The sequence below is a fragment of the Rosa rugosa genome, chromosome 5 (assembly GCF_958449725.1).
Source record: "Rosa rugosa chromosome 5, drRosRugo1.1, whole genome shotgun sequence".
Classification (NCBI taxonomy): domain Eukaryota; kingdom Viridiplantae; phylum Streptophyta; class Magnoliopsida; order Rosales; family Rosaceae; genus Rosa; species Rosa rugosa.
This window is the reverse complement of record NC_084824.1, coordinates 3,831,491-3,898,230: the sequence shown is the minus strand read 5'-3', so window position 1 is coordinate 3,898,230 and position 66,740 is coordinate 3,831,491. Positions and strand designations below refer to the sequence as shown.

General features: G+C 39.6%; 8 protein-coding genes and 2 non-coding genes across 16 annotated transcripts; 6 read left to right on the top strand and 4 right to left on the bottom strand.

Annotated features, from left to right (window-relative positions):
• Positions 1 to 19,289: 19,289 nt before the first annotated feature.
• LOC133710995 (probable jasmonic acid carboxyl methyltransferase 2) lies at positions 19,290 to 20,874 on the bottom strand. The gene is made up of 3 exons (XM_062137153.1): positions 20,733 to 20,874; positions 19,970 to 20,641; positions 19,290 to 19,858 (listed from the first exon to the last, which is right to left on the bottom strand). The coding sequence occupies exons 1-3, from the start codon at positions 20,805 to 20,807 to the stop codon at positions 19,466 to 19,468; spliced, it is 1,140 nt and encodes a 379-aa protein (XP_061993137.1). The 5' UTR covers positions 20,808 to 20,874; the 3' UTR covers positions 19,290 to 19,465.
• Positions 20,733 to 27,647, bottom strand: LOC133710996 (uncharacterized). 4 transcript variants are annotated; one of them, XM_062137154.1, is made up of 5 exons: positions 27,263 to 27,647; positions 22,406 to 22,465; positions 22,075 to 22,275; positions 21,751 to 21,828; positions 20,733 to 21,446 (listed from the first exon to the last, which is right to left on the bottom strand). In XM_062137154.1, the coding sequence occupies exons 1-4, from the start codon at positions 27,273 to 27,275 to the stop codon at positions 21,752 to 21,754; spliced, it is 351 nt and encodes a 116-aa protein (XP_061993138.1). In that variant the 5' UTR covers positions 27,276 to 27,647; the 3' UTR covers positions 20,733 to 21,446; position 21,751. The 4 variants fall into 4 exon arrangements, 2 of the variants coding, with proteins under 2 accessions (XP_061993138.1, XP_061993139.1); XM_062137155.1 differs by having other exon boundaries at positions 20,733 to 21,443; XR_009846997.1 differs by lacking the exon at positions 20,733 to 21,446 and adding an exon at positions 23,149 to 23,433 and having other exon boundaries at positions 21,750 to 21,828.
• Positions 27,648 to 28,160: 513 nt separating this feature from the next.
• On the top strand, positions 28,161 to 37,823 carry LOC133710890 (uncharacterized). 3 transcript variants are annotated; one of them, XM_062137024.1, is made up of 26 exons: positions 28,161 to 28,597; positions 28,989 to 29,101; positions 29,193 to 29,319; positions 29,704 to 29,802; positions 29,882 to 29,950; positions 30,044 to 30,178; positions 30,250 to 30,318; positions 30,594 to 30,649; positions 30,777 to 30,936; positions 31,567 to 31,731; positions 32,119 to 32,203; positions 32,492 to 32,725; positions 32,833 to 32,927; positions 33,127 to 33,169; positions 33,903 to 34,060; positions 34,501 to 34,611; positions 34,748 to 34,816; positions 34,921 to 35,064; positions 35,502 to 35,576; positions 35,666 to 35,842; positions 35,945 to 36,030; positions 36,218 to 36,272; positions 36,802 to 36,927; positions 37,091 to 37,204; positions 37,309 to 37,425; positions 37,497 to 37,823. In XM_062137024.1, the coding sequence occupies exons 1-26, from the start codon at positions 28,481 to 28,483 to the stop codon at positions 37,560 to 37,562; spliced, it is 2,865 nt and encodes a 954-aa protein (XP_061993008.1). In that variant the 5' UTR covers positions 28,161 to 28,480; the 3' UTR covers positions 37,563 to 37,823. The 3 variants fall into 3 exon arrangements, with proteins under 3 accessions (XP_061993008.1, XP_061993007.1, XP_061993009.1); XM_062137023.1 differs by having other exon boundaries at positions 31,564 to 31,731; XM_062137025.1 differs by lacking the exon at positions 28,161 to 28,597 and having other exon boundaries at positions 29,201 to 29,319; positions 31,564 to 31,731.
• Positions 37,824 to 37,994: 171 nt separating this feature from the next.
• Positions 37,995 to 41,321, top strand: LOC133710892 (SEC12-like protein 2). The gene is made up of 10 exons (XM_062137029.1): positions 37,995 to 38,444; positions 38,519 to 38,613; positions 38,698 to 38,848; positions 38,960 to 39,051; positions 39,149 to 39,248; positions 39,623 to 39,689; positions 39,787 to 39,907; positions 40,132 to 40,248; positions 40,353 to 40,420; positions 40,956 to 41,321. Exons 1-10 carry the CDS (start codon positions 38,187 to 38,189, stop codon positions 41,078 to 41,080), a joined length of 1,194 nt encoding a protein of 397 aa, XP_061993013.1. The 5' UTR covers positions 37,995 to 38,186; the 3' UTR covers positions 41,081 to 41,321.
• Positions 41,322 to 41,438: 117 nt separating this feature from the next.
• On the bottom strand, positions 41,439 to 48,333 carry LOC133710891 (probable sulfate transporter 3.3). 2 transcript variants are annotated; one of them, XM_062137028.1, is made up of 15 exons: positions 46,743 to 48,221; positions 46,014 to 46,185; positions 44,835 to 45,208; positions 44,710 to 44,758; positions 44,393 to 44,600; positions 44,133 to 44,304; positions 43,906 to 43,971; positions 43,391 to 43,504; positions 43,193 to 43,309; positions 42,966 to 43,092; positions 42,593 to 42,879; positions 42,312 to 42,505; positions 42,147 to 42,223; positions 41,982 to 42,058; positions 41,439 to 41,878 (listed from the first exon to the last, which is right to left on the bottom strand). In XM_062137028.1, exons 3-15 carry the CDS (start codon positions 45,165 to 45,167, stop codon positions 41,642 to 41,644), a joined length of 2,058 nt encoding a protein of 685 aa, XP_061993012.1. In that variant the 5' UTR covers positions 45,168 to 45,208; positions 46,014 to 46,185; positions 46,743 to 48,221; the 3' UTR covers positions 41,439 to 41,641. The 2 variants fall into 2 exon arrangements, with proteins under 2 accessions (XP_061993012.1, XP_061993010.1); XM_062137026.1 differs by lacking the exon at positions 46,743 to 48,221 and adding an exon at positions 48,263 to 48,333 and having other exon boundaries at positions 41,439 to 42,058.
• On the bottom strand, positions 48,242 to 48,323 carry TRNAS-AGA (transfer RNA serine (anticodon AGA)). The gene has a single exon. It is a non-coding gene; the product is annotated as a tRNA-Ser (tRNA).
• A 4,167-nt stretch (positions 48,334 to 52,500) lies between the features above and the next one.
• On the top strand, positions 52,501 to 53,246 carry LOC133710076 (10 kDa chaperonin, mitochondrial-like). Its single transcript, XM_062136053.1, has 3 exons — positions 52,501 to 52,710; positions 52,815 to 52,954; positions 53,048 to 53,246. Exons 1-3 carry the CDS (start codon positions 52,606 to 52,608, stop codon positions 53,094 to 53,096), a joined length of 294 nt encoding a protein of 97 aa, XP_061992037.1. The 5' UTR covers positions 52,501 to 52,605; the 3' UTR covers positions 53,097 to 53,246.
• A 3,257-nt stretch (positions 53,247 to 56,503) lies between these two features.
• Positions 56,504 to 62,213, top strand: LOC133710258 (protein ESMERALDA 1). The gene is made up of 10 exons (XM_062136281.1): positions 56,504 to 57,134; positions 57,495 to 57,573; positions 58,441 to 58,508; positions 58,613 to 58,701; positions 59,016 to 59,213; positions 59,960 to 60,164; positions 60,276 to 60,443; positions 60,780 to 60,947; positions 61,059 to 61,249; positions 61,438 to 62,213. Exons 1-10 carry the CDS (start codon positions 56,760 to 56,762, stop codon positions 61,598 to 61,600), a joined length of 1,704 nt encoding a protein of 567 aa, XP_061992265.1. The 5' UTR covers positions 56,504 to 56,759; the 3' UTR covers positions 61,601 to 62,213.
• Positions 62,214 to 62,500: 287 nt separating this feature from the next.
• Positions 62,501 to 62,571, top strand: TRNAG-GCC (transfer RNA glycine (anticodon GCC)). The gene has a single exon. It is a non-coding gene; the product is annotated as a tRNA-Gly (tRNA).
• Positions 62,572 to 63,147: 576 nt separating this feature from the next.
• LOC133709354 (phytanoyl-CoA dioxygenase) lies at positions 63,148 to 66,210 on the top strand. The gene is made up of 9 exons (XM_062135071.1): positions 63,148 to 63,318; positions 63,392 to 63,516; positions 63,611 to 63,671; positions 63,787 to 63,855; positions 63,980 to 64,098; positions 64,680 to 64,827; positions 64,964 to 65,108; positions 65,223 to 65,309; positions 65,909 to 66,210. Exons 1-9 carry the CDS (start codon positions 63,261 to 63,263, stop codon positions 65,949 to 65,951), a joined length of 855 nt encoding a protein of 284 aa, XP_061991055.1. The 5' UTR covers positions 63,148 to 63,260; the 3' UTR covers positions 65,952 to 66,210.
• Positions 66,211 to 66,740: the final 530 nt, after the last annotated feature.

Genomic DNA, 66,740 nt, shown 5'->3' with positions numbered 1-66,740 from the left:
GAGGACTTTGCTGAAGTTTCTTCTTGTTAACACAAATCGATACTCAATATTGTAGATCGAGCAGAGCGACATCACCGGGAAATGTTGAGATCTTGCTAAAGCGTGACTTTAGCTTGGCTGGGTTGCTAGGGCGTTACCCTTGCTTGGCTGGTTCTGTAACCGTTGTGGTCGCGGCACTACCGTCGGCTCCCGAGGAGACTAGGACCGAAGCACGTTGACAGAGGGTTTGGTGGCACTGAAAGTCGGCTTCTGAGAAGAGTAGGACTAGGAGTGTGATCACCGCTAAGAGAAAGAGAAAGAGAGGGAGAGGAGTAGCTCTTAGAGAGGTTTGCTCTAGAGAGAACTTAGATCATCTTAGAGATGTTGTTGTTGAATGTGAATGTGTCTATTGTGTTTCAATGTAACCTCTACTTATAGGCTACCATGCCAACTACTTTGGCATTAAACAAATGAAAGTGGAGCACTAATTGGAGATAAGGGAGGTGGAGGTGTAGGTGGAGCACTAATAGGAATGATGAATTTGGGAGATAAGGGAGGTGGAGATGGAGGTGGAGCACTAATAGGAATGATGAATTTGGGAGATAAGGAAGCACTTTCGGCTCCTTTATTCCTTCATGTATATCTCCATCAGAAATTCAGATTCTGGCCATGATGTCTTCATAAAAAATGTTCCACTATGAATCTAGATCATGCTGACCAAATTTCAGAGCTTTCTTCCATGTGGTTGGGCCGAAAATGCTGCTGGACCTCTTACAGGTCCTGTTTTCCAGTTTTTCTTCTGTAGAAAATTGGGCTGATTGTTTGAAGGCATTCCACTCAAAAAAATCTCTTGCACTCTTCATAAGAAATGATCCTTGGGCTGTCTAGAATGGATCTGGAAAGTTTCAGCACATTTCGATTTCATTTGGTTAGTCTGCCACCCCTCCTTCCTTGTCTAGCTCGGTTTTTCCTAGCCGAAGTAGGAAAATATGCTAAAGTTGACTTGTCATACTTCCATAGTAGGCTTTATTTAGCCTCTAAATATATATTTCGAGCTTGTCGACAATATATAGCTTGAGCCACTGACATTGGCTCAATTTCTCCAAGACACGCCTTGTCAGGCCAAAATGTTCATTTTGGGTCCAAACATTGCCCCCCAGACCTCGAAGTCAAAGGTCCTCGTCTTGACTAAAGAGGTCTTGAATCAGCACTCCTCTTATAATGTCGTTGCTCCAAAGCCACTTGTATTGGCTTGACTCAAATTACTTGAACAATAGCCTCTCTCCCTCTTAATTATACATAGTGAGCATACATATATTAATCGCCAGTCTTCCTTCGCGAACCATCCTTTGCGAGGCCATGTAATTAAAACCACTTCGCTGCCAACAATTCGCAACCCAGCTTTCGCCACAATTATTGGCAAAAATATTGATTTGACCTCCTCCACTGCTAATACCATACTAGGCATATTAAATGCCTCTTGTATATGTGCCCAGACCAATACCAATAGCCTCTTAAGTATATTAGCAAGTTCCAGCCACTATTAGGCAAGAACACAATTTTTTGCATCCTCCGCGACGCACAAATTTGAAACTCTTTTTGTATTTTTGTATTTTTTTTTTAATTTTAATAAGACATTGTGAATCAAGGTTTAGACATGCGGCCCAAGTATAGTAGTCTAGACACAAATGTTCTTTCAAATCCTTTGGGCAACCTTACTGAAATGGCCAGGTGGGGGAGGGCGAACAAGAGAGGCAGAATTCATTTTGGCATGAGCTACTCCCACATAGTGGTTTAGGCCCATTTGCACGCACTTCTGGATTCAAGAACCTGTCATGAACGTTGTCCCCTTTCTAGACACCATTTCACATAGGCTATACTTACTAAGATGAGAAAGGTCATAAGTGTGAAGACAGTTCAACAAGTGTTAATAAAAGCCGCCCTTAACCTTAAGGGACCTGAACTAGGCACCAATAAGGAGTTTAGGCCAATATTAACAAAAGAGACTTCACCTATTCCGTTATGATTCACAAATGACGAAAATAAAAATGAAAACTGAAAATTGACAGGAAATTTAAAAACAAAGAAAGAAGTTGGCAGCACTATATTTGGCTAACCTCCAGAAGGCCACGGGGGAGGCCATCTATGCTTCACTCCAAGCTTCGGTGTATCAAAATTTGTAGGGTAAAAATCCCTCCTATGAGAGCTTGTAGAAAAAGAACAAAGATACTTCTCGTTGAAGAATTTGGAGGAATTTGGCTCGTGAGAGGGGTATTCTTGCCCCCCAAGTATCTTTGTTGGTTGACGAGACATGATCTCCAATTGTAATTTGGAAGATGACGGTGTCCCAAGATCGGCTTTGTCTCCAACTGTCGCCAACTTCTCTTGATCAAAGGGATGATCATGGGTCATATCTTGCCCCCCATGCATCTGATCAGTAGCCACATATTTGGCTTGATCAGTGGAGACATCAGATATTTGTTCAGAGACAATTTTCTTGTCTGAAGAACAATCTTGTTGATGACGTTCTCCATAAGTAGCCTCTATGTAAGGCTGTGATTCACCAGTGAGGCCATTAGGTTGATTGCCACCTATAGGCAAATCAGCCTCATAAATGACCTCTTCTCGAGCGTTCTGCTCAATTTCTAGGTCCCAATCGCGAAACCTCTGCTTTGTTTTTGATATCAAAATGGCCATGTCTCTGGCTTGCTTTTCTTTATTCCTCTCGATGTTGGCCATGATGATCGCGAGCTGTTCATCAATGCTTGCCCCGTCTGGGATGGGAATAGGCATAAACTCATCATTAATGGCGGTATCGCCAATGGTGGCAACATTGTCCATCAATTCACTTTAGGAATTTCTTTTGGTAAAGATTTTCCCCTGGCATCTCAATGACGACGAAAAAAGACTCTAGTATAGTCCCACTGGGCGTGCCAAAATGTTTATTTTGAAGGCCGGTGGTTGAATGTGCTTCAAGAGAAAAACTTCTAATGTAGTCCCACTGGGCGTACCAAAATGTTTGTTTTGAAGTCCGGTGGTTGAATGTCTTCAAGAAAAAAAAATTCTAACCTTGTCCCACTGGGCGTGCCAAAATGTTTGGTTTTGAAACCCGGTGGTTGAATGTGCTTCAGGAGAAAAACTTCTACAGTAGGTCCCACTGGGCGTGCCAAAATGTTTGTTTTGAAGCCCGGTGGTTGAATGTCTTCAAGAAAAAAAAATTCTAACCTTGTCCCACTGGGCGTGCCAAAATGTTTGGCTCCAATTTTGTTGTAGCTGGTCAACAGTCTCTTTTCTGCGCGGGCGTGCCAGCACCTTTCGGGTGCGGTCGTCGGGGGTGTCCCTTGACCTGACTTCTATCAAGCGATTGTAGACGAGGAGAGCACCAACCTCGTCGTGGGATTCTTTCTGCCTCGTGGTGAGGACTTTGCTGAAGTTTCTTCTTGTTAACACAATCGATACTCAATCTTGTAGATCGAGTAGAGCGACATCACCGGGAAATGTTGAGATCTTGCTAAAGCGTGACTTTAGCTTGGCTGGGTTGCTAGGGTGTTACCCTTGCTTGGCTGGTTCTGTAACCGTTGTGGTCGCGGCACTACCGTCGGCTCCCGAGGAGACTAGGACCGAAGCACGTTGACAGAGGGTTTGGTGGCACTGAAAGTCGGCTTCTGAGAAGACTAGGACTAGGAGTGTGATCACCGCTAAGAGAAAGAGAAAGAGAGGGAGAGGAGTTGCTCTTAGAGAGGTTTGCTCTAGAGAGAACTTAGATCATCTTAGAGATATTGTTGTTGAATGTGAATGTGTCTATTGTGTTTCAATGTAACCTCTATTTATAGGCTACCATGCCAACTACTTTGGCATTAAACAAATGAAAGTGGAGCACTAATTGGAGATAAGGGAGGTGGAGGTGTAGGTGGAGCACTAATAGGAATGATGAATTTGGGAGATAAGGGAGGTGGAGCACTAATAGGAATGATGAATTTGGGAGATAAGGAAGCACTTTCGGCTCCTTTATTCCTTCATGTATATCTCCATCAGAAATTCAGATTCTGGCCATGATGTCTTCATAAAAAATGTTCCACTATGAATCTAGATCATGCTGACCAAATTTCAGAGCTTTCTTCCATGTGGTTGGGCCGAAAATACTGCTGGACCTCTTACAGGTCCAGTTTTCCAGTTTTGCTTCTGTAGAAAATTGGGCTGATTGTTTGAAGGCCTTCCACTCAAAAAAAGCTCTTGCACTCTTCATAAGAAATGATCCTTGGGCTGTCTAGAATGGATCTGGAAAGTTTCAGCACATTTCGATTTCATTTGGTTAGTCTGCCACCCCTCCTTCCTTGTCTAGCTCGGTTTTTCCTAGCCGAAGTAGGAAAATATGCTAAAGTTGACTTGTCATACTTCCATAGTAGGCTTTATTTAGCCTCTAAATATATATTATAGCTTGTCGACAATATATAGCTTGAGCCACTGACATTGGCTCAATTTCTCCAACACATGCCTTGTCAGGCCAAAATGTTCATTTTGGGTCCAAACATTGCCCCCCAGACCTCGAAGTCAAAGGTCTTCGTCTTGACTGAAGAGGTCTTGAATCAGCACTGCTCTTATAATGTTGTTGCTCCAAAGCCACTTGTATTGGCTTGACTGATAATACTTGACTGATTCCATATAGGCCTCTAAATAGGCCATAAAGCTTGAATGCCACAATCTGGATTGCCTTTGTTATGAACTGATGCTTCCTTTGCCAACTTTATTGCCCCCCATGGATCTAGCGAAACTTGGGCAGGTTGTAGGCAATCAAAACTTTAGCGTGCCCCCCATGCGAAGGAGACTTCTTTTGATCGCGAATGAGGATCCTTCTCTTCCTTGGTGGTAGCTTCGCCATGTGTATAGCAACAAGTATCTGCCTTGTTTGCTGGCTCTCTGTTGATTTTTTCAAATGTAGGTGTTGGAGCCGCTTTCCTGGCTAGATCAAGGCCTATAGTACTTGGCGAAATAAGATGCAAAATAGCAAACTATTTGCTTTCATTTAATCCTTCGCGAGTCTTATGCCAAAGAGGATGATTAGATCATGGCTATCGTCATCATGACGTACGTGTGACCAATTGAAACCAACATATTTTGCTGCAACTTTAGCATCTAAAACCGCATCGGTTTTAATCATGTTTTAAAGAACATCAGGCCACTATGCTGGCCCTGCGGTGATAGGAAAAGGTGGAATATCTTCACTGTCGCCTTAGATGCGATTCTCAAGATGGAATAATGACTCATTAATTATCAACTAGGGCCACTCACTGGCCCAGCTAATAAATTAATCTCCAAACATATTTGAGCTATAAATCAAAGCGTATTGGAGAAGTATCTTCACTGTCGCCTTAGATGCGATTCTCAAGATGGAATAATGACTCATTAATTATCAACTAGGGCCACTCACTGGCCCAGCTAATAAATTAATCTCCAAACATATTTGAGCTATAAATCAAAGCGTATTGGAGAAGTATTCCTTGCGACCTAGAAATGGCATCCAAGAAACCATTCGTTATCGATCAGGCAGATGAAATCACTGAGAAAGCCGCATTCGCCTGGCGAACTAACATGAGTGTTCGATGTAGAAGTCAGAACGGAGAGGAGAGAAGTCGACTGATGGGCTTTGGTGGCGGTGATAGTCAAGCGAGTCTGGGTCCCACACCTCGCGATCGTTTGCCAGATGATGCTATGGCCTATTATGGGCTTCCCATCCGCCGTCCCATAGCGGCTCTTCGGCAGGTGCCTGGTGATTTTAGCAGTTGGGGACCAAGGAGGAAAGTGGGCTACTGGCCTACTGTCGCTCCCGAGGAAAATATTTGGTATCAGGAGAACCGAGCGAGAGATTTGGCCCGATGGGATGCGGTGGGTATCACCCAAACCATCGATCTATGCTTCTGTCTTCCCAATAATACTAGCCCTGCACCGCTAGCTGCCGCTCTTTGCTTCTGGAACACCTCCAACAATACATTCGATTTCCGGTTTGGGCAGATGAGCATAACTCTGCTGGATGTTCTTACCATCACGGGGTTGCCCATTGACTTTGACCCCTATGTGCATGGTCAGTTTGATGGCACTCAATTTTCTTTGAGAATGGATATGGCTGGTCGAGGGCATCACAGCAGATCCTACCCATCCTGGCGCGAATATTACTGCACCCGGCGTGACCATACAGGAGGTATCGCATTCCTGGAATTCTGGTTTTGCAAATTTATCTTTTGCACTTCTTCCAACAAACCTACTGGACCTTGGAATTCTCTGGCCACTGCTCTCTACAATGGTATTTGCGTTGGCCTTGGGCAACCTGTATTGGGTGCGTTATATCGCTCCCTTTATAGAGCCGTAATGCGCCTATTTGATACCGAAATTAGTGGCCCCTTCTGGATCCTTGCCTTTTGGCTGCAGATTTATTTCCCTCTCTTCCGTCGCGGTGATATTCCAAAGGAACCTCCAGTTGATTCCCTTTTGGGGAACTGGCTTTGCCGCAACGTAAGGTATCGAGCTCCACCCTACTCCGAGTGTTTTATTTACTTGTACTTGCTGGGAGAGATGCCGGACCCAAAAATAGTCCTTTCTAGGCAATTCCCTCCTCCCCTTGATGATGGCTTTCTGCCCAGTGGACGGGATCATAGCGAAAGAGCCTTTCTGGCCTTTCGTCGCGCCATCTCCTGCTTGGATATTCGTCTTGCCACTGAACGCGTAAGTTATGAGCTCTATGCCCCTAACCATTTTGCTCGCCAATTTGGGTTGGCCCAGTTGGTACCCTGGCCTCTGGTTGATTCTGCCAATTACTACACCTCTTGGCGGAGATTAGCCCCACCTGGGTCTGCCCCCTTTCAGAGTCAGTTTACTTTGATAATGATTCCCCCTTGGGTCAGAGCGCTGTACCCCCTCAACGATGTCGACGATGATTATGCTGATTGGTGGAAAGAAGTGTCCGTGAACTGTTGGGACCTGCCACATGACGAACTCTTCGTCCTGATCTTTCGTGGCATGAGTAGTCCTGGTCCGGAGGACCGCAAGATTCTTGAGCGCTTCTCCAACCCTGCAGCACAACCCCCGCGACCTATTCTACCTTCTCGCTCATTGCGTCCAGGGATACAAATCCACGAGCCTAGGGCAACAGTAAGTTTTTGTCTTTCTTCACCATTCTTTTTCCTTGTGTTGATTTTCCCGCTCTTATTCCTGAGTGTGTTTTGCAGCAAACTACCTGGAGCAGGATAGCCTCTGTTCAGGCGGGGAAACAAAAGGCAATAGCAGAGGAGACTTCTGAGGGAGAGTCTTCGCATGATGAAGATCCCGCTGAGGTAATTTAGTTAAGAATGATCCCAAACTTGTATATTTGGTGCTTCCCCCCTTTTTGAGTTATGACTCTTTTCTCGTACAGGCCACTGCTGTCTTTGCTTGCAAACGCGATCGAGCTCAATTCGTCGACGAGAGTTTTGAAGATGACGAACCTCTGGGAATGCGATTGGTAAACTCCGACCCCGTCTTATCCTTTTTAAATTTTAGAATCTGGGCAGGATCTTCACTATGTATCTTTTGACAGGTCCGTCAAAGGACCACTAATCCCTCTCGCCTGAGCGAGGCTGGACCCTCAGCCACTGCAGAAAAGCCAACTCTCTCGCTAGTTCAAGCATCAACTAACCCCGTGGCGCCTCTTCCGTCTCCCACATCTACAGAGCATCTGCAAGGTCCTACCATTCTAATAACGATCTCCGATGACGACTCCTCGGAGCATGAAAGTGTGGAAAGCCACTCTGAGGATTCTGCCGCTTATGAGGAACTGATGACGACAGAGATTCTCGCGGCACTAAAGGTCCAAGAGGTGAATGAAGTGAGGCCTCTTCCTCTTGGTGACCACGTACCAGATATTGACCCGACAACTCGAGAGGTAAGCCACTGTTGGCCAATGCTTTCCATTTCCCTTTTGATCCAACCCCACTCTCTGACATTTCTGAATCTAACCAGGATTCTGTTTGTACCGAGGAGGTGGCTACAAACGCTGAGGGTCCTATCGGTCGGACAGTCGCCCAAGAGATGAAAAATGATACTGACGGTGGTGGTGCCCCCCAAGTCTTGCGAATAAATGAGACAACCGTCGAAGCCGAGGGCCCTGTGCTTGAATCTGCTCCACTTGCCCATGGTGAGCCGCGAGTTGAGTTTCCAGATTCTCCCGCGGCAGAAGGGACAGACCAACCTATTGAAGATGAAGAAACTGAGGAAGTTGTCCACCCTTTTGCATTGGTGGTTCGTGATCCTGTGGCGCCTCCGCCGCCTCCTACCAGATTCGAGAGATTGATGAGGGTGTTAGAGGTAACTCCTCCTTCTGCTGTGGATGAGGCTAAGATGGTGCTTCGCGAACATCTGGGTCCTCAGGTATTGGAGACTGACATCCTCTCGCGAGTCTTGGAAGCCCTAAGGTATCTTTGCCAGGAGAAGGCATTGACCCTGCAGCAATTTAGTGCCATTGACGATCTGCTGAATGAACTTGGTGAGGCCCGCCAACGTCAACCGGCCGCGAACGCCCAGGCTCACGACATTCGAGAGGCTTTGAATAGCCTCTCTCGAGAAATGGACATCTCTCGCGGTATTTTAAATGAGCAAACCAACCGCCTGCGGGAACTACAAATCCAAAAGTCCGACTTCAAACTTCGGATCGAGGACCTCCATACAGGTTTAGCCTTTGTTGAAAACGCGATTGCTACAGAAGAAGCCCAACTCGATGAACCTCTGGCTGCTTCTGAAGAAATGGGCCGCAACCTGGCCCATCTCAGAGAACGGGCCACTCAGGCCGAAGCTAGTGCTATTGCGGCGAATCTCCGCGTGGAGGAACTTTGCTTGAAATTGAGCTTCATGGGCCAATCTCTGTAGGCCCCCTCGAAAACTGTTCGGTCTCCTTACACGTCAATAATCCCTTCTTTTCCGAGATTTAAGGCATTAATCACTCGTTGAAAAACAACAGTCATGAAAAATAATCTCGTGAAAAGAACAGTTACCTCCTCGGAAACCGTTCGGTTTCCCCACATGCTATTAATCCTCTAATAATAGCTAACTCCTCAAAAAATCGCTCCTCACATGCTGCTAGTCCCTTTTTTCCCGAGATTTGGAATCACTAATCTCGATTTACTGACATCGGTTTTGGAATTGAGCTTCATCCAAGGGTGGGGATTTGCCTGAAGTCCCTATAAATAGTTGTATTTCAGGAAGGGAATACTCACAACAACTTTTCTGAAATATTCGAGAAATGGCCTTTCAATCCTTGCTTCTTTTTCTCCTTCTTCACAAATCTTCCCCTCATGAAATGACCTTTAGCCTCTAAATTTTAGGCTTTATGGCGTAATCTTAAGCCTGGGTTAGGCCTCATGGCGTAATCTTAGGCAACCCCTTGTTTTGTCCTTCTGGAGTTCTGCAACAAAAATGCCAGGCTTCAGATTGGTTTAGAAACACGAGGGGGCTCCAAGTGTGGGATCTCCGGTCATGTAAGATCATTTTTTGAGAAAATCCCATACGCGGAGCGAAACGGGGAGAGGGAGGACGGCCACTCTGAGGTTCATCTTTCCTCCTCTGTTTCCTTTCTTCTGGACCTGGCCCGTGTTGTGCCCTCCAGATGGAAGGGGCTTTGGTTCTCACCTCCTTTTCCCCCTTTCTCTTCTTGATAGAATCTTGGAGGGATGAGAAGGGATGGACTCTTTGAAGGAATGGGTTCAAGCTACAGAATGGCTGTTCCTGTACTTCACGTCCAGCTAATGGTGGTTACCAAGGCTAGAGGGGGTGCAGAGACTCAAGCTGATATTTGGTTCCTTCACTCTCTGCCCCTCCAGGAGATAATGGAGCGGCTCAACCCGGCGTTGGATTCCATAGCTGCTTCCAATTGAGGGGGCTTGGAGGCTCCATTTTCTTTTACTGGAGTCTCCCCTTCTCATGAATAATGGTGTTGGCCAAGCCTATGTTGTATTCCTCTACCGCTTCCATGTAAAGGGGCGCGGGGGCTCCGTTACTCCTCTTTTTCCTTCCCTGAAGTCTGCCCCTCCTTGAGATAATGACGCGGCTCAACCCGACGTTGGATTCCATAGCTGCTTCCACTTGAGAAAAGATTTAGAAGATAATCCGAAGATTCTTGTTTTGTATTCTAGCCACTTTTGGCTTTGTAATGAATGTATTGCTTTTGGCCGTGTTTATACCTACACTAGCAAGCTAGTTCTCTACATCACCAAGCATAATTAACACCCACTTTGGGACATCCACAAGACATGACAAGGCCCAACCGAGACATGCATCGTGTAGCCCTATGTTCAAGCTACGCTACGGTATCCGGAAGTCGCAAATCCGCCACCGGGAAGCCACCTTCCCGCCCTTGCAAAGTTGCCTCCACAAACTAGGCATTTCCACACTAGAATAGTTGTTACTTGTCCCACATCGAAAACAATGTAGAGGAGATGGCTTCCTTCACTTATAAAAGGAACTCTCCTCCCACTTAAACAGGATCCATTCATTCATCCCATTACACACTTTGTAATCTTGTTAGGCCGCAAGGCTCGACACACTAGTACACATTCAAGTGGACGTAGTCTCCTGCTCATGCGGAGGCGAACCACTATACATCTCGTGTCAACTCTTTCTCTCTCTCTATCTCTCTCTCTTTGATGCTAACTAGAGTCCCCCCAAATGCTAGCATTAACAGGCCGCAAAGCCACTTTATGAATATAATAATATTTTCTTATTCTGATATCCAAATATCCGTGAGAAGCCAATAATTGTGTCTCGCAAGGCCCCAAATATAGGCCCCCATAGTTGTATATTGAAAATAATATGAACTTTTAAAATATGCTCCGCGTCAAAAAGAGCCTTGTGGCGAGGTTTTTGAGGACATATGTATCTTTTGGATCCACTTGCTGGCTCCCAACTCAAAACTCTTAGCGACAATAACTCCTTCCTTTCCGAGATTTAAGGCACTAATCACTCGTTGAAAAACAACAGTCATGAAAAATAATCTCGTGAAAAGAACAGTTACCTCCTCGGAAACCGTTCGGTTTCCCCACGCGCCAATAATCCATTCTTTTCCGAGATTTAAGGCAACTTTAATCACGCTTTACTGACACTTAGTTTGTCTCTTCTCTTTGACCGTCCATCCAAGGGTGGATATTTGCATGCCTATATCTTTCTCCACATTATAAACCCAAATTTCCAATCCCAAAACCATATCATCAACTCGAATATTTCTAACAGCAATTACTCATCATCATCACTCTTCAATTCTCGCATTCTCTCAATCCATCACCAATGGAACCACAAACCCAGCAACCAACCGAGGATGGAGGAAGCAACAAAGCAGCCATGAGTAGTGCTAACATGCTTTGTAGGCGGAGCAGGTGGACTCCCACTACAGATCATATAAGAATCCTCAATGAGCTTTTCTACAACAAGGGAGTTAGGTCCCCAAGTATAGAGCAGGTTCAGAGGATCTGTCTCCAGCTAAAATGGTACGGCAAGATCGAGTTCAAGAACGTCTATTATTGGTTCGTGAACCAAAGGTCTCGAGAGAAGCAGAAGAAAAGGTCCACTTCGGATGTTCATGTGCCCATGCAAAGATCAGGGCTTGTTGGTGATGACAAAGTTACCAATTGGAAACATGAGGATCAGTATATTAACTTTGGATCTTCTGCACCTGCTTCTTCTTCCGCTGGTGTGATGATTGCTTTTAACGGGCAGATGGGGAACTATGGCGATTATGGATCTATGAACATGGAGATTGAAACCCTTCCTCTGTTTCCCATGCATGGTGAGGACATCTTTGGCAACATGAAGACTACTTCCGATGGAAGTGGCGGTCACAGTGGTGGCTCTTACATTTCCCTTGAGCTCAGCCTTTTCTGCGAGGGCAAAGCTGGAAAAAGTTTCTGGAGCCGCTGACTCGGCTTAGTAGCTTTGCGAGTGTAGGAACACTTAGAATTGCCCCCTAAGAGTTGTATTTATGACTTTTTAAAAAAAAAATTTATTTATTATTATTTTTTTTTTTAAGTAGTTGAATTCAATAAGACAATGTGAATCAAGGTTTAGACATGCGGCCCAAGTATAGTCGCCTAGACACAAATTTTCTTTCAAATCCTTTGGGCAACCTTACTGAAATGGCCAGGTGGGGGAGGGCGAACAAGAGAGGCAGAATCCATTTTGGCATGAGCTACTCCCACATAGTGGTTTAGGCCCATTTGCACGCACTTCTGGATTCAAGAACCTGTCATGAACGTTGTCCCCTTTCTAGACACCATTTCACATAGGCTATACTTACTAAGATGAGAAAGGTCATAAGTGTGAAGACAGTTCAACAAGTGTTAATAAAAGCCGCCCTTAACCTTAAGGGACCTGAACTAGGCACCAATAAGGAGTTTAGGCCAATATTAACAAAAGAGACTTCACCTATTCCGTTATGATTCACAAACCCTTACCAAATTCAACTTTTTTATTTTTATTTTTTTTATTTATTAAAAGAAAACTAGAAACGAAAAAATTAACAGAAAATTAAAAGCAAAGAAAGAAAGAAGCTAGCATCACCATGTTTGGCTAACCTCTAGAAGACCACGGGGGAGGCCATCTATGCTTCATTCCAAGCTCTGATGTATCAAAATTTGTAGGGTAAAAATCCCTCCTGTGAGTGCTTGTAGGAAAAGAACAAAGATACTTCTCGTCGAAGAATTGGAAGCAATTTGGCTCGTAGGAGGAGTAATCTTGCCCCCCAAGTATCTTTGTTGGCATAGAATTAGCCACAGATTGGCCATTATAGACGACCACTTGTTGGTTTGAATTCTCATGATCAAGAGCCTCAAAAACAACAATTAGGTCGCCTAGATCATATTTAATCACCGCTTGGCTATTAGAATTTTTAAGAAATTCCTTTTGGTGATCAACAGAATGAACATGGGCTCCATCTTGCCCCCCATGCATCTGATCAGTAGCCACGTATTTGGCTTGATCAGTGGAGAAATCAGATATTTGTTCAGCGACAATTGTATTGTCAGAAGAACAATCTTGTTGATGACCTTTTCCATGCACAGCCTCTGTGTAAGGCTGTGACTCACCAGTGAGACCCTTAGGTTGATTGCCACCTATAGGCAAGTTAGTCTCATAAACGACCTCTTCTCGAGCGTTCTGCTCAATTTCTAGGTCCCAATCGCGAAACCTCTGCTTTGTTTTTGCGATCAAAATGGCCATGTCCCTGGCTTGCTTTTCTTTATTCCTCTCGATGTTGGCCATGATGATCGCGAGCTGTTCATCAATGCTTGCCCCCTCTGGGATGGGAATAGGCATAAACTCATCATTAATGGCAGTATCGCCAGTGGTGGCAACATTGACCATCTATTTACTTTAGGAATTTCTTTTGGTAAAGATTTTCCCCTAGCATCTCAATGATGGCGAACAAATGCAAAAAGACTCTAGTGTAGTCCCACCGGGTGTGCCAAATTGTTTGTTTTGAAGCCCGGTGGTTGAATGTTTTCAAGAAAAGAAAAAAAATTCTAACCTTGTCCCACTGGGCGTGCCAAAATGTTTGTTTTGAAGCCCGGTGGTTGAATGTGCTTCAAGAGAAAAACTTCTGATGTAGTCCCACTGGGCGTGCCAAAATGTTTGGCTCCAATTTTGCTGCAGCTGGTCAACAGTCTCTTTTCTTGTGCGGGTGTGCTAGCACCGTTCGGGTGCGGTCGTCGGGGGTGTCCCTTGACCTGACTTCTTTCAAGCAATTGTGGACGAGGAGAGCACCAACCTCGTCGTGGGATTCTTTGTGCCTCGTGGTGAGGACTTTTGCTAATCTTCTTGCGTCACCAAATCGATACTCGATGTTGTAGATCGAGCAGAGCGAGAACCACCGGGAAGTAGAGAGAACTTGCTAAAGCGTGACTTTAGCTTGGCTGGGTTGCTAGGGCATTACCCTTGCTTGGCTGGTTCTGTAACTGTTGTGGTCGCAGCACTACCGTCGGCTCCCGAGGAGACTAGGACCGAAGCACGTTGACAGAGGGTTTGGTGGCACTGAAAGTCGGCTTCTGAGAAGACTAGGACTAGGAGTGTGATCACCGCTAAGAGAAAGAGAAGGAGAGGAGTTGCTCTTAGAGAGGTTTGCTCTAGAGAGAACTTAGATCATCTTAGAGATGTTGTTGTTGTATGTGAATGTGTGTGTTGTGTTTCAATGTAACCTCTATTTATAGGCTACCATGCCAACTACTTTGGCATTAAACAAATGAAAGTGGAGCACTAATTGGAGATAAGGGAGGTGGAGATGGAGGTGGAGCACTAATAGGAATGATGAATTTGGGAGATAAGGAAGCACTTTCGGCTCCTTTATTCCTTCATGTATATCTCCATCAGAAATTCAGATTCTGGCCATGATATCTTCATAAAAAATGTTCCACTATGAATCTAGATCATGCTGACCAAATGTCAGAGCTTTCTTCCATGTGGTTGGGCCGAAAATGCTGCTGGACCTCTTACAGGTCCAGTTTTCCAGTTTTGCTTCTGTAGAAAATTGGGCTGATTGTTTGAAGGCCTTCCACTCAAAAAAAGCTCTTGCACTCTTCATAAGAAATGATCATTGGGCTGTCTAGAATGGATCTGGAAAGTTTCAGCACATTTCGATTTCATTTGGTTAGTCTGCCACCCCTCCTTCCTTGTCTAGCTCGGTTTTTCCTAGCCGAAGTAGGAAAATATGCTAAAGTTGACTTGTCATACTTCCATAGTAGGCTTTATTTAGCCTCTAAATATATTTTATAGCTTGTCGACAATATATAGCTTGAGCCACTGACATTGGCTCAATTTCTCCAACACATGCCTTGTCAGGCCAAAATGTTCATTTTGGGTCCAAACACCTAGAAATGACTATTTTTGGGTCCGGCATCTCTCCCAGCAAGTACAAGTAAATAAAACACTCGGAGTAGGGTGGAGCTCGATACCTTACGTTGCGGCAAAGCCAGTTCCCCAAAAGAGAATCAACTGGAGGTTCCTTTGGAATATCACCGCGACGGAAGAGAGGGAAATAAATCTGCAGCCAAAAGGCAAGGATCCAGAAGGGGCCACTAATTTCGGTATCAAATGGGCGCATTACGGCTCTATAAAGGGAGCGATATAACGCACCCAATACAGGTTGCCCAAGGCCAACGCAAATACCATTGTAGAGAGCAGTGGCCAGAGAATTCCAAGGTCCAGTAGGTTTGTTGGAAGAAGTGCAAAAGATAAATTTGCAAAACCAGAATTCCAGGAATGCGATACCTCCTGTATGGTCACGCCGGGTGCAGTAATATTCGCGCCAGGATGGGTAGGATCTTCTGTGATGCCCTCGACCAGCCATATCCATTCTCAAAGAAAATTGAGTGCCATCAAACTGACCATGCACATAGGGGTCAAAGTCAATGGGCAACCCCGTGATGGTAAGAACATCCAGCAGAGTTATGCTCATCTGCCCAAACCGGAAATCGAATGTATTGCTGGAGGTGTTCCAGAAGCAAAGAGCGGCAGCTAGCAGTGCAGGGCTAGTATTATTGGGAAGACAGAAGCATAGATCGATGGTTTGGGTGATACCCACCGCATCCCATCGGGCCAAATCTCTCGCTCGGTTCTCCTGATACCAAATATTTTCCTCGGGAGCGATGGTAGGCCAGTAGCCCACTTTCCTCCTTGGTCCCCAACTGCTAAAATCACCAGGCACCTGCCGAAGAGCCGCTATGGGACGGCGGATGGGAAGCCCATAATAGGCCATAGCATCATCTGGCAAACGATCGCGAGGTGTGGGACCCAGACTCGCTTGACTATCACCGCCACCAAAGCCCATCAGTCGACTTCTCTCCTCTCCGTTCTGACTTCTACATCGAACACTCATGTTAGTTCGCCAGGCGAATGCGGCTTTCTTAGTGATTTCATCTGTCTGATCGATAACGAATGGTTTCTTGGATGCCATTTCTAGGTCGCAAGGAATACTTCTCCAATACGCTTTGATTTATAGCTCAAATATGTTTGGAGATTAATTTATTAGCTGGGCCAGTGAGTGGCCCTAGTTGATAATTAATGAGTCATTATTCCATCTTGAGAATCGCATCTAAGGCGACAGTGAAGATATTCCACCTTTTCCTATCACCGCAGGGCCAGCATAGTGGCCTGATGTTTTTTAAAACATGATTAAAACCGATGCGGTTTTAGATGCTAAAGTTGCAGCAAAATATGGTGGTTTCAATTGGTCACACGTCATGATGACGATAGCCATGATCCAATCATCCTCTTTGGCATAAGACTCGCGAAGGATTAAATGAAAGCAAACAGTTTGCTATTTTGCATCTTATTTCGCCAAGTACTATAGGCCTTGATCTAGCCAGGAAAGCGGCTCCAACACCTACATTTGAAAAAATCAACAGAGAGCCAGCAAACAAGGCAGATACTTGTTGCTATACACATGGCGAAGCTACCACCAAGGAAGAGAAGGATCCTCATTCGCGATCAAAAGCAGTCTCCTTCGCATGGGGGGCACGCTAAAGTTTTGATTGCCTACAACCTGCCCAAGTTTTGCCAGATCCATGGGGGGCAATAAAGTTGGCAAAGGAAGCGTCAGTTCATGACAAAGGCAATTCAATAGTGGCATTCAAGCTTTATGGCCTATTTAGAGGCCTATATGGAAACAGTCAAGCCAATACAAGTGGCTTTGGAGCAACAACATTATAAGAGGAGTGCTGATTCAAGACCTCTTTAGTCAAGACGAGGACTTTTGACTTCGAGGTCTGGGGGGCAATGTTTGGACCCAAAATGAACATTTTGGCCTGACAAGGCGTGTCTTGGAGAAATTGAGCCAATGTCAGTGGCTCAAGCTATATATTGTCGACAAGCTCGAAATATATATTTAGAGGCTAAATAAAGCCTACTATGGAAGTATGACAAGTCAACTTTAGCATATTTTCCTACTTCGGCTAGGAAAAACCGAGCTAGACAAGGAAGGAGGGGTGGCAGACTAACCAAATGAAATCTAAATGTGCTGAAACTTTCCAGATCCATTCTAGACAGCCCAAGGATCATTTCTTATGAAGAGTGCAAGAGCTTTTTTTGAGTGGAAGACCTTCAAACAATCAGCCCAATTTTCTACAGAAGCAAAACTGAAAAACTGGACCTATAAGAGGTCCAGCAGCATTTTCGGCCCAACCACATGGAAGAAAGCTCTGAAATTTGGTCAGCATGATCTAGATTCATAGTGGAACATTTTTTATGAAGACATCATGGCCAGAATCTGAATTTCTGATGGAGATATACATGAAGGAATAAAGGAGCCGAAAGTGCTTCCTTATCTCCCAAATTCATCATTCCTATTAGTGCTCCACCTCCATCTCCACCTCCCTTATCTCCCAAATTCATCATTCCTATTAGTGCTCCACCTACACCTCCACCTCCCTTATCTCCAATTAGTGCTCCACTTTCATTTGTTTAATGCCAAAGTAGTTGGCATGGTAGCCTATAAATAGAGGTTACATTGAAACACAATTCACACATTCACATTCAACAACAACATCTCTAAGATGACCTAAGTTCTCTCTAGAGCAAACCTCTCTAAGAGCAACTCCTCTCCCTCTCTTTCTCTTTCTCTTAGCGGTGATCACACTCCTAGTCCTAGTCTTCTCAGAAGCCGACTTTCAGTGCCACCAAACCCTCTGTCAACGTGCTTCGGTCCTAGTCTCCTCGGGAGCCGACGGTAGTGCCGCAACCACAACGGTTACAGAACCAGCCAAGCAAGGGTAACGCCCTAGCAACCCAGCCAAGCTAAAGTCACGCTTTAGCAAGATCTCAACATTTCCCGGTGATGTCGCTCTGCTCGATCTACAACATTGAGTATCGATTGTGTGAACAAGAAGAAACTTCAGCAAAGTCCTCACCACGAGGCACAAAGAATCCCACGACGAGGTTGGTGCTCTCCTCGTCCACAATTGCTTGAAAGAAGTCAGGTCAAGGGACACCCCCGACGACCGCACCCGAACGGTGCTGGCACGCCCGCGCAGAAAAGAGACTGTTGACCAGCTGCAGCAAAACTGGAGCCAAACAACCTGATTGATGAGAGTTGTGCATGAAGCTTGAAGCATTCCATTCTTCTAAGGATCCAAGAGTAGAAAGCTATTACATGAAAACATGACTTTTGGTTGTTGTGCTTAGAAAATGCCAATCAATTAAACATTGCACTAACAGAGGGATGGATAGAAAAGAAATGTAATGTTGGCATTCTCTCTCTGAACAGAGACTATATACAGTAGATCAGTTATGAATAAAAGAAGTGGAAATTTAAAAGCACTACTATATAAGTGCTTACTAACAAGCTCTGCGTATTTCTGAAACAAATCATCCATTCTCTCTTTCCAAAATGAGCTTTGAGCATTGACTCTGCCACGACTCTTATGTTGTTGGCCATTCTCTGCCCACGACTAGTTACCATTTGATCATCATCAAATGCACATTCAGACTTGTCTTCATCGAGACGATCAGTACCACTACTATCCCAGTCAATTTCAACGTTTCGAGGCGGTCTTTGATGAAGGACCCTTCTATTTGTAACACCAAATTCAATTCCTCTACACACGAGGCATAGTAGGGAAGGTTGAAGGAATCAACCTTTTTCCCCTTCAACACGACCCTGCAACAAGCCAACAATAGAAGAGAAGACAAAAATATTTACACAAACATTTCATAAGTTCTAGACTACGCCATTTTATTCTATGTGATCTCGTGCTTCTCTCAATGCAGAGAGCAAGTCTTATTCACGTAGAATTTAGCAAATATTGAGGTTCACCTGACTCTAATACCATGTTAAAGCAATCTGAGGCTTATATCCAAAACCAATTGGCAATAAATGGAGTGGCCCAAACATTTATAAACCCATAAACAAAGCCTCATTTTTTCCATGTGAAATCTATATATTCTCAACATTATTCATTTATTCACATATATAATTGGCATTATATATATCTTAGACTTCGATCTTACTTCAACACGTCTCCCCTCACACATGCATGACCTGATTTCTAAACATCAAAAACTGATTATTCTATTTAGGATTACACATCATATACCATATATAACTACAATTAGTTTTCCTATATTAGCAAGACACTCAATCTATAGTTATATACTACTTAGTAAGGGCATTTAGCCCTATATAATTCTTGAGGTCGAATCCATATATATGTACCCTGTCACGGTTTCCTAATTGTTTGAGAAAATGAAAAAAATGTTAAAGGTGAATATTTAGATGCTACAGAAGAACGACAATTATTTGATCCTTTACACGATTTAGAAACTAATATGAGTACTATGTTATTGAACGCAATGATGCAACAAGAAGCAATTATACAGTATACACACATTAAAGAATGAGAACTTGAGAAGGATAGAAAGGAAATGTGATGGTGGCGTCTTCTCTGAATGGATACAATGTAATAAATTCTGAATAAAAGAAGAGGAAAATTCAAATCTTTCGAATGAGTGAGGTGACCAAAACTGTATACTTGGGTCTAGTAGTACTATTTGATAAGTGCTTGCTAACGAGCTCTGTATATTTCTTAAACACCTCATCCATTATCTCTTTTCCAAAATGAGATTCGAGCATTGACTCGGCCACGACTCTTATGCTATTGGCCACTCGCTGCCCACTGCTTGTTATTGTTTGATCATGGTCAAATGCACCGTTAGGCATGTTGTGATCGAGATCAGCAGCACCAGTATCCCAATTCACTTCGAATGCTTCAAGGCGGTCCTTGATGAAAGACCCTTCTTTTTGTAACACCAAATTCAATTCCTCTGCACATGAAGTATAGTAGGGCATGTTGAAGGAATTAACCATTTCCTCTTTTATAAGACCCTGGAACAATAGAAAATAACAATTGATAGTTAGGTAGTGATGGATGTAGAAATATTTTTCTGCGAAGCATGCAAGAAGATCGAAGCAATGGATAAAATGATCGAGTCTTACCTTGGACACCGTGTCCATTAATGCGTGGGCTAAGAGCTCGAACTGGTAGAAAGTGCCCTGATCAGCTGTTGGGTCAGAGGATGGCCTGCCCATGAAGGACAACACCATTCGTCCTCCCTCGACTATTTCTTGCGCCCTAGATCTCAGAAAAACCGAAAAGTCTTTCTGAAACTGCATGGAGTATGCGTCTAATACGCATTGCGGGCTGCTCTTAGAAATGTATATATTTCCTTTGTTGTTTAGGCCATCGGGCACCTGAGAGAGCCAGTGAAGACTAAAAGAAGAATGAACAAAGTGCACGCTCTTTCTGGGAAACAATGGACCGTAAAACGAACCGGGCACAGCAGAAATCAACGGATTTATGACATGCTGATCGGGATGACGACTATTATCATAGTCTTGTTTCAGTTTGTTGTAGAATGATGGGAGTGACATGAAGATGGAGTTGAAGTCGTTGCTAAAGAGGTCATTTAGAAACACTCTAAGCTCTGTAACTTTGCTAGGTTTAGCATGTATGGCATCCATGATCTGCGAGATGAGTAGTAAGGTGTTGGGTCCGGATGAGCAACCCAAATCTGCTATTCCCATGCTCTCTATTGCCATGATATTGTCTCCCAAGAGTTCTAGCACTGCTTCCTCAATGATCGGCTTGACTATAGATAATGTTTTTCTCTACAGAAAATTAACAGTAACACATTAATGGAAAACAATATTAATGTCAGGAGATAAAAGAAAGAAAGCCGATTGATCCATCGATGAGAACCTGAACTGTAGAGTTTTTGGCATAACTAGTCTCGTCATCTCCGTTGTTCATGTGAAGTATTTGCGTCACCTCCATATCTCTCCAACTTTGTCAGGCGATCGATGTATCCAGGCTCTACAGGAGTAGTTCGAGGTTGAGATTTTATAAACTTCATACCGTTAGTAGCAGCCCAATATTGTTTAATTGCAATGTCTATATTTTAATGATAAGGCTGCAAGCTAGGAATCCCCAACCACCACTTGAGTCGTCGTTTTTGTTACGTGAGCTGTAGTACACCAATCTTGACAAAGTGCAGCTCTATGATCTTGACAAAGTTGTCCATACTACATTCACTGCCACAAATGTGGCCTTTTAGACACCATCAGAAATGGTGTGAGTTGGGTCATTGGGGACCAATCATTGGTGTATAACACCAATAGACACGGTCCAGCCACCATTATTGTTAATAGTTTCCCTTGCTGGCGTGACAAATACCCTAGGAAGTAGGAACCCACTATCAACTTTTTGGTGACTGTCATTATGGGTCCCACAGATACTTCCTACCACTAATACAATCTTTGGTGACTACATATATTCCATTTAAAAAAATATATATTTAAATATTTAAATACAAATTATTCTAAAACACTCTACAACAGACTTTTCTTTCATCTAAAAGAACAATATATCATCTCTCTTGGTCCATCACCGAACTGCAAAATGCTCGTTCTCCTGCTGCAAGCGGCAAATGGGCAAGTCAGCTTACTAGGATAGAAATAATCACTATGGTTTCACAGAGTATGGATGCTTCTGGGACTAATGCACAAACAATATCTGAGGGTATAAAAACTATGGTTTCACAAGAGTGTGCATGCTTCTTGCACTAAAGGAAATTTAAAGGACTATCAACTTCAGAATAAATAAGACAATAAATAAATTCTGTTCTCTAACGTTTAGAACACCAGCTTTTTCAATGCCACCAGATATGCAATTAAGTAAATGCTCATGTTAAAAAAAAAAAAAAATTAAGTATACTTGCCTTACGAGGAAGACTTGTGAATGTTGGAGCCTGGTGTGTAACAGATTTGGTTTGTAGTGCTGTAGCACATCTGGCATTCTGCAAAAAGAGTAGCAAAATCAAGAGAAAAAAATGTAATACAAAATCAAGGCAAAGCTAGTCCATATGTAGCATGTTTATTGCAATACAACTAGAGTTGCACCAGAATGAGCATCAGTACAATTTGTAAAAGGTATGACTAATTCCAGGAGATATTGAACCCAATCAACAATCCTACTTAAGAAGTAAAAAGCATTTTCAAAAAGAGATGAAACAGAAAATGAGAAAATGCAGTAACAAACTAACCAAAGCAGAAGCACATATTACATAAGCACTGCATTTGACTAGACCCCGCGATTGGTATGATTGGTTTTCTTGTCGCAAGTGACAACCCTCCACCAATTCCCACCGGTCTCATCTGAAAATGTACCAGTCTTCTATCAACACAAGCTCTTCTTGAAACAGACCCATAAAACCCAGCTTGTCTATGTCTCTGACCTGCTGAACCTACCGCATACAAAGAAAGATCATACAGTACTTATATCTCATATATCAGCAAAACTGAATTGGAGTAAAACCACAATCTAACCACCCACACTTTAATGGAAGAAATTCTTCCAAGAGACTGTTGTTGTACCTGTAAATGAACCCCGTAAAGCGAAATAGGCACAAGGAAAGAGCAATAGGCCAGACCAACCTACAAAAACAAACCAGTTCCTTCGTAAGTCATCGATCCTATTATGAAAAGAAATACAAACATCAAGGTTGTTAAACCGACACCTACTTAGAAATTTAATTTGATAATTCTTTTTTCCACTTTCAAAATAGCATTTTCAGTAGTTACAAAATCAACAGATTAATTTCAATATAACTGAATAATAAAAAAGAAATGAAAATCTTGCAATTACTTGAGCAAACTGATAAAACTACTGCCAATTGTAAACTCAAAAGCAACACAAGTCAGTTACTCATCAGTATATATATGTTCTGTACTCAAGCTACAATCATTAACAAAAGCTTCTGCCTTTCATATATAAATCATTCAAGAGCTCAAAATATTGATATAAGAGAAACCTACTGAGCATGTAAGCCCAGATTTGACACAATTTTCCAATGCCAAATATATCTATACAACAGAATTGAGTGAACCTACAAAAGCATACTCTTCAAAAAAGAAACATATTTTTTGAAGAGACAAAACCATAATACAGCAACTAATACGAAGAGTAAAAACCCAGACCGTATAAAATCTAAAAATAACAGAAATTTAAAAATGTAGAAATTGAATTCAAGAAAAGACAATTCATTTCTCAAACCCACAAAGACATGATAACCCATATCTAAATAATAAACAGAGAGGAGAGATCTCAAGTTATGAACCTTAAGAAATTGGTTGGATGGGCATGAGATGGAGCCTGAATGTCGGCTTGGCTCAAGACCTTAGACATGGTGTGCAAATCTCCATCGGAAGTTTTGTTGAAAGGGGAAGATTCATGTCAAAAAAATCGATTCGCATAAGAGTATCAGGTTCTGCATCGATTTTTCGACCAAAAGAATTTGACTTGCGTTGTGAAGAGGAAAGAGAGAAGGAATGTAGAGACTAGAGAGGGTACTCTCATTGAAAGAACCCTTGAAAGAGGAGGAGGACGAGAGAGAGAGAGAGTTCTGCACCGCATTGCCAAATGGAATGAAAATGAGAGTTATAACAATATCAAAACAATTGTTGATAAATCTCTAAACAAAATTTTATAGCTTTAAGAGTTTTGTAGTGATATCAAGGCTTTGACAAAGATGTGTATGTAAACTTCCCAACTGTAATATTGGTAGGAAAATTATGGTAGGAGCTCTATAAGAGCAGAATTGTAAATCAGTAAGGAAGTGCTTGAATATACAACTTATATTCTTCAATAAAAAATACAACCTGGTTATCAGTAAACAAAATTAAAGCCTTCCACCAAATAGCCAGGGAGCCAGATAGGTGTGACGAATTTCCAAGATCATAGTTTGTGTTAGAAGTTTAGAATTGTTGATGACGATGTAAAGCTGCCATTGCTGATCAATTGTATGTTACATATTTTTCAATGGCATATGCATTGCCTTGCCTAGCCTATGTGCGCCCCCTCCTCTGCAACTAAGCGTTTGGTTTCTCAAGCAAAAGCTGATAGAGATTCAGAGTTCAAATCCCCCTAACCTTGATTAAAAAATTATGAAAGGAAAAAAGAAAGATAACGCCAATCATCAAATTTCTTAGGCGGATGGCAAATTTCATCAAATTTCCCTACAGCAGCAACTGATTCTATGTGGGCATATGCTCAGGTGGTGAGTTAGATCCTTCTCTGCTTAATTTAACATACTTGAATTACTTGGACCTTAGTTATACAACAATTTCTGTGGAACTACCATCCCAAGTTTCATAGGTTCATTTGAGAAGTTAAGGTACCTTGACCTCTCGATCTGTTTCATTATTTGGGGGAATGGTCCCTCTTCATCTTAGGAATCTATCAAACTTGAATTACTTGGACCTTAGTTACAACAATTTCAGGGGAACTACCATTCCAAGTTTCATAGGTTCACTCAAGAAGTTAAGGCACCTTGCATGACCTCTCTATTTCATTCTTTGGGGGAACGGTCCCTCTTCATCTTGGGAATCTATCAAACTTGAATTACTTGGACCTCAGTGACAAAAATTTCAATGGAACTCCTGTCCCAAGTTTCATAGACTCACTCAAGAAATTGAGCTACCTTGACCTTTCCCTCTCATATTTTTCGGGAATGGTTCCTCCTCAACTTGGAATTCTGTCAAACTTGCTCCATCTTGATCTCACAACATGTTCCTATCCCATGAATCTATGGGTTTCAGATCTAAATTGGGTCTCTAGTCTCTCTTCCTTGCAATACCTTGGTTTGGGATGCCTGAACCTTAGCAAGGAAACAACTAATTGGCTACATGCTGTTAATATGCTCCCTTCACTGTTAGAGTTGCACTTGCCTGCCTGTGAAATTCATCACCTTCCTCAATCACTTCCATATGTAAATATTACATCACTTTTGGTCTTAGACCTCTCAGCCAACAACTTCAACTCTTCATTGCCTCAATGGCTTTTCAATGTCCGTACCCTTGTGAAAGTAGATCTCTCTAGTTCTGAAGTTACTGGCTCCATTCCGGAAACTGCATGGGAAACTAACCATTGCAGCCTGCAGACTTTAGACCTATCATCTAATTCCATGAGTATGGAAATACAGGAATTTGTTGAAGCTTTGTCCAGATGCAGTAATGGCAGCTTAAAAGAGTTAGATGTCAGTTTAAATATTGTCAATGGGTTTCTGCCTGATTCCTTGGGATCCCTCAAATATTTGAAAAGTCTTAGATCAGAAACTTCACTCTCTGGTCTTCTTCCGGTCACAATAGGAAATTTGTCACATTTGCAGGTCTTGGACCTTTCCTTCAACATGATGAATGGCACAATTCCAGAAAGTATTGGACAACTAACACAGTTAAAATCATTAGATCTCAGGGGTAGTTCATGGGAAGGCATCATATCTGAAATTCATCTTCACAATCTCTCTGCATTAAGTGATTTTTCATCTTCTAAAAATAACTCTTTGGTTTTTGACATCAATCATGAGTGGATTCCTCCCTTCAATCTATTTGCTCTATCTATCAGTGACTGCAAAATGATGAATCCTGCATGTTCAGCATGGCTCAGAAATCAGGGTGTCCTCCAAGAAATAACTCTCTCCAATGTGGGAATTTCATATACAATACCGGTTTGGTTTTGGGGAATTCCATCACATCCTTCTTGGTGGTTGAATGTGGATCTCTCCAATAACCAACTAAGAGGACAGCTTGCTCACTCGATAAATTTTGTTGAAGGGGCATCCGTCAATTTGAACAACAACTCCAACAACTCCTTGGACGGTTCTCTTCTTGTTTGCCCAAATGTAATGTACCTTGCTTTGGCTAGCAACAGATTTTCTGGACCAATTCCCTTAAACATTGGCCAGCAGATGTCAAATCTGTATCTCCTAGATCTTTCAATGATAGAATTCCTGCTTCCATTTGATCTTGGAGGAAATAAATTTTCAGGGGCCATACCAACATGGATCGGAGAACGTTCATCCTCATATTTACTTCTCGGAGCCAACATGTTCACTGGAAATATTCCTCAGCAAATATGCAGCCTCTCCTATGTTCAGGTTTTAAACCTTTCTCAAAACATATTATCAGGCTCCGATCCATCCCTAGATGCCATGGTAATTTGGAACAAATGAAACATCGGGGCTACTTGCTCAAGGCACTACCCTCATTTACGGGTGTGCGGTATTTTGATCTTGAGCATATGGACTTGAGGATGAAAAGATTAGGATATGAATATAACAATAAGCTCTTGCCTCTCATAAACAGCATTGACCTGTCAAGCAACAACTTACCAGGAGAAATACCGGAGGAGATAACAAATCTCTCGTACTTGGGTAGCTTGAGTTTATCTAGGAAGCAATTGACAGGAAAGATACCACAAGGCTTTGGAAGCTTACAGCAGTTGGAAACTCTTGACCTATCGATTAATCATCTTTGGGGCCCCATTCCTGTAAGCATGACTTCTATGACTCCATTGAGCAACTTAAACTTGTCATACAACAACTTGTCGATCTGGGCCAATTCCAACAGCCAACCAATTCCATACCTTCATTGACCCAACCCTATATGAAGGGAACTCAGGACTTTGTGGACCTCCATTGCCAAACCCATGCTCAACATCCAATAATGAGGATCGAAACCCTAAAGAAGATGAAGATGGGTCTGGAAAGATATGGTTCTACGTAAGTACAGAGTTGGGATTCATTGTGGGATTTTGGGCTGTTTTTGGTAGTATAGTGATATAGAGGTCATGGAGACACGCCTATTTCCAGTTTCTTGACAAACTGAAAGATAGGCTTCTTGTGGTTATCACAGGGAAATGAATGGCTTGTTTACAATACTGAGGTTGTAAATGGAACGTTCTCATTTCATTATGTTGTCCATTGCAGTGTACTATATGTGGTTTGTTATGTTTGAAAGGTGTGCTTTTTGGTGTAAATATTTGGAAGGTTGTAATATAAGATTGAAGGTGGTTTGTAATTATATTAATATTATTCTGTACTTGGTACTTGTTCTTCATATTGGTTGAGAATCTAACATTAGTGTAATTGTATCACTTATTGTAGTTTCAATGGTGCATTGCATTACTGTATGAAAGAAAGTACTAATCATTTCTTTAGCATTCCCATAATGGTCGAAGAACTGGGAATTCTAATTGATCAAAAGGCCTCTAAGCCATCTGTGGTTTCTGGTATAAGGTATGAATCCAGAAAAAAAGAAACAATATGATACCCTAAAAAAAGTAATGGATTGATATTGCATTTAGAGTTTTTCAGGTTCAAAATCTTAAAGTAAATTCCACAATCCAGAACATGAATTAAACAAATTATAATGAGAAATATAAAATCAACATACTTTGAAGCATCATGTTCTTCGTGTCCCCATAGAGCTCTGGCCTCTGGAGGTTGAGAGAATAGAGAATCAGAGGAAAGATCAGGACAGAGTAGTCTTGGTACTTGTTCCCGTTTCAAGACTCTTCTCCCGGTATTTGACTGTTTGTTGAATTGTAACACTAGTTTTTCTGGAGTGGGGATATTTTAGGGTCATTTGAAAACTAAAGCTCTCAGTTTCAAGCCGGATACTTTTTAGACGTTCCCTTGCTTGCAAAATTGTGGCAAGGCCTTAATCCCAGCTTTATGCGATCTTTACCCAAAAAAAAAAAAAAAACAAGCTTTATGCAATCCAAAATGATAGAAAGTTCAACTATTTCATTGAGCTCCAGAAAGACATTAGGTTCTAACTTTTGCCTAGCATTATTATAAGTGTAACCTAAATTAAGAAATGTTCGTCTATATAATATATTGATGTATCAAATAGAGTAGTTCGATTTAGAGGTAGATTGACTTCGTTCATTGATAGACTAATTTTGGGCTACTCTATCTTTATATCAAACAAGTCTACCTTTATATCAATTTAAATTTACTTGATGTATTGATATATGTATATGTATATACATTTACTCTATAACTTCACAACCAATAAACTTGTTTAGGGAGTTTGTAACCCACCAAACAATCAATTCATGCAAAAGGTACCAAACACTTTTGGAGAGAAAATAAGTTGCAAAGTGGGATCTCTCCACCCTATGATTCATGGGTCACCTTGGTCCTAACTCCAAAACTGCAATAAATTTCATTTCTTTAGACGAAAAAAGGAAAACATTAGCATTGTGCCAGCAAAAAAGAAAAAAAGAAGGGAATTTTTAATTTTAATTTCCTAGAAGCCGTCCTACAAAATTGAGAAAATTAGATGGAAAGAAAACAAGCGGGAGGGGAAAGCATAGGGAAGTGTGCAAACAGAAGCAAAGCTAAATCAAACCAGACTCATCCACATCAGAAATATTCAGTGGGTGAATATTAAAAATCACATCTTTAACAACAAAATTAAAGATTCTCTCTCTCCTTCTCTCTCTCTCTCTTCTTTAATCGGAGCAGAGAGAGATTCCTCTCACTCTCTCACAAAGCAAAACCCAACAATCCAAGCAACAAACCAAAGAAAGATAGGTAGGTGAAGCAGAGCTAGTACTATTGGGTGAGGGATTGAAATTCATTCAATTTCTGTGTGAACCCAGAAATGGATGATGAAGTTGTGCAGCGAGTTTTCCAAGAAGGAGGGCGAGACTATTTCCAACAGCAACCCTCCACTTCGTCTTCGTCTTCCTCTATTCTCCAATCACTTCCTCTCCATGTGGTACTAATCAAAGCTCCTATCTTTATTGCTTTATTGGGCTCTTTGTACTCGTCAAGATTGTATCTTTCTGTGTTTGTTAGCTTCATTTTTGAGTTTTGAGTATTGGGTTTTGCTTGGAATTGGGATTAGTGGGATGTTTTTCGTGCTGTGGTTTCCATTTGCTGCTTGCAATTTGGGTGCTTTATGGCGTAGGAAGTAAGAATTGTGGAACTGACTGGATTTTGATATTGGGTTTTTGAGGAAATGTGGATGCAATTGTTTTATCTGTTCATTTCTGAATAATGTTCATCCAAGGAAATGTGGATACTAACATTTATTTTAGTAATTGTTCTTCTTATCTGTATTCTTATTTGATTTCATCTTAACAATGCTTTGGGGTTGAAATGTGCAGTCTTTTGATCGCGGGTATTATTTGTTGGTAAAATCTATCCAAGAGCTTAGAGAGAAAAAAGAGGGCCTTGTTACAGTTGGCATTGGTGGTCCAAGTGGTTCTGGTAAAACAAGGTAGGTGTATAGTTTTCTCCAGACTAAAAGCATTTGCTGCTTCTGTTTGTTCAATTGTTAATCTTATTATAATTTTTGATGTCCTCTGAAGCTTAGCAGAAAAGGTGGCATCTGTTATTGGTTGTACTGTTGTGTCAATGGAGAACTATCGTGATGGGATTGATGAAGGAAATGATCTCGGTTCAATAGATTTTGATATGCTGGTCCGAAATCTTGAGGTTTGCATCCATTTATTGGCTTTTGGTTCTGTTTCATTTTACTCTGCTTGTATCTAATCATGCTTCATGCCTGAACAATTTGGATAGATATAAACAACTACGTAGCATTTTTTGAATGGTTTTAACTGCTCAGATACTAACATATTTGACCATGAAATTTCACTAGCAGATAAACCGTTTTGATAATAAGAGCAAATTTTACTAGTATATATTATTTCTCATGTCAAATCTGGGCTGATTTGTTATGTTCAAACCCACTTGTCTGCTGAGCGATCACATCATTGCATTTGTACGTTGTGATCATTAGCAATAATGATCATTTTAATCTGTAAGGATTGTTCTTATTATATCTATGGACTTAGTATCAGGCTTTTATGCTGATAGGATTTGGCAAAGGGTGAAGATACATTGGCTCCAGTTTTTGACTATCAAGAAAAGAAACGCGTTGGTTCAACAACAATACAGAGTGCTTCATCTGGAGTGGTAAGAATGTAAAACAGTTTGCATATAGTTCGTTTTATATACCTTGACCTTTAAGTTCATATCTCCACTTTCTTTGTAGGTAATAGTTGATGGCACCTATGCTTTGCATGCAAAATTACGCTCTTTGCTGGATATTCGAGTTGCAGTGGTAATTTTTTTTTTTTTTTTTTTTTTTTTTAGACTTGGTAAAAATATTGGTTACCAGAAGTTTGACATGATATTTGGTATGTATTTTCATCAGGTTGGTGGTGTCCATTTCAGCCTTCTTTCCAAAGTTCGATATGATATTGGAGATTCTTGTTCACTGGATTACCTTATTGACAGCATTTTCCCATTGTTTAGGAAGCACATCGAACCAGACCTTCATCATGCACAGGTTGGTGTTTGACTGCTCCTGACTGTTGATATTTTTCTGCTAATTCTTATTGCTTTTCCTAAATTTTGCAGATTAGGATTAACAACAGCTTTGTCTCATCATTTAGGGAGGCAATCTACAAGCTGAAATGTCGGAGTGAGGTCTGCATGTGTTCCATGTTTATTGTCAATGGATATTTATCTTATAGTCATGCATTGGAATTGTGCTTTCCTCATTTACGTTGCTATGTTAGCTTTATCATTGGTGGGTACTAATAACCGATTCAAGATTTTCTAAGCCCTTCAGCTGTCAATTGCAATATTGTTCTTCCTTTACAGCTTATAGCTTTTTCATGAAACTTTCAGTCTAGATAGCGTATTATTCATCCTCTCATGTGTGTCACTAGTTTAGCTGAACTTTCAAAATTTTGTTACAGGCAGCAGAGGGACATTTTGCTAGTGCCTTTCAAGAAAATGTTGCTCAAATAGATAAGTGAGTCTTGTGGCAGATGTAATTTTATCTATCTTACATCTCTTATGATTAAATAGAACTAAAGAAATATAGTAAATTCTTGAGTTATACTGCAGATGAAAGTGGGCCTAATTTGTTTCTTTTTCAGTTTTATTGAGATGTATCTTAGGCCTCCTTCGGCAAGTGAAGAAGCACGGATAAATGATTGGATCAAGGTGCGTCAATCTGGTATAAGATATTATCTGTCACTTGGGGACCAGAGGATTGTTGACAAAAATTTCATTATCAGGCCAAAAGCAGAGTTTGAGGTAAGAAGTATTTTTGTAGATTGACTCTGGTAAAGACATTGTAATATTCTACATGCTTGAGAAATGGTTCTTTTGCAACCCTTCTGATCAGCTATGAGTAATAATCAGGGCCACCTGATAGCCTGCCTCTTTAAATATGTTCAACTACTCTGCATGAGAGCTTCACTTCTCACTCTTTATAATTGAATGCTAATTTAGTCGGAAAAATGTTTTATACTACTGTTAAAATAAAAGGGTATTGATAATCCTAATAGGGTATAATCATAAAAGAAAGAGATGATACAAACTTGAGGCACAAATATCTGATATGAAACTTCTGAATGTGCTTCATAGCACGTTGGCATGTTCAAATTAGACCTTAGAGCCATATGACTTACTGACTTGCATTCTGCAGGTTCCCTCTGTGTTCTTTATGTGAAACAATGACTTATGAAACCTTCTACATGTGGCGTTGATCAGTGCAAACTTTTATTCCTTATTTTTATTTCGTTTAATGGGTTGCACGTTACAGGAGATGCATGTTTATATATGAAATTTGTGTAAAGGCTTACTTTTTATGTGATAATTATGTAAGATTTCTTGATGTTTAGTAACTCTTACCTATTTTCTTGTCTTTAATTTTGGAAGCAGGTTGGAAGGATGACTCTAGGCGGATTACTGGCTTTGGGATACGCTGTGGTTGTTAGCTACAAAAGAGCATCTAAATCAGTCAATAATGGCAATGTTTCATTGTCCCTTGAAACCATTGATAGTCTTGGTGAGACATTCATGGTGCTGAGGGGCACAAATAGAAAAGTATGAACTCTGTATTTTTACTAGAGTGGTTATAGCTTTTACATGCCATTTTTTTTTCCTTCAGCATAGGGTTTGTCCAACTGATATGTTGCTAATACGAGGGTTTCACCTTTTTTTTCCAATCTAAATCTACTAGTATTAAGTAATGAAAATGGTTGTACAAAAAGGAAGGATTTGGGGGACCCTTGGGGGAAATAAACACATAATAACAAACAAAATTCTGTGTGGATGAGTATAGAATATAGAACAAGAATTATCTTTACAAATATAGGTTTTGGAATAAGATCTTTCCAAACTTGTTTTGGTTCTCCTAGGAAATGTAGGTTTTGGAATCTGAATGGCTTGTCATTTGTTCATAACTAAGGCTTTCATGTTTTATTTGTGTAGACAGTTGGAACAGAAGCATTGAAGATGGGTATCAGTGAGCCTTGGATCACTAAATCATATCTGGAAATGATTCTTGAGAGCAAAGGTTGGAATCTAGACAAAATTTTCTTTCTTTTGATCTTTACCTATGTGTTTTTGGTCTCAAGCACTAAAATCCCAAGTTCTTTCCTTAAGCTTTGGTCAGAATTAGAGTTTTCTGTCCTTGGAATTCCTCTGAACCATACAGCACCGTCTGGTGTTTTTTGATTAATTATCTGATGCAAATAGAACGCAACGCATGTCTCGCTCTCTCTGTCTCTCTCTTTTGATATATGTGTTACTTATATAAAAGTATGTAATTAAATTGTGTACATGATTTTCGATTCTCTTGCAGGCGTACCTCGCCTTAATACACCACCTCTTTTGTCAAATACGCCTGTGACCAGTAATCAGGACAGAATGATTGTTGCACCAAAACCAATCCGTGTTCCTCCAAATCTTGTTACTAGGCTCGAGGATCTATCTCAGCCATGGACTAGATCTCCAACAAAATCTACGATGGATCCTTTAGTGGCCACCTGGCATTTCATCTCATCAGATCCTTCCCAAGCTGATAGCTCAGCCATAGGTAAGTCGCTCTGACTTAGGGGTGTACGTCTTTTCTTCCATAAGTAGTTATATCCTGAATGTGCTGTTACTGAATGAGTCTAGACCGCTCTCATAAAGCAACCACAGATCCTTCCTCTTTCAGGGATGGCATGAAATTGGCTCCAATGCCTGATTCATATGACTTAGATAGGGGATTGCTTCTTGCTGTGCAAGCGATACAGGTAAGCGGTTTAAGTTAATAAGGTATTTTTTCCTTTTCTTTTTGTTGTTATATAGCTTTGGCGACTCCCATTATAAAAACTTATAGTTCAAGATATTTATTGAAGAAAGTGTATTTGATTATATTGATAGAAGTACTAAAAAATTAAATAACTTTTTAGTATGTTTATCTACATGCATTTTTGTGCATTTTTTTTGCAGGCACTGTTGGAGAATAAAGGTTTTCCGGTTATAGTTGGAATTGGTAATACAGTCTTCAGCTGACTCTCTCCCTCTTTCATGTTTTGTATTTTTTTCTTGTCAGCTATGGCCTATATTTCTAGTTATGCTTATTGAAGTCTGTGAATTCAGTTGAAAAAACACATGGTTGTCTTTTCTAGTCTTTATCTACAATGTGCTAAGTTGTATATAGCAATCTTCTTTTCAACAGCTTAGTTGAAGTATCTGCCTGGGCTGAATTTCAACTTGTGCTTCTTTGTTTCTCCTCAAAAAAGATTTCAAGTTGTGCTAATTATCTGCAGAATATGAGCAGATTAAACCGGATACAGTTGTGTGATTTTAACTCGAAACATCATGTATCTTCTGTTTTTGCACGCGGATATGATGGTTTTATGATGATCATGATATGTGAAGTTATATGAGAAAAAATGGTAAGGCAAAAAAGAGAGATATAATGTGCCTTGTCCGTGTTATCAACTATTTCTCTTTAGCTTACTTTGTTTGAGCTGTGACCAAAGCTATAGATTATATGCATTTCTGACCTCAAATAAGCTATCTACAAATAGTCATATACCCATTTGTAGTGACTCCACTTAAGTATGCATTCATGGATATATGTGCAATTGTTTTGTTTTGTCATATGTATGGCTTGATTTTGGTTTAAATGATTGTTGACCCCCTACCTTATATTATGGCCTTTGGACTGAAATTATTTGAGCTTGAAGTATGTTCTTATGTTGCTGATATTGTTCTTGTAGGGGGTCCAAGTGGTTCTGGAAAGACTAGTTTGGCTCATAAAATGGCCAATATAGTTGGCTGTGAAGTTGTTTCCCTTGAAAGATATTACAAATCTGAACAAGTAAAGGATTTCAAGTACGATGACTTCAGCTCGCTCGATCTATCTTTACTTTCAAAAGTAAGGCTTTGATATTGTCTAGGTTATTTTTTGACGAGTTTTGTACTTTGTATATTTTCTGAGTTTTAAATTTAAACTATATGAGATGGCCAGGCAGTTCAATCATATAGGCTATGCAAGCCAATTCAATGTAACAAAGAAAAATACATAAAAAATGGTGTCCCATGTGCCCCTCAAATTTGATTTTTCTGAGTATATATGTAAAATTGACCTCATATGATTCTCAGAACTTCTTGAAGGTAAATTTACATTTCTTTTTTTTGCTAAATTGTGCCAAATTGCCAAATGTCCTTTTGGCTTTTGCTCAGTCAAACTACAAACCAAATAAATATATGATTTCACTAATATCAATATTCAGGACTCTAATTTTAGGTAATACTCTGTGCTTAATGGCTGCTTTGCTGTTGCATTACTTAATATTCTTACATTACCATTTGCAGAACATTAATGACATAAGGAGTGGTCAAAGGACAAAAGTACCCATGTTTGATTTGGAAACTGGTGCTCGGAGTGGGTTCAAGGAACTTGAAGTTTCTGAAGATTGTGGAGTGGTCAGTTATCAGACATATTTACATTGCTCCCAGAACTTCGCTTGCTTCCTGTGTAATAATATCTTATTGGCCTCTGCTTTGCTACTAAAGAAATCAATCAGCTAAGCGAAATTTATTTTGTCTTTTGTACAAGCAGATCATTTTTGAAGGAGTTTATGCTCTGCATCCAGATATCCGAAAATCACTTGACTTGTGGATTGCTGTTGTAAGTATACCCCTGCTATCTATTCTCTGCGTTTTTAAGCAGTTTCAGGTGTTTATGAGAAAGACTGGATATGAAGTATTCGTTCTCCTTCGTTTGGCTATCAGGTTGGAGGTGTTCATTCGCATCTCATTTCTAGAGTTCAAAGGGATAAAAGTAAAGTGGGATGTTTTATGTCCCAGAATGAGATCATGATGACAGTGTTTCCAATGTTCCAACAGTTCATTGAACCCCATCTGGTTCATGCACATGTTAGTACCCTTCAAACTTCTTAGGAAAGTAATCCATTTGTTGCGTTGCTTTTATTTTTTATTTTCCAAAAAAAAAAAAATGGATGAACTGATTTGTGATGTGTCCAAGAAAACAGAAAAAGAGATTGCTAAGATTTTTACAATTGCTTGAGTTGGAGAAATTTTGCAATTCATCCCGTTCTAACAGAGCTTAACTATTACTTTTGAAACTGTGAAATAACTGATTTGATATGAGAAGAAAACTACATATGTATATTTATATGGCTTTTCCAAGGAAAATATTGTTGCTGGACTCATAATGTGAAATCTTGAGACCATTCTTCTTGGCAATTAAATCATGATGCGTGTGTGTGAGCATATGCTTTCCAATTTGCACATTGGAACTGATCCATGGCAGTCCCACCAAACTTATTTTATTTGCTGCTATCTAAATGCAGCTCAAAATTCGAAATGACTTTGATCCTGTACTTTCTCCGGAGAGCTCATTGTTTTTATTGAAGAGTAACAAGCAAGTAAGAGTACAGTATTGTTTTGTCTCTGCCTTGTAATCATAAAACATGATTTTCATCTAACATGTTATGCTATTTCCATTTGGTAATAGGTGGCTTATCAAGATATTTTAAAAATACTGGATCCTGTAAAGTTCTGCAGCTCTGTACAGAATTTCATTGATTTATACTTGAAACTTCCTGGACTTCCTACCAATGAGCAGTTAACAGAGGGTGACTGCATTCGGGTCAGAATATGTGAGGGCAGATTTGCATTGCTGATACGGGAGGTTTGTAATGTACCTTTTTTAATTCGGATTTTGTAATGTAAATACATACAGTTCTCTCACGTTTAACGACAGTGAACATTCCATTCATTTTTGTATGCTTAGCCTATACGAGAAGGGAATTTCATCATCCAACCTAAAGTGGATTTTGATATTAGCATTAGTACAGTTTCTGGACTTCTTAACCTTGGGTAAGCAACAAATTCGACATACAAAAGTTTTTTATTTTTACACCATTATTGTCTAATTATTTTCATATTCATTATTAGATGAACTCATTTTCTCGTTTGATGAATGAGTTCTTTTGAGATTCACCTTATAGCGAACAATTTATATAAGCAAGTAATGAAAAATTGAAGCATCTTTCTGTGATGTCAGGTATCAAGCTGTAGCTTATATTGAAGCATCTGCTTTCATCTACCAAGATGGGAAGGTCAGATAAAGCTTGGTTTTTCTTGTACACATTACATTTTGGAAAGTGTTTTCCTTGTGATAAGAACATAATGATGTAGTAGGTGAATTGCCTGAGCACAAATTCTTGAAAAATGTATAATGTTATCGCAAACTTCTTGCTTTTGTTGTATGCCTCAAATATGTCCTCAACTTGAGCTCACTGGTGATAACTTATAGCCTGCGCTTTTAGATGCAATCATGTACCTCGAATCCTTTTTTTTTTTCCTAAGCCGGCAATTAGTATTGATTTAAGTTATGTGGCTAATAGTGTGTCTCTAACTTATGTGAAAAAAAATACTGATTCATTCACCTTAATTTCTAAATGTGATTGTCCCAGTTGATTTGCTCTGTCATTTGATTAACTTGATGACTTATCCTACGTGGCATTGTGTGATCCAAGAACTTTTCCTGGTTTCCTTTTTGGATTAATTGAAGTTATAATGTCAGTGACTTCTTGTTTTTCAGGCTGAAAATATCTAATTCATATTAAATTTTGATTGCCTGTTTAGATTTTGGTTGAGGTTGATCATCTACAAGATGCTCCAAACCCTTACCTGCAAATCAAGGGGGTTGATAAAGATGCCGTGGCAGCTGCAGGGTCATTGCTTAAACTGGATGGTTCATATACTACCAAGGTTTTCCCTTTACTTGTACTACAGTGTTTCTCTGTGCATGCTGGCTCTGGCTCTGGTTGCCAAATCACTTTGATCTGCTTCTTGTTTTTGTGAAGGGATCACTTTGATCTTTTATTTTGCTTCAATTTCTTCTGACTGAGTAGTTGATTTGTTTGTTGTGTAGAGTTATCTTCAAATAGTTCTGGAAAGATTACCAGAACTGGGAAGAGGCTCAGGTGGAATTCACAGTCAGCAAGCTGCAAGATTGCAGGAACTTGTGGAGTTCATTCAGTCTCAGGTATTTTGTTTTAAAATTGATGGATCACTTGGTAGTTGGCAATCTAAGACTAAAAAGTTTTAGTGCATGCCTGCATTTCTAACATCGGGTGGTGTGACAAACAGGGCAGCAGTTCAGCTTCGGAATCCTCACCAATTAGGGAGGTTTCTCCAGTTGACGTGGTTATCGAAGATATGCAGTCAAGGATTAGAAGACTTGAGCGGTGGCACACAATCAATACGGTACTTGCAAAACGTTTACTGTCGTAAGTTTTAGTAGAGCTGCTGCTAATCTATCTGTCTGAATTTTGCAGGTACTATGGACATTTTTAATGTCTGCGCTTGTTGGTTATTCGCTCTACCAAAGGAAGCGTCAGTGACAATGCTGTTTCGAGAGTTTTTCTGAATCTTGTTTTTTGTATCATACCATTTTTATGGCGCCATCTCAGAGAGACCCTTCTCCGCCGGTTCTAATCAATTACTGTATATACATAGTCCGATGAGCAACTTCCTAATTACAGTTGCTTGGTTACCTAGACTAAGGATCCATTCAAGTTGGGATGAAAATTACATCCAAAAAGATCCCTCTTGGGGTGGGATGAAAATCATTTTAAAATGAAGCTTTATATAGATTTTACTCATTTGCAATGAAAAATCATCTTGTCCTCCATTTTAAAAACTCTGCCGGCAATTTTATTCCTTCCTTCATCTCGAAACTAAATCGACTGCTCACCTTAGTAATTTGAGGCTGAGCCTCCCAGTCACGTTCCCGTTTTCAAGAACAAGAACAAAAAATTGAAGAGGGACTAAAATTACAAGAATTATAGAACAGAAGGACTGAAGTTGGTGAAACTGTAACGGCAGGGGTCAAAATGCAATATAAGAAACATACAGGGGCACCAAGTTGTAAGGTTCTTTGCGTTTGAAGCAGCAGCAGCAAAACCCAAAGATTTCTTCTTCACAGAAATCGAAATCGAAATCAAAATCAAATCTGAAGAATCCAAATGGAAGCAGAAGCTCTGAATCACGTAAAGTACGGCATCCCTTTCTACGGCATCGGTTGGGTTCCCGACGGCATCCCTCTCACCTCCTCGGAGCAGGAGGAGAACAACGATCAGAAAACCGAGACTCGGACCGAGTCGGTTCCCGATTCCAACCATATAGTATTGGCCGGCGGTGGCGGCCAGGGCAACAGCGGCGTCAAAAACGCCGTCGTCCTCATCCAGTTCGATCCCGCCTCGACTTGTATCTCCCGTGAGCCGGTAAATGATCCATTGTTAATTAGATATTAATGAGATGAGTGCAGCTTAATTAGCTCCGGTGCTTTGGTTTTCAGGTGGCTAAGCTCGGGTTAGGCTCTGATTTGCCTTACAGAATGGCGGTTCATCCCGGTGCTGACGGTCTGATTTGTGCGTTTCCTGAAAGCTGCAGGTTCTTAATCCAAGTTCCAAACTTGATTTTAATGCATTTGGCTTGTGCATTCCTAATTGCAACCATCACTTGTATTTGATCCAGTTGGTTTGAATGGGAGAAAGAATTGAGGGAGGGAGCTCATAAGCCAAGTGTGAAGCAATCTGATAGACTACTTAAACAATTGCAAGATGTAGGGCAACAGTTAGCCCTGGCATTTAACAAAGAAGGTTCGGTGCTTGCTACCGGAGGCGAGGTGAGGACTATTTTTTCACTTTGTAGTTTTACGGGTGAACATGTCTCACACCATACTCCACTTATTTTAGACGTGGACGGAGCTTTAATGTTGTGATTTGGTGCTTCACAGGATGGCAATTTAAGGGTTTTCAACTGGCCCAGCATGGAAATTATGTTCACTCAAGCTCAAGCTCATAGAACAGTCAAGCAGTTAGATTTCAGGTTTGTAACTACAGAGGCATAGTCAAAAAAAAAAGATATCTACCTCCTTCATATGCAGTGTTGTTGATGATGATTATCTGGCTTGGTTGTCTTGCAGCCATGACGGGAAATTTCTTGTCTCCTTGGGACAAAGTGGCCCTGGTAGAGTCTGGGATGTGACTTCAGCTGCAGTTGTAGCTACTTTACCAACGGAAAAGGTGGGCAGTTACTGATAATTTTCCGAACAAGAAAACTGGCTGAATTTTAACTTTGTGATTCAAAGCATCTTTGACATAGTAAAGTGACATGGGTGCTTTCTTTCAAGGAGATTTATTTTGTTTTCCTTTTAATATAAGGATATACATATACTGCATGGTATATTAGATTCTTTTTCTTTTTTTTTCAATCGTTGATCAAAAAATAAAAACCACTATTACCTATCCCTATGCTGTCATGAGTCACTATGACAAAAAAAAAACTGTTAACAACTTGTCATAGCATATGAATTAGAGGATCTTCACGTTTTTGTTTTTGAATGACTAAGACTTCTATATTTGGGTTTTAACTATGAGACTATTCATAATATATGCAGGATGAGGTATTTTGTGCATGCAAATTTTCTCTAGTGAACAATGGGATTGAAGTTCTACATCTTGCAGGTAAACCTTTGGTGTGAAAGAAGCTTTCGTTCTCTGAAATACTGAGTTCTACATTACTTTTTCATGATTTAACCATTTCAAACTATTTATAATGTAGATAAAGATGGAATCATTGTAACATGGAACACAACCACATGGAGGAGGGTTCGATCCAAGCGAATTACTCGAGATGGCATCACCGCCTTTGATGTTTCGGCTGATGGAAAGCTCCTTGCATGGTCTGTTCATCTTGGATGCTTGTATTAACAGTTTTTTTTAGATGGTTGGTGTACAACACGATGTGTCAAATGCATAGGGTTGATTTGAGATCAGTTTTCCAATTAGTTCATCCAACTGCAGTATATCATGACACAATTCCCTTCACTGGATTGTGTTCCTCAGAAAAATATATCATCTGTTTCTGGAAATAGAATACTGACACTTGTTATCGATGAAAATGCAGCGGGACAACTGCTGGAGATCTTTTGATACTAAAGTCAGCCGGATTGCGGGTTCAAAAAGTCATCCCAAAAGCACACAGTGGGTTTGTAACTGCGTTGAGTTTCTCGCATGATTCAAGGTGTGAGAACTAACGACATTATGTTTCTTCTTTAGTAGTAATTATGCAGAATTTCTTTTTCCTTTCAATGAAGTGTTAAATAAGCATATAATTTTTAAATACAGAGTTTTGGCTTCCACATCAATGGACTCAAGTGCAAGGGTGTCCACACTTGAGGAAGTGAAGAAAAGTGGTAAGTTCCTACCATCATTTTGGGATTTTATTGCATATCACTTCATAGTTGTCATGGCCATGGCTAGACATCCCTTCACAGGGTAGATATGTTGTGGTTTTCCACCTATAGTTGCGGTCCCATCAGGCTGTTGGGGCTCAAGGATAGAAGTAACCCATTCCAGATCAGTTTAACTTAGGCTATCATAGAATTAGCATCACTGTTCGAGGTGAGTTTTCCCTGGATGTCAAACTGTGCTGCACTCCCTTAATAGGATGCTTCTGAAAACTTTAACCCATAGGCTGGTCAACCATGACATTAGGATCAATTTCGAACTTTTGCGTTTTCTTCTCGTGATAGTTTTCAGGTTGGGGCTGGTCAAACTAAATTTAAAGTAGTAAAAAGGAATTGGAGTATAATGCTTGAAAGAAAAACAAAAGCCTATTTAATAGACCGTTGATGCTATATTTGCTCGTTTCAACTTGTGTTTTATTGAACTTTGTTTTCTTTCTTTTAATGAGTTGAGTGTTCAATAATGCTGTTGCTTTGGTTGCAGGAGTGAGCTTATGGGTCGTTATACTCATTATCCTAGTATCCATTCTCGCATATTTCCTAAACGATCCTGAGAGCTGGACAATGTTGAAGTCTGAATTGGAGAAAGTTTACAGCTCGTGGCGTTGAAAGGACTTTAAATTTGCAGAAAGAACAGTTCGGGTGCTCGTCATTGTACCAATACAGTGGTGGTTTTGATAGCCTGTTATAGGATAATAGCTGGGGTGGGATGTTTAGGTTCACTCGAGCCCAACCCATTTTTAGTATGATAAACAGAAGCTCTTTGAATTGTTTATGTCATCTCTTTTCCTAAGTTTATCACAAAAAAGACTATATTTTTTCATATTATATGATCGTGATTCTTTTTTTATTTCTTCGCATGGGTAATCCGCTTATTTGTTCCCGTATCTACACACTAAAAACGACCAAACAAAATTTGTTAATTACACAAGGTAACAGATTATCAATTACCTTCTAGACATGGGTGAAACTACAAGGTTACTTTGAATTCATGTGTAGAATTGAAGAACAAATTACAGAGACACTGAAACACGTATAAGGAAGGTGATAGAGGAAAAGCATGAGTCGCACAGAGCTCCAAATATGGTTGTAGAAATTCTAACAATGCTCATTCACTTCATTTGTATCTGAAAATCTTATTTTGGGCTGCTGTGTTCATTAAGTACGTAACTATTCACTTTGGGAACTCTCATTCACATTTGGCTTCTCCTGTTGCTGCTGCTGCTGCTGCTGCTTCTGCCATCCCTCGTTGTATATATTTGAAGCTTGATTCTTCATCGATATGGACAATGACGCTACGGCCTCTCCTACTGTCAAGTAAAGGGCATCTGGTTTCATCATCTCTTCGCCTGCATATGCCTTTTGCAGTTTCTCCATGACCTCAGACAGTGGATTTACCAACACTAGCTGTAAATACAAGTAACAATGTCAGTTTCAATTAGCAGATCAAAACAAACATAAAGGATCAATCGAAGTGTGCGTATAGCAAAGACATATTTCTACAACTTGCCTCAACTCCTCTTTTTAGGAGTGATTTCCTCAAATCTCCAAAAAGTGTGATGCCAGTTGTGTCAATGGTGCTCACAGCTGAAATTAAGATACAGAAACGAGATGGACCCTTTCAAACACAGTCAGATGCCGAAGAAACAGTTGATGATTCTCAAGATGAACATACCTGTCATGTCTATAATAACATATCGAACGCTCGAAAGTTTTTTCCCTTCATCTTCTTCTTCTACCCATCTTAAAATCCTTCATATTTCATAACGAAAAGTTAAGGACCAGAGAGGATCCAAATTAATGAGTAAACTTGCAAATTAAGAAACATCAAGTAACCTGCCTTTCATTGAGATATGTTGTATTGGCAAAGTTGATTGCAGCTTCAATACTTATAATGAGGAAACCAGGGACAGTTGCTGTCGATTCCTTGTAATGCTGTAGATCTCTAAATATATCTGTCCCCGGTATATTTCCCAAAATCACTGTCCTCGGCCTAGTAACTTGCAGCATAATCTTGAAAACCGATATTCCAACCTATATTTACATCATCCAAAACAATCTTCATCATCTTTATCCCATGAACTGCATACAAAAATAGGAACTCGGGTTGTGGGAACTTACAGCAATGGCAAGGCCTTCTTGGACAGAGATGAAAATGACTCCGAAGAAAGCACATACCAAGACAAGGAAATCATATTTGTCAACCTTCCATATGTGATAAGCAGCAGGAACATCAATGAGACCAATCACAGCAGTCACTATGATTGCACCCAATATGACATTTGGTGTGTACTGGAACAGTGGCATTAGGAAGAGCAGTGTCACCATAACCGCCACTGACATTACTATGTTGGAGAGCGCTGTTTTTGCTCCGGCATTGTGATTCACAGCTGACCGTGAGAATGAACCTGATCATGAAAATCAAACCTTGTTATCAGAATTAATTTTCGTTCACCAATATGTTATGGAAGCACTCAGGACCTCATTTATTTACCGGTTGTAATGTAACAGGAAGTAGTAGAGCCAACAATGTTCATGATGCCAATTGCTATCATCTCCTTGTTTCCATCTACCCGGTAGTCTTTTATAGCAGCAAAAGTCCTTCCAACTGCAATACCTTCCTATTTAATTTGATCCAGATTTCAGTCATAGGTAAAAATGTGATCCTTTTTATGTCCTAGAAACTTGGTCTAGTTGATCAAAATGAAGAGGGAAACTTACAGTGAGAGAAATAATCCCAGTGGTAATCCCAGTCTTAATTGCTAGTCCTAGATGTGTTCCTTTGAACTGCAACATGTTATATGAAGGTGGGTTTAACCCTTTCTGTAACTCTCCAATCTGCCATACAAAATTAAACCAAAATTAACCTCCAGTAATAGCATAAGTTACAGTGTGTGGCCCAAGAATTAACTTGCTTACCACACTGATGCCATGGTTATTGGCTTTGACTGCAAACACAATTAGGGTGGAGAGGATCACAGACACCAGAGGTGCACCAGCTGAGACCCAGAACAGCTTTGGCTTTTTCATGCTCTGCACAATATCAAGGCACACAACCCAATATAGATTAGTCAAAGTCACACCTGTCAATCCTTTTGGAATCCTGACATTGTCAGTCTTGATGTTTTTTACTAATTACAAGGGCATAAGACCCTTGACCATCAAGGTAAATAGGAGTTGGGAATCATTACTCTGAAATCTTAATGGAATGTAAGTGTGGATCAACTTTCTATTATATTAGTATAATAATAACCTGTGATATGCTAAGATTATAATATGAGAGAAATCATTACCGCAGAGCACAGAGGGGAGGGGAGGTATTCCAAATAAATTTACCAGCCGTGTGGATCAGATTAATGCAATAGAAACAGATAAAACAAGTTCCTAATTAATTAAGATTAAGAAAGAGTCAGAGAGTGGAAGAGACAACATACAATGTGTCTGGAGAGCAGTAGCAGGACAAGGAAGCAGCAACCCATGAGTATAGTTTGCCATGACCACTGCAAATCAATAAAGCAACCAAATCATTTGTCTATGAATAAAGGAAGAAGAAAAGGAACTAAATGACTATAATATCAAACATAACTAGAGGTAACTTAAAGCTAAGAACTTTAATAGAGTGATAATTATGTGTGTTCTCTTTCTGTGTTTGATTAATTACCTCCTTCCTTTCTTTAAAGACAGAGGTCAAAACGGGGATCAAAGCCATTTTCTTGGTGAAATTTGTTATCCCAAGGAGGCTTTTAAGCTGTTGCAGAGAAACTATTACAGCAGCTCCGGCCATGAAGCCAATAAGAGTGGCCTTTGAAAGAAAATCAATAATAAATCCAAGCCTGCAATCAACACCAAAAAGATTCAATCAAGTTTTGTTGCCTTAATTCAAGCTTTGGAAATGAGAGAAAGGTGAAAGGACTTGTTTACCTTAGAAATCCTAGAGAAGCCTGCAAGATACCAGCAAAGAAAGTAGAAGTGAAGGCTAGCTGAAGGAACAAGACCGGTTCGTTAGAGGGAGAAACTTCTTGCATAAGCATTGATCCCATTATTAGTGAAGCAATAGAAACAGGCCCTACTGCAAGGTCCCTTGAGCTTCCCAAAACAGCATACAACAAAGGAGGAACAAAGCTTGAATCTGCAACGAAATTCGCAACAATGTTACTCTATTTTTCAATCCGTCAATGAGTACTAGCTAGCTAAATGACTATATAGAAACACCAATCAATAACAAGTTTTTCACTCACATAAACCCACAATGGGAGGTAGATTAGCCAGCTTAGCATAACTGATACCCTGCAATTGTTAAACAATATAAGTAAAAGTCGAAAAACAAATCTTGAAGATCAAAATTCATATGAGTTATGGTTACCTGTGGGATGGCTAAACTAGCAATGGTGAGGCCAGAAACAATGTCAGATTTGAAGAGCTTGAAGCTGTAAGTAGGACCCCATTCAAGGATAGGGAACACATACTGAGCCCCAAGAATCCATTTTTTCTTGGAGGTTTGGCCTTTAAACTGGTGCAAAGGGTCATCAGGGAAGAAGGTCTCCTTGAGCTTGGTCTTGAGCTTCTGAAAGGTGCTTCTGTATGGGGGTGGAACAACCTTGTGAACATCCATGCCCATTTCCATGAAGTGGTGCATGTTGTGACTAGTACTATTAGCACCATTGTTGTTATTGTTCTCATTAGTTGGTGTCTCCATGGCTACTGATGATTAGTTGCGCAGCTCAGAAAACTTGTTCTCTGTAAATATATGAGAGACTAGACCCATCAATCAACTTCTCCAGGGGGGGGACCGCTATAAGACAAAAACTAGTATACTAGATTACTAGCTAGGAGAAAAAGAGAGAGAAAAGCAAAGCAAGCCAAGCCCACAACTTTTGCTTATCGAAAAGACACCAAAATGGGACTATATCTGTATGTATACTTAAAGGGGCCGGGGAGGAATCTGTTAAAAAAAAAAAACTGTTTAATTGTGGATGAAATTGATGAAAAGAACTAGTCCTTAAGATGAATATGGAAGGTGGCAAATAGGTCTCACCCATATGTACACTTTCAAGATGACAAGCTAGCTTGTTCATCCAGCACTGAAGAAGGTACAGAAACCAGCGTGCCATGCATGTATTTAAATGGACTGGTAATAGGGTGAAGAAGGTGAAAAAGATGGTGAGGATATTCTCTTTCTTCTTCCTCCAGCTCTGTGCATTATATATAAATGCTGAATGGTGTTATGGTGGTGCACACTTCTCTAAAACTGAATGGTTTTATGAATTTTATGTGGACTCTTGCTAGTAAATGTGATTTACAAATTCCAATACACAATTTGCTTGATCAGTTCAGCACAGAGTGAGAGGCTGTTCCGTAATGTTCCGGAATATCACAATTTTGTAATCGAGAGAGAGTCGTTAAATTAGTTCATTGACAATCACAAGTAACAATTAATCTAGGAACTTTCAACTCCTAAATTTCACTACTCCAAAACACTAACGTTTTCGCTCGGAGTCATATATATCGCTTTGTATTAAATTATTCGGTTCCGGTCGGTTACCTTCTAAGTGATGATATGGCATGAGGATAAATCGTAAGCTAGGTAGAAACGACAGCATTGTGATGTAGAAAACTTGGATCTAAGCCGACTGCCACGAAGCCGGTGCTAGCACATACGTCCGTACACGTGCCCGAAATGCAATCCCAGAAGCTCCATATTTGTATCTTTGGTTCTGCAAAATAAATAAAAAATTGGACATCAACGATAATATCAGAATATATATATATATGTGTGTGTGTGTGTGTGTTCCTTTTGTAGCACCTAAAAGTGGTCTATCTTCAAGTAAAAACATCAATCACCTTTGAACTTTGATTAGTTAACAAAGTGAGCTACTTTATGAGAGATTATCTACAACTTGACTATGCATGTTAATCTATTGAATTATTGACTAGGCAACAGAATGTGGCCATCTATGATTCTAATTCTAGTAAAGTTGGTCACTTTTTAGTCATATATATAAAGTTCATTTGGATGGATTCAACTTCTTAAGGTCTTCTTCTCTAATCGTTCATCAAAATTGAACGTGCGGAAGAAGGTTGATAAAATATCTCAACCAAATAGTTTAAGAAAAAATGAATTAGACTGGATTTCTTTCAGTTAATTTTTGTGAAGATACAACTCTGTTCTCGTTTGTTATCAAAATTTTAATTATATAAAAGTGGTCGAAATTTTTTGATAAAATACTTTAATGAGAAAAGAAAAGGGAGATAAGATTCTAGATGCACATACCAAAAATCTTTCCCCTTAGGTTGGATGCAACTCGCCCTCCAAATCAAATAATATATGGCCTACTTTAGAATAGCAGTAGTACTTTTCCATGAAAATGCAAGGAACCAATTCCAACTGATCAAAAGTCATCCTCTATATCAAATCTTAATGATACAGAGGCAGCTGCTGCTGATTAATTGAATCTGTGATCAATATATACGCATATGGCAACTGATAGATGAAAACGGGTAGGGCAAAAGCCAGAGCGATATAAAGAGAATCACAAAACGATTTTCTTGATTCTCCTACAGAGAATTCTGAGACGTCATGTGTGGGTAAGGAGATGAAAAGTTCTTACTTTCAAAAGATCAGAACCCTAACAGAGTATGAAGGAATAAACCGCAAAAGTTAATAATCCCCTAATATAAATAATGAAAAACAAAAGAAAAATATATGATCCCTACGAAAAGCTTGGGCTCAGAACCCCTAGTTCTTTAGTTAGTTATGCATCTGTGGTTAATAACCGCTTAATTTACTCTCTGATTATTAGTTACTTGGTTTATGTAGAAGCATCAAGAAAATCTAGGGACCAGAAGGACAGTGAATAAAGGGCAACCACTGGAATCCGAATACCAAAAGACATATTTGCAAAGCTTTTAGGGTTTGTCATGATCCTCGAACCTTGCCAATACCGTATTGGCAATACCGATAGTTGAAAAGCAGAGAGATTGAAGTAGGGCCTCTGGAACATGTGTTGAACGTTCAAGTGGCACTAACGGGATGAAGAACCTTGGAGGTTTCCTCATACACTGAAACCTTACTACTACTTTTTCTTCCTGATTAAAATTTATCCTAATGATGATGAGATGAAAAAGTAGACTTAAAATTTTATGGGAGAGGAACAGGAAATGATCTCATTTCATTTGTTTTTGGAAGACCAAACCAGGGATTGGATTGGATGGATAGAATGTCAATGTAAGTAAGACATAAAGTTGGAAATGAAAACGGAGGATATCATCTCTCATATGATCTAATTGGAACCACAGCCACTGGCTCAGCTTTTTCTGTGGCTATAGAATGGGCCTCCCCTCCCATGTTGATGAGTACCAACCGCAAAGTTGGATCTGCTGGTGCGCTTTCTGTTAATTACTTGTGTATGATACTATGATTGCAGCAAAGATACCCATAATCATGGAGTTTGTGGTATGAGCTACGTACCTCATCCAACTTCCTTGATTGCGAAACCAAAATATATATGGAGCAACTAGCAAGGATTAAGAGTTGTCGTATGTTGTCAACAATAATTCCTTACACTGCAGGACACGACTCACATACCCAAATGAACAAGCAGGACACGACTCACATACCCAAATGAACAAGTAAACAATACCAATTGTTCAAAATATAAGATGAATTAAATCAATGCCCATGAACACAATATTAGTATGAAAATGTTTAAGAAACCAATGACGAAAAATCCGACTTTAATCCCAGAAAGAAAGGTTGATTAATGAAAAAAACGTGGTCGGCAGGATTCGAACCTGCGCGGGCAAAGCCCACATGATTTCTAGTCATGCCCGATAACCACTCCGGCACGACCACTTTGTTGTTAAATGAGTTACTTAAATGCTAGTTTACTCGAACAATAGACCACCAAACATCAAGATAAAAAGAAGAAGATTCCGGTATATGGGAGAGAGAACCTGACCTACAAAGTGTATCTTCAAAACGAGAGTGCAGGATCTAGGGTAGGCCCAACAATGGTGACATTCCATTGAGGATAGAAAGGTAAGCAGCAATGCAGCATATCATATATAGGATCAAAATCTTTCCAGAAAGGAAGAAAAGTTTCTTCTAGCAACATTATTCGATCGATTCCTGAAGTCAATCAATAGTCGATAAAAGAAAACTATATAATTTAATAATTATGCATCAAATTCATCAGACATTGCACACCATTGTCGATATATATGCATGGTTCTCCTTCCCCAGCAAACCGCCCCACTAATATATAATGCGTACTACTAACCATAATGAGCACCATCATGTACAGTACACTACAGATTCTGCCTTTGTATTTAGTTGCCTCACCATCCATTTAGCTTGGATCTTGTCAGTGTCAAATTAACTCATGAATTTATAGTACGTGGAACCAAAATTTGATGATCTCACTACACAGAAAATGAGCCAATTCTCTAACATGTTGATGACTTATTTTTCATAAGATATATAATTATTTAGAATAGGATGATAGTCAATTGCCAGAAGAAAAAATAGGATGTCATGCTGATGTTCTTAGCGCCGATCGAAATTGTGTTTTTGGTCTAACATCATAACATAGTTTTAATTTGTACATAATAACTAGTTTGAGAGTTTACATTTTGAGTTTAGAGAGTTGTATATTTGCGTAAGATAACTAAAAATAGAGCAATGTAGTTTTAGATTTAAGCATAATATATATTAGAATTAGAAAGTCTTCATTATTGGGTTCATTGCTAGCTGTTTTTGCTAAAAGAAGCTACAGAAGTTCCTAACCATATGAGGAGAGAAAAGGAAAATGATTAATCTTTGGGGAAAATGATTAATCTTTGGGTGTAGATTAAAAGAAAATATAGGGATGGGTTTTTCTTAATAGGAGCTTTGTTTTTTGGGTTTTTATCTAATTTTCTCTTAATCTTTTGACTGCTGGATGTAATTGCAGGACCAATATGTGTTGTTTAATTATTATGCCCTGGAGTTCTCTCTTCAGTTGGGTCCTTTCTAGAGTGGTTCAGTAACGAGGCATTAGCACATATGTCATGTCTCATTTGCAGTTGGCAATAATGGGTTTGCTAGACCTTGCTTTATAACTTTCTCAAAGCAATCCTGATTGGTTCCTGCATGCATATCAATATCAGAATCTCTATGAATTTAATTTTTCTGGTGAAAACAATCTTTATAACAAACTACATACGGAACTTAACCCGAAGATTCTTGGAGAGAACATTTCCAAGCTAACTAGAGAAAGAAAGTGAGAAACTGCAAAGCAAGAAAGGTCAGCCTCCTTTCTGGAAAATAATGTACGTACGTGATGGTCCTTAAAGGCTAAAGCAAATGAATTAACAGTATAGATATGCTCGATCTCCTTTTATCAGGAACCTTCTGAACCGCAGAAGCCTACCACATGCTTTTGGCCGGGATGACAAGGTTGTGGCCAAAATGCCTAAAGAATCAAAGTCCTCATGATGAGTTTCTCAACCATACATGCATATTTTGATCAAAAAAGTTTATGGTCCTTTATTTTTTCAGCACGAAAATAACAAATAACTGGTGGCCGGAGAAAAGGAATGAAGAACATGACTTGAAAAGAGTCTTTGTGATACCAAGTTGGAGTTTTCATGATAATGCTGATCTTCTTGGGGCAAAAAACTTTAGGTGCTTGTCAACCCTAAAAGTAAGTATATTTTGCAGAATTTAAAGGCTTGAACGTTGATGTAATATTATCCCCACGTACATATTTTTTTTCTTCCTTTCCATAAAGACAGACTGATTGGCACTTGCACTTATAGTTTATCTCTACATGTCAGGGATGGGACTTGCAATTGAAGCACTTTGATTTTGCAGGTGTCCAGATTAACATCAATAATTGATATATAGGCGAATGACAGAAATCCGAAGGCTGCTACATTATTGTGGCAATATCTGGAAGACATGCATATGGGATGGTCGACCATTGGAGTAACTCTAGGCCTGAATCAAATCGATGACAACGTTACAGATGAAGAAGACAAAACTTCATAGCTAACTATCTGAAAATTATTTATTTTATTTTTTACATAATTTTTAATTTTGCTATTTACCATACTACCACTCAATTATTAAAAATTATCTAAAATTAATATAAGGTCTAAGGATTTTATTGTCTTTTCACATTAACTTTGGCTAACAAAGCCTCTTATCTTAATGATAGTATAGATATTTTGAGATTTAACTATTTGATCGATCATATGCAACTATGCAATACAAGAAAATGGAATTTAAAAAAAAAAAAAAAGGCTGGTGCAGCTGCCCTCAAGCCTTGATTAATGAAACTGTTGAATACAAGGGGGGGACATTGAGCCTAAACCCCTGATCATAATAAGCAACTAGAGTATGTCCTGAAATAATATCAGGAATCTCTACAAAAAAACTTGTATTCTAACAAGCACCAACTAGCAAAGAGTGCTCTACTGGCTACTCTATTTGCTTTGACATAGCGGTGACATAACGGAAAGATAACTCGATATGTAACCCGATTATAACGTAGCATAATTACCAGCTTTAGCACAGCTTTCCTACTATGTTGCCGCCGGAAAATAGATTCGGCGACACTTAGTCTCACTCTGCCACTAGGCGGTGACGACCATTTGACGAAGCAAGGAACTCGCCGCCGACCTAGAGCAGACAAGGCACTTTGAGTGCACATGCAGGCACACATCCCAACTAGCCGACACATATAGGGACTTATTGCTCGCAAAATGCGCAAAACAACTAGACAACTTAAAATAGTAAAAACATAAAAAGAACAAATAACAACTTGGCCCAGGTCCACAAAGTGAGCCCAAGCCCCATCTCCAGCCCAGATCGGCCCACCAGCTGCATCCAAGCCCAAAGGACCAAACCAGCATAGTATTCAGCTCGCTCAGCCCAAAGCAGTAGCTTCGTCGCCCCGACACCACAACCGCCAACCCACCACTGGCGTCGGGCAACCTTCATGCCTCCGTTGTCGTCCAACCATCGGAGGACAACATCGAGCGCCTCAATCCACCCAATGCAAACTAGCATCTGGGAAATCTGCAGAAAAAACCGGATCGAACGGCCGAAACAACCATCAATCCCAGCCACCCAACGACCGCCAACAGACACCGTTCCAACCCAGCAAACTCCCTTCCCTTCTCCGATCGCCGCCCATTTCCCTAACGCAGCCACACCCTTCGACCAATATAGGCAAAACCATACACCTTCCGATCCAATCCTTCAAAACTTAGCCACAACCTTGAAACAAAACACCCGTCCGGCCTCACCCAACAGCCACCGGTGAGGCCAGAGGCCGTCGCCGGCACCGAGGCGCAGCCGGGAGAGGCAATATCACACAGAGCGGCGTCCTCTAGAGAGAAACTTTTTTTTTTTTTTTTTCAGAAAATGGATTTTTCTAGCATATTGTTCAGTTAAAACTTAAAAGTATTTTAAGCCGCTCGATTTGGTTTTAGTTTTCCGTTAACTCCTAATACTATGGTTGTAAAAGCTACTAATATTTTACACCAAACATCAACACTTGTCGACTTCATGTATTATGTTTCTATGAAAATGCATCACATTAGAACACAAATAATTTGTAACACTAAAAATGATGGAGAGTCACTTTTTCGATTTAAATCTAAAAGATGTGCCTTAAATTGCCCCCCAAGTCCTGATAGTTGAGAGTCACCCTTTTGATGAGATATATTCTCCTTTTTGACAACAAATTATTCATCGAGGAGAGCCATGTCAGAGCGAACTACAACTCTAAACTCTAAGAACCCCAATCCTACAAAGAGGAATTCGAGGCTGGTCCGAACGGAAATGGTGGGCTTGGGGGAATTGGTACCAAGTTCCCAATGCAAATTCATGGATCATAAAGTACTTCGACCCATAGTGACCAAGCAGCTGAACATGGCCTCATTATAAATTGGGCCGTTTGTATTAACAATGTCCAAGACCAATAAGCCCTTAAACCCTAAAAACCCTAAAACCTAGAACCTTCTTCCCCTTGCTAGAACTTCATCCCAAAGCAGCTCACAAAATATAAGAGACAGCTCCGCCTCTCTCTCTCTCTCTCAAATCCACTGCGACCCAGTAACCTCAGAGAACCACCGCCGCCGCAAAAATGGCAAAGCGCCTCATGCCAACCCTCAACCGTGTTCTTATAGAGAAAATCGTCCCACCCTCCAAAACCACCGCCGGCATTCTCTTACCGGAGTCATCCGCCAAGGTAGATACTACCCATCTTCTTTTCATCAAGTTTTTTATTGGTTTGTGTTTGTGTGTGTTTAAATTGGTTTGATTTAACGGATGTGATTGGTCGGATTGGCGCAGCTGAACTCGGGGAAGGTGGTTGCTGTTGGACCAGGAACTAAGGATAAGACCGGAAATGCGATCCCAGTGGCTGTGAAAGAAGGTGACACTGTTCTGTTGCCCGAATATGGTGGCACCCAAGTTAAGCTTGGTGACAAAGAGTGAGTTATCTGGGCTTTGCTGTGTTGTGTTGGGTTATTATGTGTTTTGGGGTTTTCTTTTGGTTGAATTAGGTTGTGGGTTTTTGTGTGCAGGTTCCATTTGTACCGGGATGAGGACATTTTGGGCACTCTCCATGATTGAGTTATTCGGTATTGTGTTTTCGAGGATTATGCTATTAAGGGTTGGATGTAACTGATAATTAGTGAATTGGAATTTCTCATGGACCTTTTAGTTTGCTTTAAAATGAGATTGAGATAATTTCCAGCTTCTAATGGATTTGGATTCAGAATATGAATTATGGGCAAACTTTTTTGTATCCTTCTTGTGGGATGTTATTGAACTTGCTATTGGGTCTAAATTCACTGCATTCCCCTTAACCAGTTTTGTTGATGTGCTTCGTTTTATTTGTTGGAGGAATTTGGGCGTAGTTAAAATGAACTGAATGCGTACTATAGTTGTTGTCTGTTTTTGGTTGTTGATTTTTTTCTCTCTAAATTTTCGAAATGTGTTAAGATTGTAGTTTAGTGTGTCATATGATTTGGTTGGATGAGCTTCCAGTGAGAAGTTGCTGTCCCTAAATTTCACAGTGCTGTGCTGTTATATTTAGGAAGGATAATCTGTAGCTATAATGTATTTCTTGCATAGTGCATTTCATACACCATATTGTATATTGTTTCATCAGACTTCAAAAATTCATTTTGACGGATAGTCCTTCTTTTGAGTTTTTGTTCCTTACTTCCCAACCATTAAATGAAGAAAATTGGATTCATCTTAAAACGAATCTTGTATTTCAAGCTCCTGTTTAATGTTTTTGTTTTGTGGTCATGTGTTAGGTTTTCAATCAAAATCAAAGCAAACTCTCAAATAATGACTGTTTTGGGATTTTGTGGGTCATTTGTTTGGCATATCTTACAGCATTTTGTTGATTATTGTGGCACTGCAAGATAATAACCATTCCAAAACAGTATAATTTGTTTTGGCAAACGTCCGAACCATATGTCATTGTCCCACCTTAGAAAATTCTCTCTGGTTCTATGGTCCCAAAAGGCAGCACCGGCTTTATGTTGATTGTGCAAGAGATGAGTTTTCAATGTTGTTGCTTTGTGTTTTAGACTTGTGTTCTTATTAACCATCTATCCTCTGCCCTTTGTTTCCGTAGATAAGGTCTATTTCCTGTTTCCAACTACTCGTTTAGAGTTGATATAAAAGGTTGGACATTATTTCTACAGTGAAATTGAATGCTTGTCATTTCCAAGCTGGATTGACGCTGCATGCTAAATGGAATGGTCTAGAATTCTAATGATTCTAATGTAATGTTGTGATCATTTTGCGTTACTTGTTGTGGTCATTCATGCTAATGTAATGTTTTGGTCATTTTGCATTGATTAACATGATGTCTTGGTCATTTTGCATTGATTAACATGATGTTTTGGACATTCTGAGTGACCACATCACATGCCCGACAGAAGCTTGGGTTAGTCCATGTTGATTTTGCCAACTTTATGAGTTGGATCCTTATGGTGACATTGGCTAAAAATCCTAATGGGGACGCCACAATGGATCTGCTTTCAAAGATCTCATCGGTTGGCTCTTATGCATTATTGCACGGTTCTTTCTACTCGTGTGTAACTCTTTAGGATTGGTTGCATTTCTTGCTAATGGCATTTTCTTGCACGCAACAAATCAAAATAATCCATTTGATTGGTAGAAATCAGTCAAGTTCGAAGGCTTGGCACTCAGGTCCGTAATCTCCGAGACGTGAAATTGTCGTGTTCAAAACCAGGAAACTCATCAAAACCAAAATCTAATCCTGGCAATGACACCATTGTTGTGCCAAATAGACACCAAGAAGACAAACCAGTAGCAAAAACTCACAAAATACACACACCAACAGTAGATACAGAAAACTCAACCTCCAAACAAGTACCGGACAAACTAAAGTGCAAGAATGGAGAAAAATAAGACAACAAAGTGTTTACCCAGTTCAGCAATTTGCCTACATCTGGGGAGCAGATGGAACCACTCAATTTCACTATCAAAGAGAAGGATTTTGTACAATTGCTCTCACACACAGCAGAGAAGAACACTTGTTTTTCACTCAACTCGCTCTGCAAAACTGCTGCAGTTTTGAAGTTTTTATTATTCTATTACAGATGGTAGTTTTTACCCAAATCAAATAACAAATAACCTCTACATACAGTTATCTCATATCTATCCATTTAAAGACAGCAACCAACTACTTTGACTCAGACATAGGTTGAGCCAAAACCAACAACCATTAGTTGAACATATGGGACGCATCAATCAGTCCCAAGTTGTATTCCTTGTTGAACCTAAACAACAATGCTTCCTTGCTGTTGTCAATCAGTACCTTTTTAAAATTTGGATAGCCTTGTGAAGGATAAAAATATTGAATGCCTAGAAGAAAAAAGGTCCTAAAAGTGAAGCCAATAACACCTTGATGATCAATGATCATCAATCATCACACACACTTCTCCATAATAATATATAATGTGCCCCACTTTTACAAAGTAGTCATTTTTAACCCAAAAGTATGCTGATTGAGATTTACATTATGTGATAGAGTGTTTTTGTATGGATTATGGAATTTACTTTCCTTTCTGTCCAAGTTATCTTTTGTTCCAATCCACGAATAGAGGTAACTGGACATTGCCCTTCAGCGAAGTAATCGGACAGTAATCTTTAACTGAAAAACCCATCACTTCTTGCTTGTTAAATCAATGATGTCCATTCCTCTTCTTTTTGGTTCTGGCCTCGCTTTCAAGTTTCAACATCATTCTAAATTAATGCAATCAACTTTGATTAGCATTTGACCCTTTCTGTGCGCGTGCATTTATTTTCGTGACATTCTCTTTGAAAATCAAAGATTACAACTAGTTTTGTTTTGTCATAAAAAAAAACTAGTTTTGTTTTCTTTAATAATTATTTTTTGTACCTCCAAAATTTAAGGTAATTTTCTTGAATCATACTATTATTTCTCATTAATTACTCTCACTAATTACTTCAAATGTGAAATTTGATAGAAATGTTACATTAATTACGAGAAAAGATATGTGATAGAAATCACATAGTGTCATCGAGTTTGCAAAGTCAACTTTAGTTCCAAGTCTGGTAGCCCGACGTCTCGGGTTTGATTCCATCTGAAAACATTTGTGATCAGGGAAGTCCATGCTTGAAGCATATCAGTCTCTTTAGTTGTTAGTTTTAGGAGAAAGAACTAGATTAGTCTCGCATTATGAGGGAAACCGTTCTAAATAATAATAAAAAAAAACAGATGTGATACAAGATCAGTTTCGGGGGGAAAGAAATTGGATTAATCTTGCGCTTCCGGAGAAACCACTCCAAACCAAAAACAAAACAACAGATACGTGATATAAGATCATTGATATACAGATTGACGAGACAAATTTTCTCAAAAAGAAAGGAAAAAAAAAAAAGACACTCCGCAAACAAAAAAGTCACTCCCAGTTCAAATCAAGGCATATAAACAAAAAACCCTCGCCATTGGACTAAAAAAGAACCCTCGTCAAAAATCCCCAGCAAGCACGTGTACTCCCAACTCATTCTTTCTTTCTTCTTTTGTTTTTCTTTTCTCCACCACCCTTCTCCTTTTATTCTTCTCTCCTCCAATTTCAATTTCCTTCTTCTTCTTCTTCTTCTTCTTATTCATAAAACCCAGAACCAAAAAAAAAAAATTAGAGAGAGAGAGAGAGAGAGAGAAGCGGGGTTCACATGACGTAGCGGAGAGAGAAAGAGAGAGAGAGAGAGCTTGCAGAAATCCCGATGCACCCATACAACCGGCTACCGAGTAGCGGACACAGCAGCCCGTCGCCGCCGCATTCCCCGCTCCGTTCGCCCCGGTTCCGCCAAACCCGGTCCAAAGCCTCGGGCCGGTTCATTAACCAGCCGGGTCGGACCCTAATCCAGCGCATCGCCTGGCACCTCCTCTCCGTCCTCATCCGCCGCCAAGGCTTCTTCCTCTTCGCTCCTCTCCTCTACATCTCCGGCATGCTCCTCTACATGGGCTCCGGCTCCTTCCCCGACGACCGCCTCCCCATCATCCCCCGCCATTTCGCTCCCGGCTCCCGCTACCGGAGCCCCCAGCTCTACGACAAGCTCCGCCCCGAAATGGACGCCGATAACTCCTCCGCCGATGCGGTGCGTTTTTTTTTTTTTCACTCTATATATGAGATCTTATTACTTGAATTCGAATCTCTTTCGATCAGGCTTTGTTTTAGGATCAGAGAGATTGTGATGGTTTAATCAGTTGAGGAATTAGTGAAGAAGAAACATTGAGGTTAATCAGTTGAGATTGTACTCGGTTATTTCAATCTGACTTTCACTGTTGTATGAGTAAATATTTGTTACTGACCAATGCTGGGATTTGAGCAAGTGTTTGATTTCGAGTGTAGGTTGTGCCGAAAGATCTTGAACACTGTAGATGTCGTTCTGACTTTGATTTGATTTTTTTTTTTTCGGTGTGTTGGTTACTGACATAAGGTGTTGAATTCTGTGTAGATTTCAACTGTCTGGAAGCATTCGTTCAGTGCCTATAAGGGTGTGGAATGGAGACCCTGTGTAAACACCTCCTCTGGAGGTGAGGGTTATTTTCCGTGGTTTTCTAGCTTTTGTTAATAGCATTGATCAAATTTAGGACTCGGGAATATATGGTTGCTGATGTTGTTTCAATTCCATAGATTAATTTTGCCTTTAGTTTTATGTTTTTGGTGAAAACCATCAGATACGTTTCTGGTTTAGTATATCATCATCTTCCTGGTGAATTATGTGAACCTTTTTAATATATATATATATCGAAAGGGAACCCGAGAGTATGTGATATCAGATTGATGTAAACTCTTTGTCAAATACAAGTGTTGTTTAGACACGCTCTTGTCTAAATTACATATATCTGGCGGGAGATCTAGATGTAAATCCCATCAAGATGTTCAAATAACATGCTTTCAATTGAGAACTTTTCACTGGTAACAATGAGTAGATAAGATATTGTTTGAGTGAGGGCTCGGTACTGATTAGGTGTTGGAATTCAGCTTGTTCTTAGCATTTTCCCCATGATCATAATAATAATTAGAACTTTGCACATCATCAATTAGAGGAAGACTTATGAGTTTGAATTGTTACGGTAGCAATTGAAGGTGATTGTGATGCGTTTATGTTAGTTTGAGATTTGGTTGTCACAACTTCAGTTGAATGTATTATACATAAAATGTGGTTATGGCTGCTGGTCTCCTTATATTTTCTGCCTCAACCATCCCTTTCCCTTGGAACCTAAGATAGATTATGAAATTAGATACCTTTTTCATATTCTCCTTCCTTTTCCTTTTGGTATTTCTCTAATGTAAGACATTATATTTATCCTTGTGCATACTTGTAGCTTTGCACATTTATATGTTGGTTTCAGTCGTCATGTAAACTTGATCATGTGTTATTGTGTTTGTTGTTGTAGTTTTACCCGAGTCAAATGGTTATATATATGTTGAGGCAAATGGTGGTCTAAATCAGCAGAGGACTTCTGTAAGTTTGATTCCTCTTTTGTTGAGCATTTCTCTTTCTCTGAGATCACTCGTGTAACAAGATTGTTGACTCGTTGCTACATGGTTGTTTTTGATGCTTTCCAGATATGCAATGCGGTTGCCGTTGCAGGATATCTTAATGCAACACTTTTAATTCCCAATTTTCATTTTCATAGCATCTGGAGAGATCCAAGGTTTGTGAGCACTTAAATATTTGATTTTTCAGCACTTAGATTAGTCTTTATGTCCAAAAGAAAAGACCAAAGCACCAGAATAGATATAAAAAATTAAGTTACAACATCCAAGAGCAATTTTTTTTTTTTTTTTTTGCTCTTTTGCGTTGGCATGATGCCATGATACTGCTTTACTCATATTCTCACCGGCATCATGTTTATAACCTCATGCTTTTATTAGTTCTCGATTGAATTGATTGGATATTGTAGTTAGTGTTTCATTCTTGTATAAACTGGATTCTGATTTTTTTTTCCTGTTAATTAATATTGTCCAGTAAATTTGGTGACATTTATGATGAAGAATATTTCATCAGTTCGTTGGAAAATGATGTGCGAGTGGTCAACAGGATTCCTGAGTATTTGATGGAACGATTTGATCACAATATGACCAATGTTTACAACTTCAGAATTAAAGCATGGTCGCCAATTTCGTATTATAAGGATGCGGTTCTCCCGAGGCTACTTGAAGAAAAGTGAGTTTGAAATTTTGAATACAAGGTTTTCCTGTTATGTTTATAGTCACTTTCTTGTTTGGTAGATGTTGCAAGTGCTCTGGTGAACAGTAAGCTTTTTTGCTACTAGTTTTTACTTATAACTCAACTCACCTTATTAGTTCAGAGAGGGGGTGATAGGAAAGATGGAATGGGAAGAAAGATAATGTCTTTGGAAATGCTGTATTGTTGCCCATCAAAGTAAGATTAGGTGCCAACAGTTTGTCTTTGTGTAGCTAGAGGTTCTAATTTTCAACCTGGACATACCCGTCCATGTGAATCTGATGATTTTGTGCCTCCAATCCAAATCCTGCTGGATAGATGAGTTTTATTGGGTTAGATTTGCTAGACATGTCAACTTGAACTCAAACTAATAAATCAGTTCTTCACATGTTGCTGCTATAACTACCATAATGAGATCCAATAACAAATGTTCTGTTAAATTTTGTGATGAAAATTGGATAAGCATTTTAAAACTGTATGATATCTTCAGCTCTTTACAATGGATTTCAACAACTATTGACTGTTCTGCACTCTGTGCAGGGATTGATATTTGTTATTTTTGTTTCCAATGCATTTTTTTTTTCTACGGGTGGTTATGTCTACATATCTATTGGAGATCTGTAGTATTCATCCAAAATTATTCTTGTGACTTGGGGTGTGGCATGATTCATGCGGTGCTGATAAGAAATTATTTTTTAATCTTGGTTATATTTTGAACAAAACAGGGTTATACGGATTTCTCCTTTTGCCAATCGGTTGTCATTTGATTCTCCTCCTGCTGTTCAACGACTTAGATGCTTGGCTAATTATAAAGCTTTAAGGTTTTCAAGTCCTATATTAACGTTGGGAGAAACTTTAGTTGCAAGAATGAAAGAACGCAGTGCAAATTACGGTGGCAAATATATTTCTGTGCATCTTCGATTTGAAGAGGTTAGTCTTTAATTAAGTAGCAGTGTGATATCCTAATTGTCTTTTGTCTAACCTCCTAAAGAAATAGCATCTTTTACTCGCTAGTATAACAAGCGACCTTTTTTTATGCAGGACATGGTTGCCTTTTCTTGTTGTGAATTTGATGGTGGAGCGCAAGAAAAGGAAGACATGACAGAAGCAAGGGAAAGGGGTTGGAAAGGGAAATTTAACAAACCTGGAAGGGTTATACGTCCTGGAGCAAACAGGATCAATGGAAAATGTCCCCTCACTCCTTTAGAGGTATGTTTTGCTTTTGTATAGTTGTATCTGGATTCATTAATTACATGATACAACAAAGAGCCTGGCTTTTGCCATTTCCTGATCAAAGTCATAAAACCCTAATAATCATATTTTCAAAGACAACTGATCATAACTAAAATCAGAAACTGTTTTGCTATATGTAAGAAATTTAGTTCAACAACTTATAATAGCTGAACCCATTTTGGAAAGCCAGCCTATGCCAATGTTTCATCAGTAAGCTGGGGTACTGGTCAAGTGCTTTTAATTGTCTCTGATTTAAGATTCATTGATATTTACATGACTAAGTTAATTTTTTTTACTGTGTCATCTAATCAGGTTGGCTTGATGCTTAGGGGAATGGGATTTGATAAGAACTCATTTATCTACTTGGCATCTGGAAAGATATATGATGCTGAGAGAACAATGGCTCCATTGCTGGAAATGTTTCCGAATTTGATCACAAAACAGATGATTGCTACAGATGAGGAACTTGCTCCATACAAGGTATAAATAATCTTTAGTATATTTCTTTTGTTTTTGTTTTTTTTTCCTTTCGCTTCCTGTTTTGAGGTCTGTTATGAAACCATTGTTTCTGACTTGAGTTGCTGCTTCTAGAATTATTCTTCCAGGATGGCTGCAATAGATTACACTGTTTGTCTTCACAGTGAGGTATTTGTGACAACTCAAGGAGGAAACTTTCCCCATTTTCTGATGGGACACAGAAGATACTTGTATGGTGGACACTCCAAGACTATTAGGCCTGACAAGCGGAAGTTAGCATTACTCTTTGATAATCCAAAAATCGGGTATATAATATCTTCTTTGCAGTTTATTTTCTTTGACAAATGCACTTTTATGTGAAATGGCTGGAAAGGGTGCTCCATTGATGATAATCATTTTATTTGAGTTGATATACAACGTCTTAAATGTTTAAACTTCATTTTTATATAATTTCTTACATACATCTTGGTTTTGTTGTTTATCCCATTCCCAGATGGAAGACTTTCAAGCGGCAATTGCTTAGTATGCGGTCTCATAGTGATTCAAAGGGGTTTGAGCTTAAGAGGCCAAATGATTCTATATATACCTTCCCTTGCCCAGATTGCATGTGCCGAACAAACAAGTCAGAGGATTCAAGACCGTCATTAGCTACATGATTTGGCATGAAGATGTTGGGTGGGTGTTCCCTGCTCCTGTGATTTTGTGAGCACACCTTGCTGCTGACCCCTTTTTTTTTTGTGTTGGTATTCTTTCATTTTTTCCCCCCTGCCTATATGTGGAGAGGGCATACACTCACGTTTTGGGAACTACAAGGAATTTGTTGGGGTCTGAATTATATCATTATTTTCCTGGGGATTGGACTGCGAGGAAGTTGCATATCTTGTATATGTGCCTGAAGAGAACATAGCGGCAACAATGACAACAATCCTTCCATCACAGCAGTTCTCAGGTGTTGACTGAGCGTTTGGTATTTGCAGCTGCTGTATTTAACAAGCTGCGAAATGACATTCACATTCCTTAACACCCTGGTTTTTGCAATGTTTGTAGACTAGTTATAGTTTGACTGGCATGGGCAAGTAGGTTCAAGGTTGATTTTCGTGTACATTTCTCTAAAACCAGGGTATTATTCTTTTTGTTTTTTGGGGTTTCATTTATGTAACTTTTCTTGCTCATAGAGGTTACCCTTACAGACGTTATCGGGGTACAGTTTACATCAATGAGTACATACATGAATTTTTTGTGAATGAAGGTCATTATTGTTGTTTGCAACTTTTCCGGATTGCATTGTTTCATTCTCTCTTTAATGTTGCGAGTGGCTAGAGCACAATGCTTGTATCCCTTCTTTCGCCAACGCTTTTATTGGCCTTTGTTTTTGGGCTAAAATGCTAGTGAATCGGTTTATGACAAATTGAAGTGGCCGCCCATCTCGATCCTTAGATGCGATTGTTCAAGTCTTCTAATTTTGGGCCGTGCCGAATTATTGCAGATTAAGAATATTGACATTGTTTATACTCATAAAAGGGTTTATTTATTTAGGTAGCTTGAATGAGCAACTCGCACCAGTGGTCTAGTGGTAGAATAGTACCCTGCCACGGTACAGACCCGGGTTCGATTCCCGGCTGGTGCATACACATTAATTTTTTCAACAATTTTGGTACCAGGAATTTGTTTGTTTTACGCCTTTCTAAAAGAAACTATTATCAGAAACTATTATTTTGATAATTTTGGAACCAGGAATTTGTTTTACGCCTTCTAAAAGAAAAAAGAATTTCATCAACCAAAATAAAATTAGCCTAAGATTTTGCGGACAATAAGGATAAAGTTGGTACAAAAATATTTGTTGGTATGTTTAGTTGGACCTGCATTGAAATTAATTAGCAAAGAGAGTGAGGATAAACAAAGAGAGAGAGAGAGAGAAGAAGACGACAATCATTGTAGTAGATTTTTTTCTTAATTATGTAGAAGGGCAGAATAAAAAAATAAAAAAAACGTATGAAATATGGAGATATAAATAGAAACACTTAAAAAACTTGAGAAATTTTCATAGACTTTGTTTGGGATAACAATCAAATCAATTACTAACAAATATTATTTTAATTTGGGATTGGAGTTGTTGCTTTCTAAATTCTATTTTACACAGCTAAGAACAAAAAGAAAAAACCAAAGCCCCTCTGACCTCATCTTGATCAGGTTATCTTGATTCTTGTCAAACCCACCCGCCCGCCCGCCCGCGATACATACATACCAGAGAGAATAGAACAGAAGAGGAGAACATTACCGTCAGCTCCAACGTTTGACCTTAATTTCTCCAAAGCCATGGGCATCGCCGGCGGCAATCTCAGTTCAGACCAAATCCAGTCCTTCAACTCCCAAGGTAAAACCAACCCCCAACTCCCCAACCGCCAAACCTCTCCTTAAACAACATTCTTTTGTTCAATCTCTCGCAGGCTATCTTGTTCTGGAATCGTTTGCGAGCCCCGAGGACATCGAAGCCATGAGGACGAGAATGGACCAGTTGCTCCACGACTTTGACTGCTCCTCCACCGCCTCTATTTTCTCTACCAAGAACCAGGTACTATTTACTTCACTAAATTTTCCATCTTTATTTACAATTGCCGGAAATATTAAAGTCGACCCACCCCTTTATTTTCTGTTGATTCTTGCAGCAACAGTTGACCGACAATTATTTCTACGAAAGTGTCGACAAGATTTCTTTTTTCTTCGAGGGTAACTACTTCTGTTCACCTTAATCTTAAATGTTGTTCTATAACTGTGATTCTTGTACTTCTGAACCCTGCAGGTTTTAGCTTAAACTATTTTTGACACTTGTTAATTTTGGCAGAGAAAGCTTTTGGGGATGATGGAACCCTAAAACAACCAAAGGAACTTTCCATTAATAAAGTTGGACATGGTAAGCTAACCCATGCCTCTGATTTCATCTAATGTTTTGTTGTAAATGTTTTAGAAATGGTGTTGTTGAGTTTGTGTATGCATTTTTGATTGAAACTAATTTTGTAAAGCATTGTGGGGTGTAGCATTACATGAGCTTGATCCGGTGTTTAGAAAGTTCTCCTATTCTGAGAAAGTCTCGAGTTTGTTCTCCTCATTGGGATACAAAAGGCCGATTCCCGTTCAGTCTATGTATATCTTTAAGGTATTACATCTTTTTGCGTTTAAGGTTTTGTGGATTGAGATATAATGTCCTTGCATTGCTCTCTTAAGGTTTTACGTCTTTAAGATTTATTGATTTTTGAAAACGAGGCTGTTATGGGGAAGGAATCACACAAGTATGGGATACAATTTATTTCATAATTGAAATGACTAGAGAGATTATGACATTGGAATGTTGACATGAAATTTTAGCCTTTTCTTGTTGTCTTAGAACTTGGATATATATGCTGGTGTTTATGGATGTAGATATGCACTAGCATATAAAAATATAGAGGCTTTCATGTCTACATATGTGTATGCACAAGTGTAACTTATGGATCAAACATGTGTACATAGCTGAGAGATATGTGGATATCAAATCAGTATTTTTTTGGGATTGGATCTGAAATGGAATCACAGGCATGTCTGGCAATCTGCAGAATTACCAGGACTGTGATTCGAAACTGTAAAATGTAAATAGTGTCCTGTAACATTTAAAATTTTGTAAGTTGTGAAGCACTATTTTGTGTACAAACAACCCTTGTCTGATTTACACAAACTAATCTGTAAGAATATTGCTGGCAGCAACCGGGTATTGGAGGCGAGGTAGTGCCACATCAGGATAACTCATTTCTTTATACTGAACCACAGACTTGCACAGGGCTGTGGCTGGCCTTGGAAGACGCAACAGTAGTAAATGGCTGCCTATGGGCTATTCCTGGATCTCAAAAGAGTAGTGTTCTCCTTCCGCACCTCTTCTTCCTTCTATATTTCCTTCCCTAACGACATCTTTGTCTATTTTGACTTTTCTGCTTGATGTGTTTGATGTAATCAAGTTTTCCTCTGATTTGTCATTGTCTGGAATGCAGATGGCCTTGTTAGACGGTTTATTAGAGGTGAAGACGGTGTGACCTTTGATCGGCCTTCCCCTGCGTATGATTCAAAAGATTTTGTGCCTATTGAAGTCAAAGCTGGGTCTTTAATTGTTATTCATGGTGATCTTATTCATCAAAGGTCAGTGACATTGTTTCTGTTGATCCTTTGAGAAAAACATGTGATTTGTCTCCTTTGCTGGATGGTCTGAAAGGACTCTTTTTGCCTTTTTCCTGTCAAATCCTTGGACTACAGTTTCGAGAACCAGTCTTCAAAGTCAAGGCATGCGTATAGCTTGCATGTGGTGGATACAGATGGCTGCAAATGGGCTCCAGATAATTGGTAAATTTGACATAGATGATTTCTAAGCTTTACATCTTGTTTCAGGAGGTACAGTCTATATATTTTCTGGTTTCTATAGCTTTGAGGTAACTTTTACGGTCTATATATTTTCTGGTTTTTCTAGCTTTGAAGTATGAATCCAAACTATGAACTTTTGTGAATCAGAGAAATTGCCGAGTGTACCAGTATTTGATGTGTTAAGACTTAAGAATGAGTGAAGGATAGTTAATGTGAGGAAGCATTTTTATCTGTTTATAATTAACTTCTCTTGGATGTTTGAAGTTCATGTGTTTGAATCAGGGGTGTTGGTCAACCAACTCTCTAACCTTTTAGAAACTACCGTGTAAGTATGGAAGATCATTCCAACTAAGAGATAATGGTAGGAGAAAAATCCTACCTGTGCAGGACAAAATTATGTAGTACAGAAGATGGTTTTTTTCACTTTTATGTTTGTTGGCTGTCTGCTCTTTTTGTTGTAGGATTTATGACATTTAGCTCTATGACTTTTGTCCGACTTAGAGGCCCTAGCTCAAAATTGTATGTTCCTTGTAGCTGTTAAACTGATTTATCCTAAAGCCTATGATTTTATCTTGAACCAGGATTCGGCGGAAGGTGGCACCAGAGCCCATCTATGTATCTTAACATGACCTGAAAGTTGATGTCCAGCTCGGTTGTGTGGTTCTGCATCTCAAGCTGACACATCTGTCTCCTTTACAAAACTTACGGTCTCACTGTAATTTCTATTGCTTTCTGCGGTTTTAGGTGCGAATAATGCAGATTACTAGAAATGTGGTTGCAATATGTCCTACAATAAACAAATTTGTTAAGTACCAGTGTGGATGTCCTTGCAACAGGTTTAGATTGCAAAAGTTCAATGCAAGCTTGGATTTATACAGACCAATTTTGTTAGTTGTTGGATGCTTATAGTTACATTGATAATATTTGTAACCTCTGCTACTACAAGTTTTTTCCCATGTCTTGTATAGTTTCGACCGAGAGAAACTGTCGGGAATCGGGATTAGTTCTTTAGGGTTCGTAACACTAGGTTGCGAAAACTTTGAAAAGAAAATATCCTAGGAAGAGAAACCTCACTATTAGGCTGAAACAACAAGCACAACTACACACCAACATCAGCCAATGGGGTGTCGAAACATAAGCGATTGAGGCTATGAGGATTCAGCCATAAGGCTTTCTCATGGAAAGATCTTCCAAATTCCCAATCTTATGAGAACAGATCCAAAACTTTCTCCCTGAAAAATAAAAAGGTCGTATGAGACCATGATTTTTCACTAAAAATTGTGGATGCAAATCACATGTTCTTACTTTTTTACCAAAATTTTCAATTCTCAAATATTTTTTAAGCAATTCTCCAACTCGTGGAACTCAAAAAATCTTAACTCGGTTTTTTTTTCTTACGATTTTTCAAAGTTT

Excerpts from the sequence above, each read along its gene's own strand:
- LOC133710995 (XM_062137153.1), bottom strand. The coding sequence starts at position 20,807 with ATGGAGGTGACGCAAATACTTCACATGAACAACGGAGATGACGAGACT. Across the intron at positions 20,642-20,732 it reads CCAAAAACTCTACAGTTCAG|AGAAAAACATTATCTATAGT; the intron begins GTTCTCATCGAT and ends AATTTTCTGTAG. Across the intron at positions 19,859-19,969 it reads TAATGGACACGGTGTCCAAG|GGTCTTATAAAAGAGGAAAT; the intron begins GTAAGACTCGAT and ends CTATTGTTCCAG.
- LOC133710996 (XM_062137154.1), bottom strand. Across the intron at positions 22,276-22,405 it reads TTTACGGGGTTCATTTACAG|GTTCAGCAGGTCAGAGACAT; the intron begins GTACAACAACAG and ends TGTATGCGGTAG. Across the intron at positions 21,829-22,074 it reads TAATATGTGCTTCTGCTTTG|AATGCCAGATGTGCTACAGC; the intron begins GTTAGTTTGTTA and ends CTCTTTTTGCAG.
- LOC133710890 (XM_062137023.1), top strand. The coding sequence starts at position 28,481 with ATGGATGATGAAGTTGTGCAGCGAGTTTTCCAAGAAGGAGGGCGAGAC. Across the intron at positions 30,937-31,563 it reads GGCCAAAAGCAGAGTTTGAG|CAGGTTGGAAGGATGACTCT; the intron begins GTAAGAAGTATT and ends TAATTTTGGAAG. Across the intron at positions 35,843-35,944 it reads TTGCATTGCTGATACGGGAG|CCTATACGAGAAGGGAATTT; the intron begins GTTTGTAATGTA and ends TTGTATGCTTAG.
- LOC133710892 (XM_062137029.1), top strand. The coding sequence starts at position 38,187 with ATGGAAGCAGAAGCTCTGAATCACGTAAAGTACGGCATCCCTTTCTAC. Across the intron at positions 39,690-39,786 it reads TGAAGTTCTACATCTTGCAG|ATAAAGATGGAATCATTGTA; the intron begins GTAAACCTTTGG and ends TTTATAATGTAG. Across the intron at positions 39,908-40,131 it reads GATGGAAAGCTCCTTGCATG|CGGGACAACTGCTGGAGATC; the intron begins GTCTGTTCATCT and ends ATGAAAATGCAG.
- LOC133710891 (XM_062137028.1), bottom strand. The coding sequence starts at position 45,167 with ATGGAGACACCAACTAATGAGAACAATAACAACAATGGTGCTAATAGT. Across the intron at positions 43,310-43,390 it reads ATAACCATGGCATCAGTGTG|ATTGGAGAGTTACAGAAAGG; the intron begins GTAAGCAAGTTA and ends TTTGTATGGCAG. Across the intron at positions 41,879-41,981 it reads TCCTAAAAAGAGGAGTTGAG|CTAGTGTTGGTAAATCCACT; the intron begins GCAAGTTGTAGA and ends TTGTATTTACAG.
- LOC133710076 (XM_062136053.1), top strand. The coding sequence starts at position 52,606 with ATGGCAAAGCGCCTCATGCCAACCCTCAACCGTGTTCTTATAGAGAAA. Across the intron at positions 52,711-52,814 it reads TACCGGAGTCATCCGCCAAG|CTGAACTCGGGGAAGGTGGT; the intron begins GTAGATACTACC and ends GGATTGGCGCAG. Across the intron at positions 52,955-53,047 it reads GTTAAGCTTGGTGACAAAGA|GTTCCATTTGTACCGGGATG; the intron begins GTGAGTTATCTG and ends TTTTGTGTGCAG.
- LOC133710258 (XM_062136281.1), top strand. The coding sequence starts at position 56,760 with ATGCACCCATACAACCGGCTACCGAGTAGCGGACACAGCAGCCCGTCG. Across the intron at positions 57,135-57,494 it reads ATAACTCCTCCGCCGATGCG|ATTTCAACTGTCTGGAAGCA; the intron begins GTGCGTTTTTTT and ends AATTCTGTGTAG. Across the intron at positions 58,509-58,612 it reads TAAATCAGCAGAGGACTTCT|ATATGCAATGCGGTTGCCGT; the intron begins GTAAGTTTGATT and ends GATGCTTTCCAG.
- LOC133709354 (XM_062135071.1), top strand. The coding sequence starts at position 63,261 with ATGGGCATCGCCGGCGGCAATCTCAGTTCAGACCAAATCCAGTCCTTC. Across the intron at positions 63,856-63,979 it reads CATTAATAAAGTTGGACATG|CATTACATGAGCTTGATCCG; the intron begins GTAAGCTAACCC and ends TGTGGGGTGTAG. Across the intron at positions 65,109-65,222 it reads GGTGATCTTATTCATCAAAG|TTTCGAGAACCAGTCTTCAA; the intron begins GTCAGTGACATT and ends CTTGGACTACAG.